The 70,676-nt window shown below is 32.6% G+C and overlaps 8 protein-coding genes and 2 long non-coding RNA genes across 16 annotated transcripts in view; 6 read left to right on the top strand and 4 right to left on the bottom strand.

Moving 5' to 3' along the window:
• Positions 1-3,893: 3,893 nt before the first annotated feature.
• On the bottom strand, positions 3,894-4,851 carry LOC133687916 (dynein light chain 1, cytoplasmic-like). The gene is made up of 2 exons (XM_062107261.1): positions 4,486-4,851; positions 3,894-4,268 (listed from the first exon to the last, which is right to left on the bottom strand). The coding sequence occupies exons 1-2, from the start codon at positions 4,795-4,797 to the stop codon at positions 4,089-4,091; spliced, it is 492 nt and encodes a 163-aa protein (XP_061963245.1). The 5' UTR covers positions 4,798-4,851; the 3' UTR covers positions 3,894-4,088.
• A 5,796-nt stretch (positions 4,852-10,647) lies between these two features.
• Positions 10,648-11,630, top strand: LOC133691144 (uncharacterized). The gene is made up of 2 exons (XM_062111502.1): positions 10,648-11,017; positions 11,216-11,630. Exons 1-2 carry the CDS (start codon positions 10,759-10,761, stop codon positions 11,527-11,529), a joined length of 573 nt encoding a protein of 190 aa, XP_061967486.1. The 5' UTR covers positions 10,648-10,758; the 3' UTR covers positions 11,530-11,630.
• Positions 11,631-15,948: 4,318 nt separating this feature from the next.
• On the top strand, positions 15,949-18,470 carry LOC133694540 (E3 ubiquitin-protein ligase RMA3-like). The gene is made up of 2 exons (XM_062116086.1): positions 15,949-16,135; positions 17,442-18,470. Exon 2 carries the CDS (start codon positions 17,444-17,446, stop codon positions 18,215-18,217), a length of 774 nt encoding a protein of 257 aa, XP_061972070.1. The 5' UTR covers positions 15,949-16,135; positions 17,442-17,443; the 3' UTR covers positions 18,218-18,470.
• A 7,897-nt stretch (positions 18,471-26,367) lies between these two features.
• LOC133680809 (expansin-A12) lies at positions 26,368-27,918 on the top strand. Its single transcript, XM_062103806.1, has 3 exons — positions 26,368-26,548; positions 26,932-27,241; positions 27,340-27,918. The coding sequence occupies exons 1-3, from the start codon at positions 26,407-26,409 to the stop codon at positions 27,650-27,652; spliced, it is 765 nt and encodes a 254-aa protein (XP_061959790.1). The 5' UTR covers positions 26,368-26,406; the 3' UTR covers positions 27,653-27,918.
• A 2,746-nt stretch (positions 27,919-30,664) lies between these two features.
• On the top strand, positions 30,665-31,598 carry LOC133685476 (uncharacterized). The gene is made up of 2 exons (XR_009838931.1): positions 30,665-30,916; positions 31,243-31,598. It is a non-coding gene; the product is annotated as an uncharacterized LOC133685476 (long non-coding RNA).
• Positions 31,599-35,855: 4,257 nt separating this feature from the next.
• On the bottom strand, positions 35,856-37,500 carry LOC133704617 (uncharacterized). The gene is made up of 3 exons (XR_009844097.1): positions 37,395-37,500; positions 36,618-36,674; positions 35,856-35,967 (listed from the first exon to the last, which is right to left on the bottom strand). It is a non-coding gene; the product is annotated as an uncharacterized LOC133704617 (long non-coding RNA).
• A 4,097-nt stretch (positions 37,501-41,597) lies between these two features.
• On the top strand, positions 41,598-43,448 carry LOC133696239 (uncharacterized). Of its 4 annotated transcripts, XM_062118383.1 has the most exons (4): positions 41,600-41,755; positions 42,024-42,100; positions 42,867-42,948; positions 43,097-43,448. In XM_062118383.1, exons 3-4 carry the CDS (start codon positions 42,873-42,875, stop codon positions 43,201-43,203), a joined length of 183 nt encoding a protein of 60 aa, XP_061974367.1. In that variant the 5' UTR covers positions 41,600-41,755; positions 42,024-42,100; positions 42,867-42,872; the 3' UTR covers positions 43,204-43,448. The 4 variants fall into 4 exon arrangements, with proteins under 4 accessions (XP_061974348.1, XP_061974375.1, XP_061974367.1 ...); XM_062118364.1 differs by lacking the exon at positions 42,024-42,100 and having other exon boundaries at positions 41,598-41,755; XM_062118391.1 differs by lacking the exon at positions 42,024-42,100 and having other exon boundaries at positions 41,598-41,755; positions 42,846-42,948.
• Positions 43,449-45,983: 2,535 nt separating this feature from the next.
• On the top strand, positions 45,984-46,841 carry LOC133701199 (glycine-rich cell wall structural protein 2-like). The gene has a single exon (XM_062125068.1). It carries the CDS (start codon positions 45,984-45,986, stop codon positions 46,839-46,841), a length of 858 nt encoding a protein of 285 aa, XP_061981052.1.
• Positions 46,842-51,510: 4,669 nt separating this feature from the next.
• On the bottom strand, positions 51,511-59,697 carry LOC133669386 (MLO-like protein 11). 3 transcript variants are annotated; one of them, XM_062089504.1, is made up of 16 exons: positions 59,472-59,697; positions 58,984-59,393; positions 58,243-58,300; positions 57,869-58,104; positions 57,539-57,655; positions 56,558-56,618; positions 55,951-56,045; positions 55,281-55,355; positions 54,644-54,729; positions 54,484-54,533; positions 54,173-54,213; positions 53,790-53,960; positions 53,601-53,636; positions 53,221-53,288; positions 53,075-53,135; positions 51,511-52,237 (listed from the first exon to the last, which is right to left on the bottom strand). In XM_062089504.1, the coding sequence occupies exons 2-16, from the start codon at positions 59,107-59,109 to the stop codon at positions 51,854-51,856; spliced, it is 1,665 nt and encodes a 554-aa protein (XP_061945488.1). In that variant the 5' UTR covers positions 59,110-59,393; positions 59,472-59,697; the 3' UTR covers positions 51,511-51,853. The 3 variants fall into 3 exon arrangements, with proteins under 3 accessions (XP_061945488.1, XP_061945495.1, XP_061945479.1); XM_062089511.1 differs by having other exon boundaries at positions 59,534-59,695; XM_062089495.1 differs by having other exon boundaries at positions 58,984-59,697.
• Positions 59,698-68,356: 8,659 nt separating this feature from the next.
• The window catches only part of LOC133673780 (nuclear/nucleolar GTPase 2), a 5,616-nt gene continuing 3,296 nt past the window's right edge, over positions 68,357-70,676 (bottom strand). The window contains exons 9-12 of one of the 2 annotated variants that reach the window (XM_062094680.1): positions 70,374-70,474; positions 69,605-69,662; positions 68,610-69,004; positions 68,357-68,518 (exon numbers count right to left, since the gene is read on the bottom strand). In XM_062094680.1, coding sequence (XP_061950664.1) covers positions 68,639-69,004; positions 69,605-69,662; positions 70,374-70,474 — 525 coding nt within the window. In that variant the 3' untranslated portion in view covers positions 68,357-68,518; positions 68,610-68,638. Of the gene's footprint in view, positions 69,005-69,604; positions 69,663-70,373; positions 70,475-70,676 lie in introns of both variants that reach the window. The other variant, XM_062094672.1, reaches the window with a different exon arrangement.

Here is a 70,676-nt window from a genome sequence, read left to right as displayed (position 1 = left end):
AGTTGGATTTAGGGGTTTTTGAAGTACTGGACTATTGCAACAAAAATTTGTACCCTCTAAGCCTCCCAGTTAGCAAAGTAATTCATATACTAGACCTAGTAGAGTCTATGCTATTAGATTAACAAGGGTTATTTATGCTTCGTTTGTTTGTTTTTATGAAAAATAGGTTTTTGAAAATCACTTTTTAGATTTTTTATATTTATTTGTTATTAGAAAAGTTGATCAACTGAAAATAATTTACAGTCAAAAGAAAAATTTGATTTAGTTTTCAAAAAAGTATTTTCCTTTTATTTTAGATGGAAAACAGTTTTTAGAAGTTATAAAAAATTTAGAAATATCATGTTATTTGCTGATTATATTAAATTTGATCTTCAAACTTTTGATTGCTATATATTTTGTTTTGAATCTTTTTTTTCTTCAATTTGATCCTTTAGAATTTAATTTAATTTGATTTTTATATCAACATTGGTTTTTATTTTAATGATTATTATTTGCTTTTCTCTTATCAATTTTTAATTGAAATTTTTTATCTATCAGATTTTGTTTTCATTCTTTTGAATGTTATTTATTTTATTTGAAATAATTGATAAAATTGTAATTTTTTTTAAATTTCATCATTTTTTCAACTTTTTTATCTATTAGATTTGATCTCTATTATTTTGATTGTTTTATTTTATTTGAGATAATTTATTAAATTAGAATTTTTTTTCAATTTCATTATCATTTAACTTTTTATTTTGTAAGATTTGTTCCTTATTATTTTAATAAACTTGAAAAAAAATAAAATATTAATAAGTTATTTTCCAATTCATTTTACATGACATAGTCAAACATTGAAAAATATTTTCTAACTTATTTTTATGACACTACCTAATATTAAAAAATAATTCACTTTTCAGAAATTCACTTTTTAAAAAAATCATTTTCTAAAAAGAAATTACTTTCTAACAAACAAACAGAGACTTAGTTGACTAAAGGTTATTATTATTATTTTAAATTATATTGTTTTTATTTTAAAAAATTATTGATTTTGTAGCCGAGTTATATCATGTCAACTGGACTTTTTCAAGTTTAGCTAATTCAATATAAAAAAATAGCTCATAATAAAATCTTTAGTCAACTAAAATTTATTAATTATTTTTTTTTAAAATTATATTTGTTTTTTAAAAAAAACTATTGTTTTTGTATTCGAGTTCTATCATGTCAACCGAGTTATTATCTTTTTAAGTTTAGACAATTCAATATAAAAAATAGCTCAAAATAAAATATTGTCAAAGAGTCAAGTACCGGCCACAAGGTCATTTTTTTTTCTTCCAAACCGGGGTTTAAAAACTATTGAAAAAAAAACAGCATTTAACTAAATAAATAGGAGATTTTTTAAGACAATTTGAAAAAACCTTCACGCAAAAAAACGTCATTTTCATCCTTGACACAGTATCAATTCAGCATACAAGTAACTTGAAAAAAAAATCACGAACACAGCGAATGTTAGGAGCTCAGTTCACCTGCAAAACTAGAGTGCTACACGATCAATTAAAATGGAGACTTGATCGTGATAGCCATTTAAATTTGTATCAGTCATGTAGGGACAAGAGCTTCACTGCATATCCTCCATTGCCCACATAGTCACATTGTCAGCTTTGAAGAGAAATTAACAAAATGGAAAAAAGAAAAATAACAGTAGTAGTAGAAGAATATGTATGGATGGTGGTGAATGATCAGACAAAAGATAAGAAGAAGAAGAAGACGAAGAAAGGCTAAAACCTGCTCTATGAAACTCACCTGCCCCACATTGAAGATATCAACAAATCAAGATCTGGAAGAACATATAGGACAGGTCTGAAATGCTACCCAATAGACAAAAATCATCTGTGTTCATCAATGCCATGATGTCCATATATGTTTACGTGTCTTCATGGATGGAACAAATAAGAAGTGGCTGCCAAGGAAAACTTGTTCGGTGAGGCTTTTCAATGGATTCCCAGCATAATTTTTTTATTATTAATATGAATATCCAGGTTAATTTATGTCCATCTTATTTATTCCACAAATCCTGAAATTAATAATTATATAAGTCTCTAGTGGTTTTAAAAAAATTCAAATTCATAACTATTAAAAATAAACTCAAAACCTAACTAATATTTCCACGTAATCTTATATCTATGCAAGGTGTTCATATTATTTTGATCCGTTTCTGCAAGACAAAATCATCAATGATTGGATCAGAATGTCGGTAAATCACAAGTTAATTGTGGTTATTGAGAGTGTTCTTGACATTTTCTTTTCCTCTCTCTTTTTGTTCGTGTTTCCATTTCAGAATTTAACCAGGGTGTCCTTCTTAGATCAGGATTCAAGTAATCATGACAAGATCACCCGGAAGTAAAAAAATAAAAATAATCACGAACATGATTTAAATATTGCCTTTTATCAGCTTAATGCTAACATAACAAAATGCAAGAGAAAAAATAATTTTTTGTTTTTAATAATGAATATTCTTATATCAATTTTTATATATTAAGGTCAAAACAATTCTCTTTCCGTATCAAAATTATATATTTGTAAGGATCTTTTTCAGCTCTTTAATTTTCTTAGATTCAAACTATTTTACCAGCTACTAACGGGATTGGATAAAAAAAATTGAACATGATTAAAAATATTTAGATTGTAGAAAATTATTTAGCTTTGTTATTAAACTCGGTTTAAAATGTTAACCTTAGAGTGTGATTGTCTACACAGCAGGGGTTGCGTTTTGAAGAAACCATACAAAATTGTGTTTGGTTAAAGTGTTAATCAGCGTTTTTAAAACATGATACCCACCAAAAAAAATAAAGTAGAAACGCAATTTCAGGAGAAGCATTTTGCACCAGCTTTGCTGATACTATTCACTTCATCAAAGTGAATAGTGTGCAGGGTGAATTAACACGTAAACAATACAGTGAATTTATTCACTTGGACTGTTCATGTAAACAGTAAAAAATATTCAATTTTTTAAAAAATTATGTTTTATTCGAAAAATTAGTGTTTAACATTATTCAATGACACTACATAAATTAGAGGGAAATCGCATGATAGTGTAGCATTTGCAGAATTTGATCGTAATATCAATTTTGTTCCTAATGATATTTTACCTGATTTTGTTGTACACTAAAAATTTTATTTTTAAAACCTTATGATTTGACTCTTTACCTAGCCCATGTTTAAAATTAAATTGCGTGGAAGTTGTTCTGACATAACTTAGATGACTTGGCCAGCTAAAAAAAAACCCAATTGACTTGGAAAAAATTCTAAGGATAAAGTTGATAAAAAAAAAACCACTCAACCCAACTTCTTGTTTAGCTCGGTTTTAAATAAAATTATGTGAAAGTTTTTCGAATGTGATCTAGTTAACTTGATTGGTCCAAAGGCAATCCACGTGACCAATTAAAAAAATATTGAGGAAAAAATTGAGGAAAAAAATAATAAAATTGACAGAAAATACTTATCAACTTAACTCATTATCTAGCCTGGATTTAAAATTAATACAAGTAAAAGTTATCTCGATGTGATCTAATCGACTTGACATGTCCAAAAACAACTTAATAATAATATTTATTATTTTATTATTTAATATACATATACATATTTTAAATATATATTAACTATTTTTTTATTGATTAATAAATAATAGAAATAGTGGATACAATTTTATATCCAAAACTGTGAGATAGTTTATATATATCTAAATTTTTTATTTGTAAAATAATAGATAAAGTATGAATATCAAGAAATACAACTCGTGAATACATAGTATCATTTCTAATTAAAATATCTAGTAATGCCATTTTGTGTGTTTTCTTACGTCTCTCACTTTTAAGTGGGGGTCTAACTTAATCAAGAGGATTAATAGCATCGAATTGTATTAAAGAATCCATTTTTTCCATTGAAAAGAAGAGGGAAAACACACAAGAAAAGAAAATTGTGTTCTTGTTTCTTTCTTAATTAGGTGGAAAAAACAAACAAAAATTCAAGACAGGTATCGTTTCTCAAGAGATGGCCTGTGGCAGTCAAAGTCAGCAACTACACAGCATTTTCGAAACCTTCAAATCGAGTCAGCTGATCTGGGAAGAAGGTTCCAATTCCGTGACCATCTTCACCTCTGTTTTGAAGAGAACAATAAACAGCGAGTCGATAGAGAAGTACATGAATCCACCTGGTGAGTGAGTCACAAACGACCCAAAACTCTTCCCCGCCACACAGTGCCAGGCCACCCCATATACCGAGTCAAATTCCTGTCCAAATTAACCCTCTCAGTTCTTGAGACTCAAAACACATTGGCTAAAACCAGTTTGTAAATAAATACAACTCCTGCTATCAGTACTTATTAGCGATTAGCAATTGATAATCTAATTAATCACTAATTAATCTTCTGATGCTGTAAGAGTATCAAAGAGCTGCTGAACTAAACATATATACGTGTTATTAGGAGATGGAGAGGATGAGATACACCTTTTTGAGGGCTCGAGCAAGGAGGGTAGGATTGGGGCGGTGTTTGGGAGCTGATGATATTGATGGGTCGTCGAGAAATGATCTTGCATAGCGAAGGGCACGTTCTTGCATGTCGACTGGCATGTCGGAAGATCTTAGCCTTACATTTAAGCTTAGTGCAATGGCAGCTAGCTTCATGACTTCCTCTGTCGGAGACCTATCTTGGGCCATTATTAATGTCGCTTCTTCTTGTCTGTTTTGGGCAGTGAAAAAATGTTGTTTCAAGCCAGCAGCTTGCTCCTCTTTCTGTCTTCGGGATTTAATGATATCCATGAATAATAAACAAAGACAATATATGTTAAGACAAAGAATGGAGCTCTGCGGAGAGAATAAGCTGTGCTAGCTTGCTTGCAGTGCTGGTTAAGGAGATTTATTGTGTTTTAAAGTTTTTTTTTTATTTAAAAATATATTAAAATAATACAAAAATACTAAAAATATTATAATTTAAAATATGAAAATTAAAATTTAATAAAAACTCAGATCCAGACATATTTTGATTTGTTGTGTGTGTCATGAGCAGAGTTTAGTTAAGCATTGGCCAATAGTTGGTGTACAAGTGTTGAAGTTTAGGTAAGTTTGAGTTGTGTGATTGGACAGTTCTTTCATGTGAGTCACAGGGCGTGGGGTTAGTCAAGGTCACTGTACCAGTCTGGGTATGCATGCCGACACGGGGAAAGCATGGAAAGGGTACGGTGACCTTTGTTGACCACCGTTGAACAAAATCAATCATATTAATCACGAATCTTTCTATGCTGATGTATTTGCCTGTAGAAATCGATGGGAAAGTTGCCTTAGAAATTCTGTAAAAATTAGGTTTGAAACAATTTTGAAGAAAGGATGAGAGTAATTTTCAATTGGCATCTGATTGTAAATTTATTTCAAGCTATTAATTAAGAGTTTCATCAAATTGGACTTGTATCAAATTAAATTAACTATGATCTATAAGATAAATATTAATGATTTTGTAATTGGTGTGTTATAATGTAAGAAAATATCCTTAAAAGTTTTAATATTTGGCTATGTCATGAAAAATAAATTATATGATTTTGTTTTGATTTTGTTTTTTTATATGATTCTTGTCCTCATTCTTTCAATTATATTTTTCATTCTTTTTTTAATTTTTTTCAATTTAGCCTCTAATTATTTTCTTTCATTTTGTTTTTATACCATATTGTTTGAGTTTTAAATTGTTTTACGGTTGTAAATTTTACTTTGTTATTTTTTTATAATTTCCTTTTTATGGGGTAATCCCTCTCTCATGACCCGAACTCGATTAAGTTCGGCTTTTTTTTGGGGTTTTTTTTTTTAAAAAAAATTATCATTTGACATTTGGTTATTAGACCCTTGACTTCATTGTTTGTTCTACTTTCTTTTGTTAAGTTATCTTGATCTCAATCTTTTATCTTTGTTTTGTCGCTTTAATATGACATTTCGTTATTTTCTCAATTGCTTTTTTTATTTTTTCATCTTTTAAAGTTTTTATTTTTTAATTTCATCATTCTATGTTATATTTTTCAACATTTTCATTTCAAAAATTTCTTTCATTCTGTATTTCCTAGTGTGTTTATAGTTTTGGACACCGTTTCATTATTTATCGAACATCAATTGTGCAAAATTAAAGTATAATTATTGTAAAAATAGCAATTAAAAGAATGAGAACCAAAGTTTATGTTTCAAAAAATGAAAAGTCTCCTTTGAAATTTTAATAGATCAAGAATCGAAACCAAGACAGAGAAAGAGAAGAAAATGGTTGTTGAAGCTACTCCTTTCACCACACGCCGCTGTGAATGAAAGACCTTGCTAAGACAATTCCTATAGCACTAAAGATGGCCCCATTAGAGCTTAGAGTAAGCTTCACGTGCCACCACAATGTGCGGCCTTCCTCATATGTTGGAGGATGTGTTGCACACGCTAAATAATTTTTCTCTTTTCATTCAACTAAGTCCCTGATTTTCTAATATCTCTTCAATCTAGATCTTGATTATTTAATATCTTTTTTCCTTCTGGTTCAATTTTGTCCATGATTCTTTAGTAACTCTTCAATTTAATCCCAAATTTTAGCTCAATAAAGGCCTGATTATGATATGAGAAAAGAAAGAAATAAAATGGCCTAACTGGCCTCAAATGCAGCTCGACCAAACACAACAGGATAGGGAAAAAATATTCACACTTCGAAAAAACATTGTCATACTCTTGTTTTAACTATTCAATTTATACATCTCAAAATACTATAATCTATCATTAATTGTAGAGAGAGAAAAAGGTATTCAGACACTTTAAAACCTAGGTTAAACAAGGAGTTTGTCAAAAAGTTTCAAATTTAACCTACTTAGGTGGTGTTTGATATTATGGTAGTGATTGCTTTTCAAAATACTTTTATCTTAGAAGTACATTAAAATAATGTTTTTTTAAAATTCATTTTTGACATTAATATATCAAAATGATCCAATAACAACAAAAAACTTATATTATAAAAAATTGAAAAGCTTGGTCACACCACAATAACAAACAAGCTTTAATCAAGTTTATTAATAATATTAAGAGTTCCCTACAACTTTAACTTTGTTTTTTGTTTTTGCTAAAAAAATTTTTTTATGTGATTCACGATAAAGCACATGAAATAACCTCGTTAAGAAATACTCTAAAAGACAGGGGAAAAATATTGTTCCTCATGGCAATGTTTACCAATGAACAAATCATTATGGATTGCCACAATGATTTGTCCTTTTTAGTCCTCCTTCTCTGTGTTTTTATTACATCCTTATAGGCCTAAATTAATGGTCATTTAAGGCACATTTATTAAGAAAAGCCAAAATCTAAAATGAAAAAAGCAGGAAAAAAAATATGGTTTTTCTAAACTTGAGGCTAAATGTACATTTTTGTCCTCCAACTTCTCAAATTATAAACTTTCAGTACCTAACAATTTATGAAAGTCAATTTTGGTGCCAAACTTTATTTTTCTTATTTTTTGTTTTTAGTTTGAGAGATGAGAGAGAAAGTGGCTCGATTCTTATCGTAAAAAGAGAAAGTCTCGGTTGAAACCGTTTATTGCCATGAAAACGGGCGGTTTGGTGTCAATGGGTTCCGTCTAATGAGAAATATTTACACAATGTGGTTTTTTCTTTGAACTTGTCTGAAATGGTAGATTTGAACTCGAAAAGTTTTTTTTGTTTCGAGTTGATTGTGAGTTTTAGAGCCAATTTCTAGTTTGTTAAAGGATATGAATATGTTTTAGAAGGTGTTTAGGGTATTTATTTTTTGTTAGTTTTTTCAGGTTAAAACATGGTTGAAATTAGGCTTTTCTGGGTTTGAAATAGACCAACCCTATTTATACGATCGGAGGTTATTGGAATCTGGGCAATGCAAGTTATGCGGTGCTTGATATTTTTTTCCAAAGCATTAAAGGACAAATGACCTATCATCCACCACTGAAGAAGATTGAAAAAAATAAGGCCCAAACCTCTGGACTTTTTTCTGAAGGCCTAGGAACTCTAGGCCTTTTTATCCCAAGAGACTGAGTTTTTTTTTGTTTTTTATTTTTATTTTTATCCATTATAGTTGCATTTTTTTTCTTGCTTTTTGTTTTCAATTTCATCACTCAATATTTGGTTGGTTATTAATTAAGCAATATAATTTATTTTAACTTGATTTTCTTTTCCAATCACTTTGATATTTTGTTGGTTATTGATTTTATAGTTGTTTATTTTAGATAAAAAATTATATATAAAAAAATTATTGAATCCTATTGAATCTATAACCCGAGTTATAACTTTGACTAATTAAGTTTGACTAGGTAGGGATCAGGTTTAATAATTTTTTTTGTTTCATGAAATAATTCTCGAGTTAAAGTTTTTGAATTTCATTTATAATTTTTTTTATATATATAAAAACATGAGTGTTGATGAAATGGCTAGTTAAAAAAAAAATACTAAAAGGGCTTAACCTTTTCCTGTACCATGTGAGGAGAATCATTGTGGATTTAAGCAGTGTAATGACTATTTTGCCTTCATTGCTAATAATTGCCTTGACATTAAAGGTAAAACCATCTTTTCAAAGGGATTCAAATGTCACTTGTGGATTGATCTAGAACAATTTTGTCATTCAACTTTGAAAATGCACAGTTAAAATAATTTTTTACCTTTGAAATCTGAAAAAAAAGGTCTTTCATTAAGGGTTTGTTTTGTCCTTTTCTTTTTATTTGCATAGTAAAATTACGTTTATATCCTTAGTTGCTCAGAAAAATGACCTTGCAGAGAGGGGTTTATTTGTCTTTGCATTCTTCTTGTACAATAAAATTACATAGTTAACTTTTGACTTTTCAGATTTAAAGAATGACTTCGGAGGGCATTTTTGTCTTTGCGCCATGGTTGTTTTTGTAATAATAGTATGCCCTTGGGTTTTTTTTGTAATTTATCTTATTAAAATATTAATAAATCAATAAAATATGCTGACATGTGCCACACATGCGTCAAAATCCTCGGCGCTATTCCGGAGGCGCGTGAGGACAATTTCGGTGGCAAAAAAAAACTCGATCATCGTCTCATCTGATGCACAAGGATTTGGCACAGCTGTTGGAGTTGCATGTTTGCCAAAACGGGCAGCGATTCTGCTACGATGAGTTTTTTTCTCCTGCCCTTCATTTCTCTCTTATGGGCCTTGGTATTTATGTCAGACCTTTAAAAATTTAGTTGTGTCCTCCATTTTGTATTTGTTTTGGGTTTGATCCTCTACTTTTTTAAATTTTTATTTGCTTTGATCTTAATGCTTCTTGAACTTTATTTTTTTCAATTTCATCCCTCTCCACATTTAATTTAATTTATTTTTTGTATCCAATATGGTCTTTATTCTTTTTATTGCTATTTTTTTTTATCCTTTGCATTTTTTTTGTCTTTTAGAATTTTAATTCATTTTTTTTTCAAATTTTGGTCCTCATTTTTTTCATTACTCTTTTTCTATCCTTTTCTTCATTTATTTTGTTTTCAATTTAATCCCTGATTAGTTTCTTTCAATAATTTTTGGTGCAAGATTTAGCTCTCATTATTTATTTTTGTTATTTTTAATTTTTTATAATTGAGAATTTTACTTTGTAATTATTTTTGTTTTTTACAGAGTTGTTTCATTCTCATGATTTACCTGGTTTGAGTTTGGAATTTGTTTTTAAATTTTTTTTTTATTTTTTTTTATTTGACATTGATTTATTAAGTTATAAGCTTTGTGATTTGTTCAGTTTTTTTTGTGAGGTTATCCCTAGTTTATATTTTGGATCACAAATTAGTCAAGTTAACATGTGTTGACATGATTTTTTTTAAAATTGATTTTTATTCAATTTTATTCTTTGTAATTAAATTATTAACCTTTAAACTTTGTTATTTTTTTCACCTGTTTTTTTTACATGGGTTATTCCAAATATAAGATGGTCAAACATCTCAATATTATCTCCTCTGTGAATAAGTGACCCGTCTAGTTTGATAGTGACTGAAGTGGTGCGTGTAGCCTTTTTATTTTCCCCCCCTCTTCTACTTGTAGTATATATAACAAGAACTCCGCAGTCCAAAAAAATCTTATAGAGATGAGTGCAGTATATTTGACCCTAGAAAAGAAAAAGACTCCAGAAATAAATGAAAGGAAACAAATGAGATGCAATTTTTTTCACCATGAAGCGGTTTTTGCAAAGTTTTTAAACTCAGTCCGGTCCAAGGCTCGGGTTTTGATCGGGTTATCAGGTTTGATCGGGTCGGACGGGTCAATTTTTATTTTAAAAAATTTAAAATGACGTCGTTTTAGTAACAAAAAATATAAAAATTAACAGGTTGCAACCAGGTTTTTGACTGGATTTTACCGGATCAACCTGTCAAATCAGCCGGATCATAGTTCATTCTATTTTTTCATCAACCCAATCTGATTTTAGTTTCAAATCAGTCGGGTTTTAAATCGACATGTCGGGACAGGTTTCAAAACTATTGGTTTTTGGCATGTACGCACTACGCAGTGAACTTTTCTGCAGCACAAGTGCTTGTCTAGACAAGTGAGCTGGTAGTGAGCCCACTCGTTAATTCCCAAATCTAGTTACGGAAATGAACAGTCCTTCCTTCCTGACATGTCCTGTCCTGGTTAAAAACAAATATTAAAGAAAAGCGTCATTTCCACTTCTCAGGTAAACTCCAAATATCATCAATTCCCCATCTCTCTCTGTCTCCGCAAACCCAATCCAGAGCCAATAATCCGATTCTCCTCATGGCTGCTCTTCTTGAATCCCTCACCGTTCCTCCTCCCACCTTCCCTAAACCTAAACCTACTACTACCACACCTCTCTCCGCTTTTGCTTCACCTATTCACCGGAGATCCCTTCGTTTACCACACGTCAAAGGCCTCAAGCTCTCCTTTAATTCGTCGACTATAAACCGCTCTACTGGATCGTTCGTGACTCTCACCAGTTCCAGACTCTCTCGTGGTGGACGGATTGTTTGTGAGGCGCAGGAGACTGCTGTCGAAGGTCATCTGGATCGTAGATTTTTTTTTTCGAATATGTTTTGGGCTTATTTTGTTAAAACCTAAGCTGGGAAAAGAAAAGGAATTGTCATTTAAAAAAAATGTTTTCTTTTGGATAAATAAAATTGTAGATATAGAAATTGAAAAAGTCATAATTCAAGGGTTTGTTACTGAAATAATTGAATTGAAAATGGAACTGCAGTGGCTTCTGTAACGGATGCAACATGGAAGTCAGTGGTGCTCGAATCGGAATCCCCTGTGCTGGTTGAATTCTGGGCCCCATGGTGTGGTCCGTGCCGGATGATTCACCCTATAATCGATGAACTGGCCACGCAATATACTGGTAAGCTCAAATGTTACAAAGTTAACACTGATGATTGCCCTTCCATTGCAACCCAATATGGGATTCGAAGCATTCCCACTGTTATCATCTTTAAAAATGGTGAGAAGAAAGAGGCGATTATCGGTGCTGTTCCCAAAACTACCTTAACCACCACCATTGAGAAATTCTTGTAAGTGAAACAAGCACTTGCTGCCAATAAACTATTTAGCTGCCACTGCTCCATCTCCAGACGCTGCTGTATTTTTATGTTACCTTCAGAAAATATTAGTAACTATATGTGTCTTATCTTACGTAGCTGAATGCATGTTTGGTAGCTTGTTCTTGCTTAGTGTAGATTAATATGAGAAGTATTGGCTTATCCTTCTTTACATCCCTCGTGAAGTTTGGTTGTTATGTGCGAAATGCATTGGGAACTGAAAACTGACGATGCATTTGGGTTCATGTGGTTCGATTATTTGACCACTTCAGTTAATTTTAAAATTTTTAAAATTTCAGTTTTGATTTGGTTTGATTTTCTTAAGCTAAGGAAATCAAGATGACCAAATTGATTTTTTTTTTTAATTATTTCACATGATTCACGTACAGAAAAATATATGGTATGAGATTTGTGTGAGTCCTTGTGCCTTCTACTGTCAAGGAAACTGAAAATTTCAAAACTAACCTATGATACTATATACTGAATATAAAAATGAAATGCTTGCCGAAAGATCTTGGTGAGCTGGTGGTGGTGTGGCCAATCGGTCTATAGTTTTATATAATGCTAATATTGATTGGTGGAAATCTTTGGTCTTGGATGCTTTGAAGAAAATATATGAGAAATTAAGCAGAGTTTCTCAGTTGGCCTTGTGATATGGAACATCAATTATCTCATCCTATTCCCTAGGTCTCTGCTTGTTGGCTCAAGTTGATCTGTGCGTGCATCAAGTTTAGAACAAGTGTGTTTCAATTTAACACACTGTTCATGAAATATCAGATGCGTCCAATTGTTTGTATTAAAAAGCATGTGTTAATGCTACACTAGGCAACTGGTAATCCATGATGAGGATCATAAAGCAGGTGTGATTACATGTAAATTACATGCTTGTGTCATATGATAAGCCATTGATATCTCTGTTCTTTAATTTATTAGAAGGGGTGACTGATTGTCAGTCTAATGTTCTGTGTTTTGGTAATAAAGTGGGGCGTGGGGCTTAGATTGTTTAGAATGTGTCCTGGTAGCTGCACTCTTACCCAGTTGCTCCCACTTGTTGGCTTTGTTTGGAGGCTTTAGTTCTGTATCTTTCTCAAAGATGGATAATGTGCATCCTGGGAGTAGCTTTGAGTACCTTCTTTCTGAGGAAGCAAGCTAGAACATGTCTCTTTAAGTCAACCACTCAAGACCATCAGTTCATTGGATTCTAAGTTGCAATTTTTAAGTATAACCACGCCACAACTTCAAGTTTTAGTATCTGAAATTGATCCTGGTCTGTGAATTATCACTTGTGTCATTATAATTTGTTTAACTCATAGCTTAGACTCGGATGGCTTTCATTAGCTTTTGGATTAAGACCTTGTTCCTTTTATACAGTTCCTGGATGGTTAGTACTGAAGTGTTGGTTCATTTAGAAGCCATTTTTTTTTCCATTTGTTGTTCATCTGGAATGAAATGAATGAAACTTTTGAGGAATTCTGGTTACTGCACGCACAAGTGGCTTATAGCAGAATCATGTCTCCAAGGTGCTCTATCTTCAGATTTCCTTGGGTATTTCTTTACGAGCACCATGTGAAATTGTTTTAAGCTGTGCTGTAGTGATGTGAATGAGAATGAAGGGACAATTTGTTTTTCACATGATTTGGATTGTGTATCACTGTAGCTACTCTTCTGGAAGTGTTGTCATACCCTCTTGGGCATGAAAATGTAGCCACCTGACATGTGCTAACATGGATTCATATATAAACTCTGCCAGGACAATACTAGACCTTTTTTGCTCCTTTGTCTAGAAATTTGGTCATATAAATGAGGTTCTGATAGGACTAAGAGTACACATTTAAGAAGGTTATAGTTTCTGCTTTTCAATGTTCTGGGTGGATAGTTTTTTTGGTCACCCACCTGGGATAGGACCAATATTTTCTGGACAGAAGCTCTTAGTAGAGACAACAACGTATGGGTATCCAATAGCCTCTTGCTGGATTGTCAAGGGGAGTTTATGCTCAAGATTGAGGCATCCCTGCGTTAGGTGCTTATATTTGAATTCAGGAATATACTGGTCATTTTAGTGTAGGCGCTGGAGGGGTAAATCATGAGTAAGCATTACTGGGAATTTCTGGAGCATATCCAATCCTAGAAAAGACAAACGTTTTTCAGGTTGTGGTTGGAGAGAACGAAGGATTGGAAATGCTTGTTGGCGGTTACCTGAAGCATGGATGTTGGCCTCGAACTTCAGAATTATCTTTTTTCTTGAGGCCACATCTTGAATTTGGTGTTTTTCCTAGCGCATTTGTTGGTTTCCTGTGAGACCTAAAGGCCACACGTTAGAATCTGATATTTGTTTTTGTCCTAGAGCATTTGTTGGTTTCCTGTGAGACCATGCCAGGAGCTTATTTATTGGTTTCATGCAAGACCGTGGCATGGGCAAATCTTTTTCATCTTGAAGCCTTGTTCATCAATAATCAGGTAGAAGCTCATGGTTGTTCAAGAACAAGAACGTTTTCTTTTCTACCAAATATATTTTTATTTTTATTTTTATTTTTATTTTTATTTTGTGACATTAACCTAACCAAACACACACGATTGTATTTTTTTTTTACATGTAAAAATTCATCACATAATAGTTTGTTTCAGCCAATCATATTTTTTAAAACATGTGTTTTTAAAACCACACTACATTTTTAAGCCGCAACAGTGAAAATTAAGAAAAAACAAAACACATACAAAATGAGACTGGATAGAGAGAGACAATATGGGAAACATACCATACTGAAATAAATCTTGGTTCCATGAATGATTTCTGTAGAAAACGTTACAGCTCGTTCATGTTTTGGGCCATCATTGGATTAATTATTATTATTATTATTATTATTGAGGATAAGATTTTCTCTCTTCTAGATGGCAACACATTACATAATTTATTAATCTAGTGCATTTGACCTTAATTATAGGGCACCAAAGATCATTTACCTTATTATTATTTTTTTATGGAAGTGTCAAACATGTAGACATGCATTCGAGGAGGTTTTATATATAATAATAATAATAATAAATAAATAAATAAACCTTTCTATTGATTCAAAGAACGATAATTCTAAATCAAGAGTGTGATTTTATGGAAGTGTCAAACATGTAGACATGCATGTGAGGAGGTTTTATATAATAATAATAATAATAATAATAATTAAAAAATTAAAAAAAAAACAAACAAAGAAATAAATAAATAAATAAACCTTTCTATTGATTCAAAGAAGGATAATTAAAATGTTATTATTTTCTGCGCTTTCCCTCGAGCTAGAAATCCAGTGGGCGGTCGCCTGCATTCTGGTGTCTCCAGGTAGGTGGGTGCATCGCATGCCGAGATGGAAGAAGAGGTCAAATCCAATTCGACCATGAATATAGTCAGCTTATCTAGATGAACTTATGTGACAGAATAATCTAGATGGTCATTAAACTTATCTTTAATTCTGCTGATTTTTTTAATCCAAGTTAAGACTTGTTAACAACTTTTCCCTCAAGATATCTCTTTTTTATTTTTTTTTAAAAAAGGTTCCTTAATGCTATATCTTTCGCATCTAATTATACTATACATTAAAAACACATATGGGTGGAAAAAATGTTCATCTAAATGGTAAACCATCTCAAGGTTTTTTTTTTTAATTTACATCTTTTCATTCACTGGGTCCTTCAATTTTTCTCATTATTTTTTTTTTAATCGGGATATTTGCTTCTCATTAACGGTTAAACGTTGTTTGGAATTATATATATATCATTTCAATTCAATAGCTTAAACTGTTAGGTAAGGTTTCAGGATATGATATATATTATTTTCTAACATATCCTCTCAAGTAAAAATTCTTTAAGTTTAAAACTTATATAGATCCACATTACTTTGTACTTAATTTTTATCAAATAAATAGTGACGGAGATTTGAATTCATGACTGTTTAATCATCAAAGCTATGATATTATATCAAAGAACTATTTTCATTCAATAACTTAAGCTGTAATATGATATCTTAATATATAATTTATATTATTTTCTAATATATAATCATCCGGCAGCATATTGCACGGAATCAAACTAGGAAAAGAGTTTATGTTAATACTGTAATCTTAGTAAAATCGCTTCCAATTAACTTTTTATGAATAAAAAAATCAATTCAATCATACTCTCTGTCTCACACTTGCTTGGTCTTTCGTTTGGAAAACAAACCCTAGTCATCATCGACTACTTTCTCACTGACAATGTATAGTGCTTTCATCATATTTTCATGCAATGAGATGATAAATAAGGCACGCACACGTGGTGAAATGCAAGCGGTCTAAAAAAGTACGGGTCTACGTAGCAAATCTATGTACTACCAACCCACAGATAGACGGTCCTGTCAAAACGAAAGGCACACTGTATTTTTTAACCCCTTTCTTTTTAAATAATTATATTTATCCTGAAGATCCTTCATCAAATTTCTCCCTCCTCTCTCTCCACAATTTCACATCTCTCATCTCAAGAAAATAAAAAGATTTGGCCTTTCTGCGTTAAAGTTTTTAAGCCTATTTTCTGTTTCTTCTGATCCAGCCTCTTCGTAAGAGGTATCATCTCCTTCTCTCTGTCCTCTTCGTGGGTTTTGTTTTCTTGTTTCGAGTTCTTATACAACAAACATTGCGGGGTTGTTTCTTTTCTTCTATTTAGATCTTGATTGGATTCTGAGTATATTTTAATGTAGGGGTTCTGATTTTATTTTGTTTTCAATCGTGATTGAATTGTAGGCTGTTTCTTTTTCATGGGATGGTGAGAGATGTTTTCAATTTATCGGGTTTGATATTGTCTTTCTTTAATAATGCCATGCTTTAATAATAATAATAAAAAAAAAACAATGGGAAAGGTGGATATGTGTTGCTATTTGTATTCAATTTGTCAAGCCGTTGATGTTTAATTGTTTTTGTCTTGGAATTACTTGTATGTTTCCTTCAAAGTTTTGTTTGATTTCTCAAAGTCATTAAAGCATTTTGCTTTCTTCTGATAAAGAAGGTTAATGAATTTCTATGCTTTTCTTAATCTCAAGTCTTAAAGGATGATGGGTTCTTTTGGGGTGTGAAAATCTGTGTTATTTTCTTGATTTTATATGTTAAGAGGGCGGAAAACTAGTTCTTTGAAACCAATTTAGGTAGTGCCCTTTTGGCACTTCTCAATGTGAAAGAATCTCAATTCTTTAGAAATCAGTTTGTTGTAAAAAAACCCAACAATTGTGTTTTTTTCTTTTCTTTTTTTCAGACTAGAAATTTGTAATTTGGGAGCACGTTAGGTTATGATAGCTCTAACTGGCCTACTAGTCTTAAGGTGCTAGATATGTAAGATTGGTGAACTCTAACATAAGTTATTCTGCAGCCGTTCTTGTCATCAACCTTTAGATCTCTTTATTTGTTTGGGAGACTGATAGTAGTAACCCATCGTTTTGTTCTTCTCATATATCGTTGATGGGTTGAGCAATCTTTGTACATGGCTCTTCATTTTACTAATTTCAAGCCAGTTCTTTGTCATTTTCTTGTAGTCAACCTCAAGATTTTAACCTTTTGCTGTTTAGAACTTCAGCACCTCCGGTGTTGTTTGTTTGTGCTTTCTTGGATGCATAACTTATCGTGTTTGAAACTTTAAATATCTGGTCTCTGGGAAGGAGATTTATTGGCAATTGAACTCTATTGCATATAGCAGCTTTTTTTGTCCCTGGAAAATTTCGTTTTTCTTTTGTTGTTGCCGATAGATGGTTTTTTCTGTATGTTTCTGTGTCTCTCGTGCATTGTCACACGCGCACGCACATAATTTATGCACACAATGGTTTCTCTTTGAATATTATCATTGATATGCCAAGAAACCTCGCTTTTAATGCGGAACTTGCAGATATGGAACAACACTTCTTTGATCATGAGGCACATTTTGAATCTGAGGAAGATGTTGGACTTAAGCAGAAACATAAATTGATTCCAGTCCCAACAGCAGTCTCAGACAATGACAGTGGCTATTTTGAATGCAACATATGCTTAGACTCTGCACATGACCCTGTTGTCACCCTATGTGGTCATCTATATTGCTGGCCATGCATTTACAAATGGCTCCATGTTAAAACTTCCTCCCCTGATGCTAGTCAGCAGCAGCCGAGCTGCCCTGTCTGCAAGGCTGACATTTCTCCAAATTCATTGGTCCCTCTATATGGCCGGGGCCCATCTACATCTGAATCAAAATCCAAGAAAGAGCCAGTGGATGCAGTCATACCTCGTAGGCCACTCCCTTCTGAGTTGAATACAGTGAATGCTAATACTTCGCCACAAAATCGGCAACTTCATTCAAATTTTTTCAATCCACAGCCTCAGTCATTTCAACACCAACAATACTTCCATGATCCTCATGGAGGTTATGCAGCCTTGACCTCTTCAAACCTTGGGGGTACAGTGATGACAGGTTTTTTAAATCCAATGCTGGGGATGTTCAATGAGATGGTGTTCACAAGGAATTTTGGGACGTCGATCACCAATATGTTTGCTCGCCCTTACACAAATCCTCTCATGGGAAGTAATAGTCCTAGGATGAGGAGGCAGGAAATGCAGCTTGACAAGTCTCTAAATAGAGTGTCCATCTTTTTTCTTTGCTGCATCATTTTGTGCCTCCTCTTATTTTGATTAGGTTATCTTTCAGCTTTTGTAAATAGGTGATGACATACACATTGCAGGGACAATCTGCTGTAATTTTTTTTTCTGGAAACTCTCTTTCAAGAGATTTTCCTCGACAGTTTTGCATTTTATCTGTCATTCTTTACTTGCATATGCTATTGTAACTGTTGGATTTCATGAGTTGTATTAGATTCTTGATTACAAAATGTATACGGGGCTCATTTTGTATTTTCTGTAAGGAAATTGCCATTTCTAGTTTGAATTTTGTAGTATTCATATAATGTTAGGGGCGAGTTTCTTTCTTTGTTTTTTTCCCCTTCTTTTTCTTGAAAATTTTCCCTCTGCAAGTTTATATTGGAGTCTTCATGTTGGAATGTCAAGAGCAAGATGCTCCAAGTCATCAAGTACGCACACGACCTTGAAGCACCCTGGTTCCATGTTAGCCCTTATTCTTTGCCTCCCTGTATTTTCGAAGCCATTCTTTTCCTTTTTCCTTTCTGTTTTTAGTGATTTTCGCTTTTAAATGATGTACATTCTCTCATCTTCCATAGATTTTGTAATTTTGAAGATCGGTTTCCATGTAGTAGATATTGAAATAGATTCAGCAGCATGCACAACACGACGGGAAGATGGGACAAATACAGTGTGCAGAGATGCATTTCTTGAATTTGAAAGTTCAAAGCGGAAAATAGACAAACTTCGAATGTCACCTAGCCAGGATCATATGCAAGATAAGAATGTCGCTGGGTCGTATTAGAATGTCACTGGGTTGTATTAGAATTTAAAATTATATTTTTTAGATTATATTTTTATTTTTAACGATAGCACATCATAATTATAAGAAAATATTGAAAAAAAATATTTATTTGATATTTATTTTTAGTCAAATATATTTTTAAAAAACACTTTCAAACATATTTCTAAATCGTATTTAATCATTAAAGGTTATTAATTAAAAAAAAACACTAAAATAACCAAATTTATAACCCATAAATTCCATTTTTTTTTTTTTGCAATTAAACATAACGTTAACCAATCAATAAACTAAGCAAATAATTATAATAAATCAACCTCAAGATTTAAGTGAAAAATTCTGATATGTGAAAAAACTACACGATCATAGCTCACCTATAAATTCCCATTATCAATGCTAATAATGAGTACGGAAGTGTTCTTTCCTAATTAAAACTAAAAATTATAACTTAAATTATCAAGAATAATATATTCTTAAAATATGTTAATAGTAACAAAAAAAAATCTAGAAAAATCTCAGAAAACTGATACCGCGCTTATGTGAACGATAAATCATCTTAGAAACTCAATGTCAAGAATTCAGCAAGATCAAATTGTGAATTGGTTACATATCAAAGTTTGAACAAAGACGTTCAAGCTATCCTCTCCTCTCTCTTTTTTTCTTTTCTTTTCGCACATGTCGGTCTCTAACTTCAAAATAAACTAAAATTGACATTTTATACCTAACAAGCTCCAAGAGGGTTTAATTTATATGAGTTATGGCTAAAAAAAAGGGGGAGAAACCAAGTCCAAAAAAAGAGTGTAGGGTGGATTCATCTTTCACGTATTACCTTTCAAGTTTACTTCCAAATGGGTTAACGATAAAGCCATGTCAAAATTATAATATTTGTATAAATTTATTTCTTATACCATAATTTAAAATTTAAATTCTCATAACACCGTATATTTTAGATTAATCAGAACTGGAACCAGATTTTCCTAAAGTTTTGAAAATTCTCAATTTTACCATTGGATATATTAGTTTTTCATAATAGTTAAGTAATTAGATTATTGTGTGTGCTATGTTGTGGATTAGATTAAATTATAAGAGGATTGATCTAATATAACTTGATTAACTTGATAGATTAAAAAACAACTCGAACGACCAATACAAATATAGTTTGATTTTAAAAAACAACTAGGACAACATCTTTTTTAAATATTAAAATAACAACATATTGTATTGACTCATATCAACTCAGGTTAATCTGATAAATCCACTAACTAGGTCATGAGGGTCATGAGACCCTGATAACCCTATATAAAATTTTTTTATCAAACTCAATTCTCAATCAACCTAATGTTGAATGATGAAATTGCAAACAAAATTAAACTAAAGAAATAAGTCGAATCAACTTGAGTTAACCTATTAAACATGAATCATAAGACCGAGATAACCTCATAGAAAGAAAATCAAAATAAATTATGAAACTCAATTCCCAATCAACGTAATATTGAATGGTGAAATTAAAATAAAATCAATTAAAAAAGAACACAAAAAACCACCCGAGTCAACCGACCAAACTTGTGATCCGGGTCATGAGACATTGATAACCTCATAGAATGCAAACCGAAATAAATTATGAAGCCTAATCCCAATCAACCTATTATTAAGGGATGGAATAAAAAAAATCAAATAAAAAAAAGAAAAAATAATTGAGTCAACCACCACCATCACCATCAATCACAATTATATAAAAGAATTTTAAAAAATAGTAATTCAAAGAATGATGATCAAAATTACTACTAGAACCACCACTTCCACCACCACCACTACTACCAAGATTGTCAAAAATATATTTTTGACACGACACGGGAAATGTAATATAAACTCGGATCGTAAACTTATAAAATTACAAGTTAATCAATTACATTATATTGAGAACATGCTTGATAAGTTTAAGCATCTCAATATGAAGGAGGCAAATACCCCATTTAACTCTAGCATGAAGTTAAATGATAACTGTGATAAAACAATAACATAGCTAGAATATATTAGTGTCATTGAAAGTCTTATGTATGATATGCATTGTACAAGACCAAATATGACTTATGATACATGTAAGTTATCAAGATATACAAGCAAGCTGAATATGAATAATTGAAAGGCTATTATAAGAGTCTTTGGTTATCTAAAAAGAATGATCGATTTGGGCTTGTTTTATTATTACTTTCCTACTATATTGGAAGGATTTTGTGATGCAAGTTGAATAATTAGTTCAAGTGATAATAAGTCCACACCATGATGGATTTTTTTCACTTTAAGGAGGTGTAATATCTTAGAAATCTAAGAAAAGAACATGAATCTCTCATTCTGCCGTGAAATCAAAATTTATTACTATGGTCGTCGCAGGTAAAGAAGCAGAATGACTAAGAAATCTGTTGTTAGATATTAAGTTGTGATCATAATCTATGTTAGCTATTTCTTTATACTGCAATAGTGAAACAATAATGTCTCGAGCTTACAGTAATATTTACAATGATAAATCAAGACATATAAGTATTTGACATGAGTATATTCAAGAGTTGATTACAAATGGGGTAATCATCATTGTCAATATGAAATCTATGAATAACTTAGCGAATCTACTCATAAAAGGACTATTTAGAGACATGGTAAGAAAAGAAACTAGTAGAATAAGGTTGAAACCTGTTATTAAAGATATCGATAATAAGAACCCAACTTTGAATTAACAAGTTTACCTCTAAGTTTAATGGGTAATGATAAGTAACTGTTTAGTATCTATTAGATATTGATAATTAATTTTGGACCATATTATTATAGTATTAAATGTGTTCTATTACATAAAGAAGGATAAACATAGGCTCTTAAAAGGAATTTAAAGTTTAAATTTAATGTAATAGAGACATGTATAATTTCACCTATATGAATATAGAAGCGGTGTCGTTTTTTTTAATATAAGAGCTAGAGTTTTCTCTTATAGATATTCATGAAAACGAGATTTAAACACATGACCATAATAAGTGCTAAACAATTGTAAACTCTTTAAAAGTTTTGATAGTATTGTGTGTGTAATATCTTTGATTTTACAACAAAAGTTTTGATTTAATCTAGGAACACCAATAACTTTAGTAGGATTCAAGTTCTAACACTAATTGAAGGTTTAAATTGCAACATACATTCTTGCTAGTGTAATTCTATCAAGTAAAAAGACATTAATTACAAACCAGTGGGGGATTATTGGTGTAGTTTGTAAGTGAATAAAAAAGGAAAAGATTTATATCTCATATTTGAAAGAAACACTCACTCCTAAATATTTATAAGTATGAGTTTTTATTGTGTAATAAATTAAGTGAAAGCAACGATGGATGAGTTCTTCTAGTTGGCTTTCTAATGCTATTACATAGATATTTATAAGCACTTAGCGCTTCAGCACTCGAAACTTAATTTGTTAGTGAAATTAATTCTTTACTGAGCTAATTTCTTTTAATTTTCATAATTAATTTTAACATTTGTGATTGTTGTGATAAAACTGAATAACAATTATTCAGTTTAATTCAAAATATAAATGTATTATTAACAATCATTTAGTTTCATTAACACATTTCAAGTCTATATAAACATGTTATTACACAAAGAGAAATATATACAAAAACAACGTATTTTCTTTCCTTTGTCTTGTCTTCTTATTCTTTTAGAAGTTTAGTGAGTTTAGTTGTATTCTAAAAGTGTCGTCTCTGTATGAAATAAATAAACAACTTAAAGACAATGTTTTCATCCCTCTAAATCAATTGATTTTACTGTTTATTTATTTCCATACCCAAACAATTTACTAACAAAATATATATGCATTTCAACTGTTGGATCCCAAATATGATGGAGATCTCTCCATATATATTTATCTATAATCTAAAGCGTGTTGCTCTTTTACTGTGGACGCTGAGACATTTTCACTATGGATTATTACAGTGTGATGTTGGTTTTGCCCTTGGTGAATTCATGGCTAGGTGTTGCTGGGCAGGGGCTATCTTGGTTTTTGGTTGCTTTCTTTGTTAGGGGCAGGGTGAGGCAGGGGGAGTCAACCACTTTTTCCTACTATGGGCTAGGGCTTCCTGTGGGCATGCAGGCTTGGTGTTCGAGCCTTTTTGAGGGTTCCAAAAAGCTGTTGGTTTTCATATGGCTTTGTTGGGTTGTTGAGTGGTGTTAAGGTTGTCTTGCAGGGGATAGTGTGCAGTCATTATCGTGCATTAAATGCAAGGTGCGATTGTCTTCGTCCTTTTTCTTTTTAAGATCTCGGGGGCCTGGTTATTGCTCTGGTGGATTGGATGTTGATTTAGGTATGGAGGTTTGGTTTCTGGATTTTTAGTTTCTTTGCCTCTGTTTTCTCTGCGTTTGGTTTGTGGATTTTTTTTATTTCTTGACCTCTGTTTTTTCTTCTAATATTTTGGTTTGGCTCATTTTTAAAAATTATAGTCGGTTTTATTTGCGTTATGTCACTTCATGTCCTATTTCTTTGTGTCTTTGAGGGAGTGATGTGCTATTGTTTTAATGTCTATTCTTCTGCTGGAGAGTAAGTGTAATGGTTTGGATTTGGTGTCCTTCATCAATTGCATTTTTTTAAGGTCTTTCCTCTCTCTTTTTTTTAGTTTGTTGGGACCTGTGGCATTCTTTTGCCTTCTTATTGGTTCTCTCAACCTTTTATTCCTTTTTTTTCCTAGTTTGCTTGGTTTCAATTTTAGTCTTTTTTATTGTCATTTTAAATGCTTTGTTTTTTTTCCTTTTCCTCTTGATGGCTTATGAGGTTTGGCTTCCCTATTAGTAGAAGCATTCTCATGTGGTTTTCTCATCTTTTTAGCTCTTTGTTTTCCTATTGTTGTTTTCTAGGTTTATTTCTTACCTGTATTTTCAGTTTTTCCTCATTGTTTTATCTTTTCATATTTTGCTATGTTTTTTTTTATGATTTCAAACTAAATGCTTGACCTGTACTTTCACGATAATTTTTTTAAAATCTTTAAGTTCCAACTACGTTATATTCAAAAAACAAGAGGCATGTGTTGATGTCTCACAAGCCAAAATATTTACTCGGATATCTTTGCTATATTGAATTGGACAATTATTGACATACAATAATTGTATAATTTGTGTTTATTTAAAAGTTGGAGGATCATAGTGTAACATTTCCTAAATTTCTAACACGTCCCAAGTGCCATGGGTCTGGCAATCACATCAGACCCAGACGTCATGGGCCTAGCAACCACATCAGACCCAAATCGTGCCAGCCCCAAGGCACTTGAGTCTGGCGATTTGCATTTATTTAAAAGTTGGAGGGCTATATTGTAACTTTCCCTAAATGTTTAACACATCATCCATGTTTGGGATCCTTTTCTTTATGGTACCTATTCTTTTGAATTCACTCTTGATAGAGAAATCAAAATCAAAAGGCCTTTAATTAGGATTAGATCACTCATGATAAAACTTCAACAACCAAAATGAATCATTAGAAATTGCATAGTATATCCATAATATTTTTTTTGTGTAGGTATTGTTGATCAAGGGAAAAAAAGCCAGCGCCTTTTAGACTTTTGCTTGATTTTTATAATTTTGATATTTTGCCTCTATTTGATGTTTTAGTTTGATCTTCACACAATCTTCAACCACGCCATGCATAAGCGACTTGGGTCTAGCAACCGTGTCAGGCCCCAACGAGTTGGGTCGGCAGGGTTGCCAGGCCCAAGAACTGGTGGGTGAGAGGAAAGAGAGAGGATGGCTGGAATCTGGCCAAGAAAGAGAAAAATATCATTTCTTCTATTTCGGCCATCAAAACATTAGATTTTTGTTCCAAATGATTTCATATGATGAGAGAAGTTTTATTTAGGTGTTTTTTTTATAATCTTGAAAGTGCCTTAAAATATCAGATATAAAATTGAGAAGAAATTGGTTTTCAAGTTGATTTTTGGTTTTTGATCGGTTTTTTGCGCTTTTGAAGGTTAAAGATTGGCTTAAAAGGTTACTAAGTGATTTTCTATGTGTCTTGGGTTAAAAATGGTTTGAAAATGGGTTTCTAGAAGAAAAAAACCAACTACCCTGATTTTCCAGCAACTATGGTAGCCGAAATCTAGATATGATGAGCGACGCACCTTTTTTTTAATTCAGCTGGGACGAATGACATATTGTTCGCACCATTATCAAACAAAAAATAATAAAGGCCTAAGATACTTGGGTCTGGAAATCATGCCTAATCCAAGTGATTTGGATCTGAAAACTGTGTAAGATCCAAGTCGTTTGGGTTTGGTTTGGTTGCCAAACCCAGACGACATGAGTCTGAAACCAAGCTAGACCCAAACGATTTAGGTCTGGAAACCGGTGCAATAATAGAAAAAAATGCTACAACGAAGTGCGGACATGTATTATATATATAATTTGATTAGGAAACTTCAAGCCAAGCCAATAAATGCATGTCTAACTCAAACTCATTAAAAATAAGCAAGAGTACTTACTAACTTGTAGCATCTAACACATTTTAATTTATTACTGCTTCCTCCAAGAGAAACTGAAAGACAAAGAAAAAAACTGCGTATGTTTTCGGCTTTACATATTATTTTTGATATCATGTGCATGGAAATACTTAATATATTTATAGGTTGGAAGTGAAGCTTTTTCTTCCTTTCTCTCTTTCTAAATAAGACTAAAAACCGCGTCTATAGAAACATTAGATAACGTCAATGGTCAGCACCCTTTTAATTTTTAGAGCGAAGTTAGGCTGTCATCTTTCAATTGTAAAACAAATTAAAACATCTCATTGGCTATGTATTCCTCAATTTTCTTAAGATAATAATAATAATAATAATAATAATCTCACTTTGATGCAAAAGTTATTAATTAGTATTCAACCAATATTTGTTTCCCGACCAACAGTAGAAGTACACAAGGATACTCATAAAGTGTTCACAATTAATTAATTCTACAAAAGTATAGTCATTGAACTCATTCATTCATCTGAAAGGAAAAAGAATCCCAAGAAATTATTTTTTTAAAAAAAGTTGTTTATGATAAGCCTTATAGTACATGGATAGCATATCATTATGATAAAATATTTAGCTGGAGATAGAAAACACCGACAGGTGACTTCCAAGAAGATCATGGCACACTAAGCATCACATGCATTTGCTTGCTTGCTTGCTTTCTTCATCTTGTACATCTATGCCGTACTTTAAAGGACGTGAAAAAACGCGTTTTCATTAATTTCCATCGTTAATTATCTGTTAATAATATCCTCAATCAAAAATAATATCGACATATTCCCAGAAAGAAATTAATGCATCGATTCAGATTCTAAAATAAACACCGACAACCGCGTATATGGGCATGTGTTTGCCTATAAAATGGAGACACTTTCCTCGAGGATTTTGTGTACTGAGTTTTTTGAGATTATTTACAAAGGAAAATGGGACCTTTTGTCACTCCTTCTGTTTTGGTTTGCCAATTTCTTTTCTTCGTTTGTTTGCTTGGTTTGAAGGGGATTAATGGTGGTTGGCTCAATGCTCATGCGACTTTCTATGGCGCCAATCAGAGCCCCGCCACTCTTGGTAAGTCTTAGTTTCTTAGAAAACAAAGAACCCAAGAATATTATTGTAATGTGAGATATAGAATATATGCATAAAAATGTATTATTTTTAATAATGAATACGCGTAAATTACAATAAAAAATTGTAATTTTAGTTTGCTTATCTCTCTCTCTCTCTCTTTTTTCAATCTCTTCCTTCAATGTTTTTCCGGCAAAATTTCATATATTTAATGTAATCATCAATAAAATTTGATCATCATAAAACAAATCAATCAAAATTTCCAACGATTCATAATTTTTTTCTCTTATAAAAGTTCCATGTAAATTAAGTAAACTACTTTATGTACAGAGAATTTAAATGCATAGTAATTAATTACTTTGGTGTGCATGTATTCTATACGTCAGGAGGAGCTTGTGGATATGACAACACCTTCCATGCCGGATTTGGAGTGAACACGGCGGCCGTGAGTGGTGCACTGTTTAGAGGTGGAGAGGCATGTGGTGCTTGCTACCAATTAATGTGCAACTATAGGGCAGATCCCAAGTGGTGCCTCCGACGTGCGGTTATTACGGTAACTGCCACCAATTTCTGCCCTCCAAATGATAATGGAGGGTGGTGCGATCCTCCTCGCCAGCATTTTGACATGTCCATGCCTGCTTTCTTTCGCATTGCACGACAAGGCAATGAAGGCATAGTTCCTGTGCTCTATAGGAGGTAATAAAATCATATAACACGCACACAAATTCCCATATAAATTTATATTTTCTTTATAGTATGTTTAAAATATGATTTTGAAAATGCATGAATTGAAGGGTATCGTGCACAAGAAGAGGAGGAGTTCGTTTCACTCTGAGGGGACAATCAAACTTCAACCTGGTCATGATCTCTAACGTTGGTGGTAGTGGTGATATCAAGGCTGCATGGGTTAGAGGCTCAAGGGCAAGATCATGGGTGCCATTGCACAGGAATTGGGGTGCAAATTGGCAAAGCAGTTTCGATCTTCGAAACCAAAAACTGTCTTTTAAGCTCACTTTAGTTGATGGAAAAACACTGGAATTTTTTAATGTTGTTCCTTCAACTTGGATGTTTGGACAGACATTTTCTTCTCGAAGTCAGTTCTCTTAAAACTAAGGAGATTTTTTCCTCTTTTTACATGTCTTGAACTGGCATTTTTCGATGGTTCAAGAACATGAAGATGCAATTTTTTCTTTTTCAAGTAAAACATCTTTTGGAGGAACGACATATTATATTTCGTGGATTAAGATTTATGTTTAACAAGTTTTTGCTACATGGTGATTTACTTTTGCAAAGCTCAATAATCAAGAGCAATCCTATTTTGTAACCTGGATTGAAGACTATTGATATAGCAATAAAAGGAAAATTACAATAAATCTATATATATATATATATATATATATATATATATATATATATATATATATATAGCATGACTGATACCGAATTTTTGCATCCTTCAAGCCTATGCGATTCACATTTTTCATCAAGGATTTGTTCCACTCATGTCAAATAACCAGGTGTGTGCTTCTCAAATTCAATTCCTAACAGTCACTTCCAAACAATTAATTCCACGTTTAGCCCATAAATCGTGCTTCCTTCGTTGATTTTTTTTAATAAAAAAAAATAAAGAGACTTTTTCATTGTATTTTGAATATAAAAATAATACTCAATCATAAATTAAAATGCTTATACATACTGCACATAATTAAGTAAATCAATAATTGATAAAAAGCTAGCTAAGATTAAAACACTTGAGTCAAAGGATGAAATGTAAAGGAAAACGGAAAAAGAAGCTTGAAAAATCAATTTTCAAAAAACAATAAATGTCTAATGATGAAATTAAAAAAAATATATTTTAAAAAAATTCATAAAAAAATAAAGTTAACCTGAGTAAACTATTGAAACTCATGATCGTGGTCAAAAGGCCTGAACCGACCGTATAGAAGGTAAACCTAAAAAAAAAATGAAGCAAAATTATTAATAAAAAAATATTGAGTGATGAAAATGAAAAGAAAAATAAAATAAAATAAAAAGATCCTAACTAACCTAGGCTAACCCCCTAACTACACAAAAGGAAACCTTACAAAAATGAGGATTGAGATAACCTAACAGAAAGAAAAGTGAAAAAATAAAGAACAAAAACTAATTAAAAAATTCAAATGTTTAATGATGAAATTAAAAATAAATCAATTCTATAGAAAAACCTAGAGAAAAAAAATCAAAATCAAATCATGTCAACCTTCGAAACTCGTGACTTGGCCATGAGGCCGGAACTAACTCCATAAAAAGCCATTAAAAAAAAAGCTAATGTTAAAGGATAAAATTAAAAAAAATAAGAAAAAAATATATCGACTTGCGCTAACTCTCCAAACCCGTGACTTAACAAAAATAGCAAAGTCCAATCTCTAACAAATTAAACGCTGAAGGATAAAATTTAAAAAAAAAATCAATAAGACAAAATGATATAAAATAAAAAAAATTGTAATTAAATGAATGAGTGTGATTATCAAAATAAAAATTAAATCAAAGGGCAATAAAAAATTTAGATCAAAGGGCTAAATTGAAAAAAACTTTAATAGAAAGAAAAAAATCAAAAAAAATAAGGCAAAAAACACCAAAAACTATTAGAAGGAGGTGTCGTCCAATCAAAAGAATAAGGAAAAAAACACCATAAATACTAGGAGGTGCCACCCACGTGGCTCAAGGACACAACACACTAGCTTTTTCAAATAAAAAATTAATTACTAAAGAAAGAAAGACCAAACTACTCTTAATGGCAATGAAATTAACAAAAAAATCATATTGAAAAGATCAAAGTGCCCCTAGACCTATGTTTTAATTACATGGGGTCAAGGGGCAAATATATCTTTTCAATATATTTAAAAAACTTAAAAGATCTAATTCCTCTCATCAAATAGTTAAAAAATATATATAATCCATGGAGCAAAGAGATTATTTTATTGTTCCAACAAACTTGAAAAGTTACATAATCACCCTCACAAATCATTAATTATGAATGGGATAAATGAAAAGATTAGAATACCCTCAAACTATATTCATCTCACCAATGAATATTTAAAACAAAGTATGTCCAAGTGTTTTCCATAATGTTTTTGCTTCATGTTTTACATCCTGTTTATTTACGTGGTCACACCATGTTTTTTATAAATTGATTTTTATTTTGTTTTATTTTTTTTTGAATCGTTTTGATGTAATATATATATATATATATATATATATTTTCAAATTTTTTTTTTTAAAATAATCACCACAACTTTTTATAATAGGTTGTTTATGCTCCAACAATGACTTTTTTTATTTGTAATTAGGTAGGCTCGAGTGGGATTTTGTTCAACTTGGGTAAAGTTACTCATCTAATTTCCTTGGACTGATAAGGAAAAAGTGGCCCTCTATGCATAGAGGAACTAGCCTTAGGTTAGCCATGTTGTGTGTCCAGCCCAACTTCCACTCAGGCTTGACCCCCTCCTTTTGATATAATTCCCAAAATAAATAAACGCTTGCTCCTTTCTTTTCTGCCCCTTCACTCTCTTTTTTTAACACCATATTTTGTTTTTCTTTTTTTCAATATTGTTTGATTGGTAGAATTTCTTTTGAAATAAAGAAGAAATATCGTTCTAAAAGCATTGCGTGGTATTTCGTCCATTGATATTATTATACAACTTCGCATACTATTGCAAAACGCGGCTGAGAGGGTAGGTCTTGCAGCTCCATTGCCCTTTGTCAACTTAAAAAAAATTACTTGTCTAGTCAAGACAAACAACTTGTGAGTTCGTGTCGATGTTTCTCTTAATCATTAAGTCACTATTAAGTGCTTAATTAGTTAATTGGCATTTAGTATCACGACAAGTGGCATATTAAAAAGCTTCATCTCTTAATTACAAGATTCAGGCTTAATCACTCTCGAGTGCTGGATGGAGTGCAGCCGTATATAGTGGGACTTCAACTAATTTAGGCTCGACTTTACATCTTGTGCATGCTCCCACTAAAACATCTTTTTATGCTTTAACAAATTCAAGTTGCTATATTTGATTCTATGGGCTTTAAGCGTTCATAAAACCATGCGCACCTGTTCCCAGTCTGGCAAGGAAGAGACGTACGGTGGACACAAATTAACCCAGATAATTAATTACTTTTCTTTATTTAGAAGATCATGTGACTACAAAATCCCACTTGCTATTTGCACCATGGGGCAATTGGGTGTTCGTCTTTCTCACTTTCTCAACGCATATATAATGTGAGCTACTAGTAAGTTGTGAGCTGTGGTGCTGATAATAAGCTCTGAGGACTGAGCCATGAAGCCTTTCTACTTGAGTTGCTTTATCTTAGCTTTGCTTCTCTTGACCTCCTCGGGTACGTATTAATAATTCTCTCTTGTTAATTTAAAGCTTCCCATACAACTCCTTGTGCGTTTTCCAAAGTATTTAAAGATATCTAGAGGTGCCTTTTGATCGTCTTCAAAGATATTGGAAAAAGCACATGACATTCTTTGATAGTTTTATATCTTTATCTTGTTTCTCTCCCATGGTGTGTGTATATATTAGAATAATGTGTTTTACCAATTGACTTAGCAACCATGCACGCAATAGAATAATAGTTTGTTTGCATGAAATACCAGTTTCTATGGCTTACATGGATATTATAAAGTTCCTGCTTCTTGATTTTCTTGGTAATAACAGCGGAGATGATGGAAGTGATGAGAGATAACAATGGAAGGTGTGCCGCAGTATTGGACCCTGACGGATGCAATCTTTCATCTTGCAGGCAACGCTGTCTTCAGCAGAAGAATGGGAATGGTGTTTGTCTGGCCAATTTGAAGGGGGGGAGTTACCAATGTGTTTGTTATGTAAATTGTTAATGAAGCTGCTTCCTGTTGGGATTGGAACGAAGCTCCTAAAGTTAATTAGCACGGATTAACGTTTGCAAAAGAAGCATTTTCATTACAAGCTAGTGTTGCACGAATGTTTTGTTGTCTTTCAATGTCTTCGACAATTGTATTCTTGCAAAGTAAGGGAAGCGAGGTCTTTGAGTTCAAGTCTTCCAGCACAGTTTTACTGCAAATCAGCCTAACGATATATATATCAGAAACTGAAATATCATTATATCGACGACCACCATCAACCACGGTGCCTATTAGTGTAATAATGTCTAATAATGTTTTACAAGAAACCAATTAGAAGAAGGGCGTTGCCTCGAGAATTACACTAATCAATCTCAATAAAGAATAGATCGTTCAGGAAAAAGACTTTAGACAGATAGTTGCAGCTTCTTTACAGGCCTTGTGGTGAAGGCTGAAGAATGCAATCTGCATTGTAAACAACCAGAGCAGGTATAATGCCATGCCAACTTCTGTTTACAAGGATGCCATGCCAACTTCTGTTTACAAGGACTATAAATTATTCTGTATGCTCAGCAAATTGCTCTTCCTTCTCCCCGTCATGCGGGGTGCAATAGAAATGATCACACGTTGATTCAATCACGGGGAGGAATATGTACAGTTTATATTGAATAATGTTCAGCATCCAGACATTCTTAAAAAAAAAAAAAAAAACAAAACAAAAGGGAAAGAATACGGAAAGAATCTCACTATATTTAGGCACAGTTTTGAATTTTTATTTTTTTAAATTGTTTTTAATATGTTGATTTCATAAATAAATTTAAAAAAATAAAAAAATATATTAATTTGATATATTTTCATAAAAAAAATTAATAAGTAATTATAACTATAATATTAAATGGACTCTTAATAATTACGTGGCTAATTTGGAGTGTATTTTTGTCAAAATTTAAATTTTTTTATTTTAAATTAATTATTTTATATTTATGAATTGTTTTAATATGTTAATATTAAAAATAAATTTAAAAAAAAACCAAAAAAAATACTTTAATTAACTTCTAAACAAAAAAAAAATTCAAAAAACAAATCTATCAAAGCACCCATCATTACAGCTCCACCGCCAGGTCCTCTAGTGCTGTTGTGTGATAATAAAACAATTAGTTCTCGTAAGATAGCACCAAGCTACCAACCTCAGCAGCTCAGCCCCATTTCCTTAACAAGAATAGAAGAGGAAGAAAGACTCCTCATTGCCAATGTGAAAGCAAAATCTTATAAACATCAATCAGAAAGAAATAGGTGAGTTGTTTCACTATTTTCTTTTGAAAAATAAAATCACCACATTTTTTTTTTAAAATAGAAAAGTATTTTCTTCATATAAAAAAGAAAAGTATTTTCTTCTGAAAAAAATTTATTCTAGTATTTATAGAATTAATTTTTGTTAGTTTTGATTCCAAAAAAAGGTTGTAGAAAGAGCTGTATGCACATTTTTTTCATAATTTGCAGACACTTCCTCGCCTAATTTTTTCTTTTGGTTTCATTTATTTTTTTAATTGATTTTTTTTAAGATTCATATCATTATTTGATTTTAATGTCAAATTTGATTCTTATTTTTTCAATCTTGGTTTTTAAACCCGACTCAAGGATCAATCCAGGACAAATTCTAGGTTACAAATCGAGTGGGTTGGTCAAGGTTACCCATATCAACTTAGCCTAAAACAATATTCAACGAGTTTTAAAAAAAAATACAAGGAAGTTGCATCCATATTTTTTTAATTATGGTTTTTAAACCCAGTCTGGAGGTCGACCTCGAACAAGTCCCGAGTCACAGGTCGTGTGGGTTGGCCAGGGTTACCCAGGCAATGAATTTTTTTATTTTACAAATATGTAAAATGACATTATTTTGGTCAAAATTTTACAAAAAAATAAATCAATGGGTTTTAAGACGGGTTTAAAAAAATAAAAAGAATTTAGTGAAGAATTTGGATACTTATTCTTTTGATCATGGTTTTTAGACCTACCTTGAGGGTTGACCCCAAGCAGTTCCAGGTTCATAGGTCGAGTAAGTTGACTAGGGTTACAACAGATCGATTGATTTTTTTATTCTCCAGGAAAGTCAAATTATTTTTTTATATAAAGATTTAGCAAATAAAATCAAGGAGTTTTGAAAAAAATTAACAAAAAAATTTAGTATTCATTATCGTAGTTTTTAATTAATTGTTTTTTTAGTTTCATCTCTTAGCATTTAGTTTATTGAGGATTTTGCTTTGTAACTTTTTCAGATTTACCTTATGTAATGTGGTGTCGACCTCATAACAGGGATTACAAGTTTAAAAGGTTAGTTGTAGTTACGTTTAATTTTTTAGTGTATTTTTTTTAAATCATGTTTTTCGATATTTGATCGGTTACGAATTAACTTTTGTTATTATTTTTACTTCTTTTTTTTCGGGGTTATCCTGATCTTATATCCCAAGTCACAAGTTTTATATGTTGACTCGGGTTTTTTTTTTTGTTATTTTTTCATTCTATATCAATTTTTTATTAATTTGATTTATTTGTTGTCATTATCTTTTTTTTAAGTATTAATAAATTAGATGAGATTCATTAACCTATAGATTCAGTGATCCAATTCTCTAATTTTTTTAAAATTTTAAAGTTTACAAGAAATCTTTTTTATATTAAAAAAATAATCTAACCTACAACATATCTATCCACTGATCATCTAAATTTTAATTGTTTATTTGTTAACAGTTACAAACAAGCATTCCAGGGGAGAAGAGTGGTTCTCCACACCACGGGACATAAAGTACAAGAATTATCCATTAACAAAGAAAATTAGAAATTGTTTGGAAATATGGCGATACTGTATTTTTAAAAAATTTAATATAATTTATATATTTTAAATTGTTTTGATGTATTGATATTAAAAAATAATTTTTAAAAAATAAAAAAAATATTATTAATATATATTTTAATATAAAAAATTATTTAAAAAATAATTATTACCATTCAATCAAAATAATATATGGCAAAAATCATTGTTAATCCACACTCAATCGTATCGGGGGTACCGTACCAATAGTAACCTGCTGTAGAATTGAAGATCTTCTTCTTTAATTTTAGCCGTGCAAGAAGCAATATGTGACAGGTTGCTGGGCAATAAATGCACTGGCAGGCATTTAATGCTCTGACAAGCAAGTAATCTTGTCATGGCAGGCAATAAATCTCAAGTATAGAAAGCAAATGGTTGGCCTTTGCTAAATGAAATTCTGAGAGAAAGGAAAAGTCATGGCGAGAATTAAAGCATGCTATCGGGGAAGAGACGGAAAATTTAGAACCAAGTCAATAAACTTGCATGTGAAATTACATGTGAGCTGTTTAATGTAACTTCTTTTGTGTGCCTGTCTTCGTTAAGAGACTTTTCAACTAATTAAACTCTGAATTTAACTAAATGCATGCCCGCATTCTGTCGAGACATTTTTTTTCCTCTTATTATGTTGAACTTGTTCTTGTTTATGCTAAATATATAAGATAATATAAACTTTATCAATTAATAATATAAAAAGAAATTAACACAAACCATTAGTAGTAACATAAATAGAAATGTTTTAAAATATAAAGGAGTTAATACACAACCAAGACAACGAGAATGAAATTCAAATAAAAATCAAAGCTTATCCATTTTAATTTTTACCAAGTCCACGTAACATGTGTCTAGCATTCTTGTCAGATTAAAAATGCTACACTCAAGCAACTTGGATCTTGCGTGGTTGCCAAACTCAAGCTACTTGGGTTTGACGTAGTTGTCAGACCTAAGTCGTTTGGGTCTAGCGTGGTTCTAGACTCGTGACGCTAGTTTCCAGACCTAAGGCGCTTGAGTCTGGTGTGGTTGCCAGACCCAAGTAGCTTGGATCCGACGCTTGGGATTTGCATAATTCTTGTGAGCCAGGCAAAGGTAATGGTTTTGTTAAGGATCAAAATACTCATGCAAATGTGTTGAATGGTCTCAGGACATCTAAATAATAATTCCTTGTGTAACAGTCTCAAATTATAAACTCAAAATATATGATATATATTCGTAGCTACAAATTTATATATATATATATATATATATATATATATATATATATATATACAATTTTCCTGAAATTTCGGCAGAGTTTTCTTTGTATTTTTTAGATACCAAGTTATCGACTCAATCATTTCTCAACCTGTAACATCAATCACAATATTCGTCCTATTATTTGGACTTCAAAAAACTCAAGCATATTTCAATATCTCAATTCTATTTTCTATTGAACACTATAATAAAACTAATAAATTCTTAACATGCATCATCTCTCTTTTTTTTTTAGTATTTGTGCTCAAATATATACACAACCAACCATAATTCAACTTAATAATAATAATAACATTCTAAATTACATCATACCTAAGATAATAAGTTAAACATTACATTTTTAGATAAGAAAGTATATTACAATAAAATATTAGTTCTTCCAATTACATTAATCACATAACAAAATTATTTATCCAAGCATCTACTTTCCAGATCGAGGGTGCGATGTACCTAAAAACATTATCGCATAAAACATGATTAAAAAAATTACACATTTCAATAAGTAATTGATTAAAGACTAATTATTCATATACATTAAAGTGACTTTCATATCATAAAATAAATTGTCTTATTTTCTTTTGAAGTTTCTAATTTCAATAATTCTCTTCTAGACATAGGGATACAACTACTAAAATAAAAATATCAAGACTGTCTCCCACAAACCAGCATATTTAACTTCAAAGTTTTACAATTAATCTATTTTATATCAAGTGACTATCCCATTAATTTGTAAATTAATTTTCTTAACATGGTCATCCAATCAGGCATAAATTTCAGTAATCAGGAAATGATTTTCAAGGCTTATCCATTCAACATAATATTATTTTCAGTAATTGCCCATTCACCAAGGCATTATTTCAAGTAACCAGGAAATAATTTTTCAAGACTTGCCCATTCACCAGGACATTATTTCCAGTAACTGCCCATTCACCAAGGCATTATTTCCAGTAACCAGGAAATAATTTTTCAAGGCTTGCCCATTCACCAGGGCATTATTTCCAGTAACCAGCACTAGAACTTACAATCTAAAAAAAATTCATTCTACAATAAAAATAAAAAAATTTAAACTAATTAATTACTCCAAGGTGTCAAACACCTACCTGGTGTCTGTGCGCGTGAAGATGTCCCTTGTTGCTGATTAGGTCCTGCGGCCTCCTCTGTACCAACAAAAATCACTTTGTCATTATTCATTCATTCGAACCGATAAAAATTCTAATACCCATTGCATATTCTTTGATTAAATCCAACACCCTTAATTAAGTTTAATTGACTTTTAATTCAAGGAGGACAAAACCCTCCTTTATGAAACATTTACTCTTCTTTTTTTTTCACAAAAGTCCCCATATAATTTAATCTATCAACATCAATTGTCTTCAATTTGGTAAGATTCCTCAATAATATTATTTAAACTCCATTCTCTAATTTTTCTTCTTCTTTTAGCCAAACACTCCACAATAATATCATTTAAACTTCATTCTCTAATTTTTCTTCTCTATTTAGCCAAAAACAACCTAGGGAAGGAAGTGAAGATTTTTCTTTTCTCTTTGAAAAATTCTTACTTCATTCATATAACAACACTTATAAACCTTCATCTTCCCATATTTTCCAAACAATTGTATTTAACCTCAATTCCCTCAAATTATTCCTCTTTTGGCCAAATATTCAATTAAAATGAGGAAAAATAATTTTTGTTTCTTTTACTTAAAATTAAACACTTACCCAATCATAATTCATGCTTTCTAACATGGTTTAAACATAATTTGCATCATTCTTATAAATTATAACATAAATCCACAATTTCACATAATTATAATTTTGCATAATCCTTCATTAAACATAAAATTAAAGGAATTAATCATTTGGAGCATGTTATTTACCTCACTTTGATAAGGATTTAAGGAAAGAATGCAAGAAAAATCAAGTTTTCTTCTTCTCCCTCTTCAAACCCTATCTTGAAATCCTTCCTTCAATGCATTCACCACCTTAAATCAACCCCCTCTTTATGTTCAATTAAGTTACTCACTCTAATTACTCATTAAACATAAAATTAAAGGAATTAATCATTTGGAGCATGTTATTTACCTCACTTTGATAAGGATTTAAGGAAAGAATGCAAGAAAAATCAAGTTTTCTTCTTCTCCCTCTTCAAACCCTAGCTTGAAATCCTTCCTTCAATGCATTCACCACCTTAAATCAACCCCCTCTTTATGTTCAATTAAGTTACTCACTCTAATTACTCACTTTAATTAGTGAAATCAATGAGCATTTAAGTAGAAAAATCACACAATTCTTTCCCCTCTCTTTCTTTGAAGCTCATGGCTAAAAGAGAAAAGAATGGAGCATTTATAGTCTAACTTTTACTTATTTACACATTGGCCCTCATTTCTTCTCATTTCTATTTTTTCCACTCAACTCTTCTTTTTACTTAATTCTCACCTTAACATCTTATATTTTATTCTATTGTATCCAATTACAATACTTGGAATCCTTTTATTTAATCTATTCAGTACTTTATTTATTTTACTCAGATTATAATTTAGCGGGTTTTCACACCTTGTGAACTTTTGATGTATTGTTAAGAAAAAAAAAACAATAAACATCTCTGTCAAACACTAATGAATTTCAATAAATACATGCAGAATTTAAGCTAAACTTTGTTATGTTGATTCCAATTGTTCTTTGCAAATTCAACATTAGTCTTGCAAAATATCACAAAAGTATGGTAATGATTTATACATAATGAGTTAATGAACGCTAGCAAAAGAGTTTCTAGATCATGGTAAAAACAAAGCAGTGTTGAGGCAAATAACGAAATAAAAATTCCTTTTCAAAAGTGAGGGTCAATCCATTTCAAGCTAGTTGCCCTGTGTTAATCGAGTAAGCTAGGCTAGTACGTCGAACCTGTGAACTGGGTTATGGACTCCACTGGGATTATGATTTTTTTTTTGTAATTTTTTTTCTTTAACTACATGATAACAAAAATAGATGATTGCAAAATCAAACACTAACTCAATACTGAGATTTTTTTTAGATCATGATAACCTCATAAAAGACGAAATAAAACCAATTATAAAACTGAAATCTCAATTAATCCAATATCTAAGGATTAACATAACATCGAATGATGAATTATCGACATTATTATTATAACAATTATTATTCTTATCGTTATTATTATCATTACTAATATTGTTACTATTATTACAACTATCACCATTACTATTATCATCAATAAGTAATATCATAATTGAAATTAGTATTATTATCTTGATCACTATCATTATCATTATTATTATTGTTATTATCATTGCTATTATTATTATTGTTTATATTGTTGTTATAATTATTTTCACCGCCACCATAACTAATAATATCATTGTTTTTATTCTTATTATTATCATTATCATTATTATTACTGGTATAACCACAATTGTTGTTGTTGTTGTTGTTGTTGTTGTTAGTACTACTACTACTATTGCCCGCGCTCCGCCACAACATTTTTTTTTCTATCATTGCTCTAAACTTGGTTCATGTTTGTGCTAAATATGTAAGATAACATAAACTTAACTACTAATAATGTAAAGAGAAATTAAGACAAACCATAAACAGTAACATAGATGTAAAGGTTTTAAGATGTAGAGGAGTTAATACACAACTAAGACAACAAGAGTGGAATCCAAATAAAAATAAAAGCTTGTCCATTGTAATTTTTGCCAAGTCCACATAACATGGGTTTAGCATGCTTGTCAAACCTTAGATGTTGGACCCATGTTGCTTGGACCTAGCGTGGTTGTTGGACCCAATATGCTTGAGCCTGACATGGCTGTCAGACTCAAGTAGCTTGTTTGTTGAGGACCAAAATACTCATGCAAATGTGTTGAATGGTCTCATGATATCTAATTAATAATTCCTTGTGAACTTTTGATGTATTGTTAACAAAAAAAAAAAGCAATAAATACCTCTACCAAACACTGCTGAATTTCAATAAATAGATGCAAAATTTAAGCTAAATTCTGTTATGTTGATACCAATTGTTAGATACATGTCTGTGCTCTTGCAACTTTAAAAAACTCTGATCAAACGCATGGATATACTTATTATCCTCCAATAAAATGTTGATTCAACATACTCAAAGTTCTCTTGTTCTACCCATTAATTTGTTGTCCAAACTTTCTGTTACTCATTTCTAATCCTCCTAATATTATTGAAAAAAACAACAAAAACATGTTAGATCTTTGAAAAAGATCCCACCTTTGATGTTAGAACCTATAAAGTCCAATACTTTTCCTTAAAAATTTATGGGTTTGATAGTGAGATCAAGAATGTTCTCATTAGATATATCCATTTTGTTAATGAAAGAATAATTAATCACATCAAACTCTTAAGAACAGACAAAAGCAAACCACATAATTTTCTCCTATTAATAATACCATAAAATTCCACACTCTCTTTGTTATCCTTTTCTCTCTGTCACGACTTTGTCCTCTTCTCTGTCAATTTGGTGCCCTCTTTTCTTTCATTTCTTCTGCCGATTTGGTTGAGAATAAGGAGAAGGACTAAACACAGGAAACACCATCTTCATACTCTCTCTGCAGTTTCCTCTCATCTAATTCACTTTCATTCTCTTCGTGATCTGAGTTGTAAAAAATTAAAAGAAAAGGAGAGAGAAGAAGCAATGAATGAGAAGAAAGGGAAAGTCAAAGAAACATTTTTTGGCTTGCAAAAAGATGAGAAATTGAAAGTAAAATTACTATTACAATCCACAATAAAAGATCTCTTGATTCATAATGATTTTTTCAACCATTTAGCTTTTGTTATAATTTTAGATTTATTCATGTAATTTTAAATTTGTATTAAAGAGTTACATGAATATCAATATAATTAAATTTATTTTATACAAATAGTAGTTTAATTGAAAAAGTAACCAAGTAATTAAAATAACTTGAACATAAAGTAAACTCAATAACTTATAAAAAGAATAATTACTTTCATAGAGTGATTCATACTTTGATTATATCCACGAATTGAAACTCCTTGATAATAAAATATTTTTTTGGTATTTTTGATTTATAAAATTAAATTGCAAGCCTTCTTATTATAAAGAAAATTACAAGTCTATTTAATTATCGCTTATTATTCTATCGTCTATAATTTTCAAGTTTGAAAGGTTCTGAAAACTTGATAAAACTACAATGTAATTATTTGAGTTTTTGTTGTGTTGTTGCTGCCTTTTATCATATATATATATATATATATATATATATATATATATATATATACATACATACACATACCCCTTAGTTGCCAGTGGTGGATTACTAGAAGGCCACCGGAGCTGATAAGAATTATTGCTGCCATTCTCGGGTCAGAAATTATCGAGATGACATGAGGTTCTCTCTGGGATATGAATTAAAGGGACACTAACAATTGTTCTTTCCTCGGTTTTGGATTTAATATTATATGCACACAATGTTTGATAAAATTTCAATTATGAAAGTTTTTTTTTAATTATAACAAAGTAGACAAAATTATAATATTTAATATGATTCCCTAAACAATTTGATTTTTTTTATTGATTTTTCTTAGGCCAGATGTAAAATATAAATTATAATTTTCAAGGCAAATTAAAAAAAACAACCTAATTATATAATGGTCAGGGTGATTTTTTTTTTATTTTTTTATTATATTTTCAAGGGATAGGCCTGAGCTGTATAAAAAACAACCGGGTCTGACCTAGACTCGGCCCGGACCACGAACAGGTCTCCACGCTTAACGAAACGTGGAGACCTTGCTGGAAAGAGCTATTCGCACACCGCGATGTCTATTCGCACACCGCGATGTCTATTCGCACAGCTATTATATACTGATGGACAAATTTGTCCCTTTAACTCTAGATTAACTTCCAGTCTGTGCTTTGGTGGAGCACAAATTAACATTTTTCAATTTAATTAATTATTTACAGTCTCTCTTCAACACTACGATAGTGGCACTGCCAGTAGTTCCTTTGGCTTTCCCTATCCTACAAAAAGTCTCAATTGTTGTGGGGTTGTAATTGTTAGATTGCCATAAGGACAGATAAGTCCATTAACTCGAAACTGGTGTGCGGATAGATAATGAAGCTCTGCGAATACCAATCCCCGACCTCACGATAAAAATTAAAATCCCTGGATCTAGCTGAAACCACACTCCCGTTAACAGTCTTCTTCTTTGAAGAATCTGCTTCAACTCACAAACCAAGGTACTGTACTCTCTATACTCCATGTTATTCTTAATTCTAAATCAAGAAATGGTAAAATATCCAGATGGGTCTTTTACAATTTGCTTGTGTTTTGATCGCATCTTCTCTTAATCCTTTCCTTTTGGGTGTGTATCATAATGATATCTATTTGTTGTTGAGCCCGAGTTGTAGTTACTTAATTCTTGATCAGTTCTATTTCAATTCCTTAAATTTACTTTAGGAATCTGGATCAAAGAAAATCTAGCCGAGATGCTATTTTTTTTTTCAGGAGCTATACGGGTTTGGAATGATTAATTAGTGTGTTTATCTCATCGTGGTGTATTCTTCCATTTAGATAAAGAAATTGTATGATTCTAAACCCTTTAACTGTAGATTAGAAAGTGTTGGCTTGCATGCCCCAAGTATCATATAGGCTTCTTGTTCTTAACTGTAAATTTATTTATTTATTTTTGTCAAGGGAAAGTGTAGTGTAGGTAAATGACTAAGGACTAGCAACATTCATTTGCTTTGCTGAATATAATCCACCGGTTGTATCATGAGCAAATGGGAATTTCGAGCTCGTTTACACCTTCAATGTTAAAATGGCCACACATTTCTCCAGAATCATGCTTCTTTTGTTATAGGAGGTTGAATTTGGGAAGTTAGGGAAAACGGGATTTTTGTTTTAGTTGATTAATTCTTTGATCCTTTTAGGGTGCTATATGTTGATCATGGTAATGTTAGCAAAATGCTTCAAGGTGTAAGTACATTTTTTTCTGGAAATATTTTTTCTTATGAATATTAGATAACCACTTCGGGATTTCTTTCTGCGAGCAAATGGTTTTCTTTCGTTAGCCATTGTAAAACTCTCTTGCACTCCCCTTTTTCCTGTTAGTCCATAATTTCCCCTCAACTGTTAGTTGATTAGCTGCTCATAGTTTTCTCTGCTCATAATTTTCTTCTGTTACTTTTCTTACGAGATCTTCCTTCTCAGTTCCCCATTACTGCATTTATTATGGTGCTTATGAGAGAAATAATGAAAAGAAAAGTAGCCATCCAAGAAATCAACTTTGGCATTAATTTGTAGTGTATAATGGTATGTACTCAGCAGTACTTTAGTGGCTTTTCGCAGCGGAAGATGGGAGGCCGAGGAGTTATTGGTGATAAATGGTCCTCGAGGGTTCTTTGGGCCTGTGCTATTGGAAGTGTAGTCAGTATGTTTTCTTTACTCAACTCCTGATTTATTGCTAAAAATATTGTAAGACTGACAACCATTTGTTTTATTGGAATTGTTGCATCACGAGCTTTGTTTTTCCTCTAGGTTACCCTCCTTCTGATAGTTTCTGGTTATCTCTTATCTAGGCCTGTATATGGTTGTTGTTGAAAGACAATTACAAAACAGGGAACGAATGATGGCTGAAGGTTTAAAGAACATTGATGCGGAATCAGGCGCTGGTGACAATGTTTAAACATGTGACTAAATGCCAATAAACTCTGCTGTATTTTCTTTTGAAGAGCTTTCTCACTGTGCTAAGTTGAGCCCCCTGTTAATGTAGAAGGTTGAAGTTTTCCTCTTGTTTTGTTTTGCATTTGGAGCTTGAGGGTTCGTCTCTGGTAATAATTCATTTACTTCAGATGGATGTTAGTGTTTCATAGATCGGGATTTAACAGTTCACACCAAGAAATATAAAGGAGCAGCCTTTTAATTTTGCTATGCTCTGGTTAAAATCTTTTGGTTGTGTCATCAATATGGAAATGCTATGCCGTTGATGGATGACCCATTTTAGGCGATATGTTTTCTGTTTTGCTTATACAGCCAAAGAGTCGAATATTGTCCCGGCAGTCTTGCTTGAGGCATCTTACTAGATCTTCCGGGAAAAGGTTTCAGCTCAAGAAAATGATTGCCACCACCCTTTCTGACGTTTTGGTAAGGAAAGGGTTCTTTTCTGAATGACGAAGACTTGATGTTTGATGTCTAATCAAAATGCTGACCGGAGGATGGAAAAGACCAAATCAGGGGGATATGCATTTGAAATGAATGCCCCAGTTATTATATATATCATGAGCGATACGGAAATGGAGCGAGTAATCTCTCCCTTTATCCAAGAGAGGGTCTTTCTAGCAAGGCTGTGGGCTGATTTAATTTTATATTTTTTTTTAAATCAAGCGGTAAAAAAAACACTAAAACTTGGATTATTGAATTGATTAGAATTTAATAAGTTTGGTTTATTTAAATAATATAAATAAAAAATACAATAAAAATAAATAAATAAAAATACTATTAATGCAAAATAGATAAAAAAAAATAACCAAGTTTATCCTGATTAGCTTATCAAATATATGACTTTATCGAGTTACAGGTGTTGATGCTTTAGAAAAAGTAGTTGCAAGGGATGTAAAATTGAAAGTAAATTAAATAAAATTATGAAGTTTAATTATAAAATAATATAATGTACACGGGCAAAACTAGAAAAAAAATTAATTAAAAAAAAAATTTGTGTCATCTTGGGTTTACCTGCTAACTCCATGGCCAAGGACACATAATTAGAATAACCTCATAGAAAAGAAAGCAAAAACAATATCAATTCTTAATAAATTAAATGTTGAAAAAAAATAAAAAAAATTAATTTTATAAAAGGACTTTTTTAAAAAAAAACAAAGTCAACCTGTATTAACTTTCAAAACCTGTGACCTGAGACTAACCTCATAAAAGACAAACCCTAAAAAAACAAAGTAAAATTATAAATCAATAAAAAACTAGGAGATAAAATTAAAAAAAAATACAATAAAAAAGTCTCCAAAGCAAAAGAAATGACAATTAAAAGAATGATAAATAAATTTAATACAAAAATAATTTAAAATTAAATGTTGAGGAGTGAAATAAAAAAAAAATCAAATAGATTAGGGACAACAAGAAACAACAATCAAAAGAATAAAGATGAAATTTAATATAAAAATTAAATCAGACCAAATGATGAGGGATGGAATTAAAAAAAATTAATAAAAATAAAACAAATAACAACTAAAAGAATAACTAAATTGGATAAAAAAAATAAATAAATGAAATGATATATTTACTCTTTGACAAAAAAAAATAAAAATAAAAAGAAAGGAGAAGAAAAAATTCATTAAGCCCAACCACTGCTATGATGGCAACACGCTCCACATCGTTAGAAAAACATAGTGAATTGCTTTCAACACCACCCTGAAAAGTAGTGTTTGGAAAGAGAAAGACACCACATACGTCATCTAAAAAATGCTGATATCACCGACTTGCTAGCCCATACTAAAAAAACCAATTCGCTCCCAATGCATATTAATTACAAAAAAACCAGCTTGAAAATATGCAAATACCCCTAGTTCTAAGGTTTATTTGTTTTTACTTTTAAAGAAATGAATGTCTTTCCACTCTTCTTCATAAATATTATAAGCTTAAATTCATCCCGAGCAACTTGTTAATTAAAAATAAAAATCAACTTCATTACAAAAAATAATCCTGCCTGAAAGTCTTTACAGTGTTTTTTAAAAAATATAAAAAAAATTAATTATCCTTAGACAAATTTAACAGGTAATAATATATAATGCTATTGAAAGGTCAAAAGACAATTGTCCCTAAATAATTGGATAATAACCAACGACTCCTCTAGATTTTGTTGTCTCTTTCAATTTTTTTTTATTAAATTTCAATTTTACTTATGCATGAGTAAAACTTACAGTTTTTTAATATATGATCAGTGGTTCTTTACAACTGATAAATTGGTGGGCACATGAATCCGAGTTGTTGTTTATGTCCCCATTTGTTTCATCATTCTAGTTCATAATAACAACTGGACTGTTGCTGTAAGATGGTTTTTTTTATGATAATTATAAATATCTCGATTAATTTTTGAGATTTTAAAATTAATGACGATTTAAACTTTTAATTACCCTAAAATATATGATACTCGAATTAATAATTAAAAAATAAACCCAAACCTTACCGATTAAACTACATTCCATTCGATGACATTGAATTCAAAATTTAGCCGTAATCTCCAGTTATGCCTGTTGGGTTATGGGTTTGGTGTTACAGCTACAACACGTAAATTCTCACACAAGCATCGTGGCTGCGGGTTGCAAGAACAAACCAATGCAGACATTTTGCGCTTTTATTATTACACCATAAATACCAATTTAATTTTCCTCTTAAGCTTTCAGTATATAAAGCCATGTCTTGATTTGCTGTCTTGCAGATCGATACAAAACAAAAATGGCAGCACTAAAATGTGCCTACGTGGGCCTCTTGGTCTTGCTATGCTCAAGCTTCAGTTTCGCTCACAGATTCTTTTTGGACACTGATGACCAAATGCATGAAGGCGAACGCCATGGTAGTACTGATGATCCTGGGACCGGGACTGGGATTGGAAAAGATTTTGGGTTTGGCAGTGGTGGCGGATCAAGTGGAGTAGGTGTTGGGTTTGGGTCAGGTTCTAGTGGAGATGGCAATGGACTCGGGTCAGGATCTGGTGGTTATTGGTTAGGGTATGGAGTCGGGTATGGATCTGGTCGGAATGGATATGAAGACCCCGGGACTGGCGGATCCGGCTGGGGTATTGGAGTAGGTTCAGATGGGTCTGTGTCTGGAACTGGCGGAGTAGGCTTCATCCCAGGATTGCCTGGTTTTGGTCTTGGGGGTAGCATAAGATGGCCTGGTTTTGACTTTGGGGGTAGCATAGGATTGCCTGGTGTTAACATAGGTGGAGGGATTGGAACAGGACAAGGCAGCGGTGGAGCTGCGGATAATCGATCTCCTAGTTATGGGATTGGAATAGGGCAAGGTGGCAGCAGTGGTGGCACGATAGCAGGAATTGGTATCCCTCCACCGCATTTCATTCCGGGGTATGGTCAAATAGGCAATGGACGTACCTGCAGCCCAGAATGTTATAATCAAATTTCGACGATGAAGGGAGGATCAGCATCAAAGGAAAATGATGGGCACAACAGTGGAGCTCAGAATGAGGTTTCTAGAGACGAGACTCATGAGTCCATCGATGTGGCCATGGAGCCGTGGAGTCCAAATGAGACTCTTGAATCCAACGTTGCAACCACGGAGCCATACAGTCCATGAGCAAGGCGCTATACTAAAAATATGATCAAACAAAGCGCAGAACCAATAAGTGAGGAAAACAGTCTGTGCTTTCCCCCGAATAAGTAGCTGAATGTTTCGAATAATTCCATCTCAAATTTCATTCAAGGATGGTTTAAAAACGAATTAAAAAAAAACCCTAATTCTGTATTATTTGAGACAAGAAACAAGGAAATTGTGAAGGTAGAAATGTAGAAAACATAAAAAGTAAATTGCCAAAATAAATAAATAAAACTTAAGGGAAAAACGGAGAAGACAGATGATCATCAAATCAATCCTACTGGGTTAAAAAATCTGTCTCTAAAAGAAGATCTTGTGCGTTAATCATTGCATTACTTTAGTAGTCAATGTTTATCCATGGTAGAGTGATCGTATCATACGCACGTGAAAATTCCGTGCCTTCTCTTCCTCCTAGCTATGTCTTCCCTAGCCATGCATGGAGTATACATTGTCTCCCATAATTATTCTCTTGAAATGGAGACGCTGCACTGTAGTTTATGACTTTGTTCCCATCTGAAAAGGGGAGAAAGCCTTGGATGAGGATGATGGTAATCAGGCTACGATGTTAGAAATACTCCTCCCTTGATGCATGTATTGTTGTAAAAAACTAAAATATAAAGAACAAACTAATGTTTATTAACTGAGAAAAAGAATAAAAAACAAATAACAAAGTCTTTACAGTTGAAAGAATAAGGAGCAGAAAATATCTCAGTTGGTTACTGTCATCCCCAGTGTTTTATTTATAGAAGGAAACAAACATTACAGAAAAATGAAACACTAAAGAAACGTACCAGTTATGTTCTCTTTTATCAAAGGAGTTGTATAACAAGCTAGTCTAATCCTAGATAAGCTTAAACAAATGAATTGAAAGAAACATTCTAATCTAGATAATGCTATCAACTAACAGATAGATAACTATCAGCTAACAGATAGATAGCAATGCAGTAAATTACTACAAAGTAATCCTGTTCCAGCTTTGATACCAAACTTCAACACTCCTCCTTGGTTCCAAAGCTACACATTCCAATTCTTCCTCTCAGATCTTCAAACATGTTTCCTGTTTCTAGTTCAACTGCTGCTTTGAATTTAACAAACTCAGCAAACACATAAGATTTTGATTTCAAAAAGTAAATCCAACAGAATTTACTATAATCATCAACAAATAGAAGAAAATACTTTGAACCATTTAATGATTCATTATGCATCGGCCCACACAGATCTGTGTGTACAAGCTGGAGTTTTGACAGTGCTTTGAATGCATTGTCAGGAAAAACAACTCTAGTTTGTTTTCCTAACTGATAGGCTTCACAAATACTCTTTTATTCCTGTATATCTGGTAAACCGTGAGTCATCTGCAGGTCAGCTATTCTCTTTAAAGTTGCATAATTGAAGTGCCCCAACCGTTTGTGCCAAAGAACAGATTCATTGTTCTCACAAGTGTTAGCATTCAAACATACTTCTCTTCAATCAACATTAAAACTTTTGTTCATCATTTTTGCAGAAAGCAGTAGCACTCCATTTTTATCTTTAATATCACATGCTTCGTCATTAAAGAATATTGAGTAACCAGATTCAATTAATTGTCCCACACTAACTAGATTCTAATTGATCTTAGGCACATCAAGAACATTTTTAAGAGTTTTTGTACCTGACAAAGTTTCTACTTCAATTGCTCCTTTTCCTTCAACCTTCACATAGTCTCCATTCCCAATTCTAACTCTAGATAGATAGCTTTTATCCAAATCTTTGAATAAGCTCAGATCTGCAGTCATGTGATTAGTGCAGCCACTATCAATAAGCCATGATGAGTCATTTGCGTTGGCTGTGTTACACATTTCATGTATTGTAGCCATGAATAAAAAATCTTCCTCCACTTCTGAACTCTCGGCTACTTGAGCTTGTTTTTCTGGTTCTGCTTTATTTTTGCAGAATCTTTGAATGTGACCAAATTGCTTGCAGTTTCGGCATTGTGCATTCTTGAGCCAACACCAGGCTTCAAGATGATTTGTTTTCTGACAGAATTTGCAAGCAGGAAAATGTTCTTTCTTCTCTTTCCCTTCAGTGAAGATGTTGTTGCTGTTATGTTGCCAGTTATTAGATTACCAACCTCTCCCTTTTTCTCTTTTTTCTTCTTGATTGTTTCTGTAAAAATTCTTAGCCCGACTCTTCTCCTTGTAAACTGCAACAAGAGCTCCTTCACTTGTTCCTTCTTGTCTATAAGCTTGTCTTTGCTCCACAACTTGCAATGCATTTACTAGTTCTTGCAGACTCATTTCTGAAAAATCTTTAAAATCTTCTAAAGAGCAAATTTTATGTTCAAATTTCTCTGGTAGACTTACCAGAACTTTCTCTACTATTCTTGAATCTGGAAAATCTTCTCCCAAAAGTCTCACTTGATTCACAAGTTTTGAAATTTGAGAAGAGAAGTCTTTGATGGTATCGGTTTCTCTTATCTTCAGACCTTCAAATTGTCTTCTAAGATTTAAAACCTGCATCTTCCTTGACTTCTCATCACCATGAAACTCTGCTTTTAATTTATCCCATGTTTCTTTGGTAGATTTACAAGCCATAATCCTTGTGAAGATTTCTTCACTCACAGCATTATGAAGACAGGTAAGAGCTTTGAATCGCTTTGCCTTTTCTTCATTGAAAAATTTCATCTGTGCAATCGTAGGATTGTTTTCTAGTGGAGTAGGTTGCCTATCACTCTCCATTATCTCCCACAAGTCAAAAGCTTTGAGATATGTTTCCATTTTTACAGCCCACACACCATAATTCTACCCTATGAACACTGGTGTTTTTGCTGGAAAATTTGCAGAATCCATTTCTTAAAAAAAACTCACTTAATCTCTCGTGTTTCACTCACAAACCCTTCAAAGCAGAAAGCTTTGATTTAACCTTACTATTCTCTCGTGTTTTCACTCCCAAACCCTTCAAAGATCAGAGGTGCTCTGATACCAATTGTTGTAAAAAACTAAAATATAAAGAACAGACTAATGTTTATGAACTGAGAAAAAGAACAAAGAACAAAGAACAAAGTCTTTACAGTTGAAAGAACAAGGAGTAGAAAATATCTCAGTTGGTTACTGCCATCCCCAGTGTTTTATTTATAGAAGGAAACAAACATTACAGAAAAATAAAACACTAAAAAAACATACCAGCTATGTTCTCCTTTATCAAAGGAGTTGTATAACAAGCTAGTCTAATCCTAGATAAACTTAAACAAATGAATTGAAAGAAACATCCTAATCTAGATAATGCTATCGGCTAACAGATAGATAGCAATGCAGTAGATTATTACAAAGTAATCATGTTCCAGCTTTGATACCAAACTTCAACATGCATTGCGTCAACAACAGCTTAAGGATGGTTGCAGTCGAATAGGAGAGCTATATATATTTGCACTACCAAAGAATTGGCTAGCGGATTGCATTCTGCCTCTGGCTTAAAGGTTGGGGATCTTCCTATCATGGCTCCGGATTACCCCCTACCCATTTAGTCTCTCCCTAATTATGCTTTCTCACTATATATCCAAGACTTGATTTGCTGCCATGCATAACAAATCAAATCAAAACAAAAATAAGATGACTGCACTAAAGTGTGCCTGCGTGAGTTTCTTGGTCTTGCTATGCTTTAGCTTCAGCATTGCTCACAAGTTCCTTTTCGACACTATTGACCAAAAACTCGGAGACTTTCGCCATGATAGTTCTCACGTTAGTGGGGCTGGAAAATGTATGGGGTTTGGTAGAGGATCGAATGGAGATTGGTACTTCACGGGGATCTCTTGCTTATGGCTATGGGATTGGAATAGGTAATGGGGGTAGCGGCCTCAGCGCCGTACCAGGAATCGGTAGAGGTTCTGGTCAATTAAGCATCGGTTACACAAGCAGTTCCGAACGTCATCCGAGAGTGAGATCAAGATCAAAAGCAAATGGTGAGCCTGACAGTGAAACCCAAAACGAGGTCAACAAAGATGAGTCTCATGAGTCCATCATTGCAGCCAAGGAGCCATGGAGACCACATGGCTCTTACGAGTCCATCATTTCCGCCCCGGAACCATGGAGTCCACACAAGGCTCACGAGGCTGTCGTAGCCTCAGAGCCATGGAGTCCATTCGTGACTCACGGGTCCAAGTCATGGATTCCTTATGAAGCTTACGAGTCTATCATTGTGCCATGGAGTCCACCTAAGGCTCACGAACACTTCGTTGCAGCTACAAAGCCATGGAGTCCACGTGAGGCTCATGAGTCTACTGCATGCATGGAGCCACGGAGTCCATGAGCATGGTGCTACGAAACGGTTGCGAGGCCACTCACAGTGCAGAGACCAGTAATTGAGCAAAACAGGCTGCATTCCCCAAGCAAAGGGGACATGGTGTTCTAGTGAGCTGTTATTTTTATGTTTCAACAATCAGGCACCAAGCATTTGAGTTGACACATTGCATGCTATCAATTGAAAAAAAGAATCAGCCTGATACAAACACATCAATTACCGAAAAAGGAAAAAAAAATCATAAAACAATGGGGGAAAGAAATATACACTCATCAAATCTTGTTGCCTTGAAAAAAACAACTTTCTCGTAGGTCCATCATTACTTCAAGCAAGAAGTTGGTTTGGTTCCATAGGAAACATAAAACATACAGAGGATCAATTCATAATAACTTGCATCATTTCTATTACCTGTAAGTTAATATTACAAAGAGCAAGATTCTATTACAGTAAACTAATGTATTGATTTCCTTCTTCTATGTACTCATGCTACGACTCAAATCCTAAGAGTATAGTATGAACCTTGATTCGATATTGGCAAATACCACATATGATCAAGAAAAGAGTACCTACTTTAGCTGGATCCTGAAAAGAACGAGGGAAAAGGGAACTCCTCAAAATACTAGGTTAGCTTATTCGTGCACTTTCTACTTTCTATTTCATTCCCTTGTACTTTACAGGATCCCTGCAAAGCCTAAATTTGACGACAGAATACCTCCAATTTATTACCTTCTAACTGGCATAGAAGATGACCTCAGAATACCTTCCACGTTAAGATTTGGTGTTTCTGATGATGAAACAGAAGCTGAGGGACGAAGAAGAGGAGTGCCAACCCTACTTGAAGTTTCGTTGGCAACTGGGCCAGGACTAACTGAAATAAAAGCAGACTGCAACTCAATTTGAGTGACTGGACCATCACCAATCTCAGGAATATCAAGCAACTGATGATCATCTTCCTCAAGTGACATTACTGTGCTTGTGTCTGTGTGTATGGTAGAATCATCTGTGAAATTTCCATGCCTTCTCTTCCTCCTAGCCGCCTTCCCCCACCCATGGATTGTCTCCCTTATTCTTTGCGGAATTAATGCTGCCTTGTAGTTTGTTCCCATCTGAAAAAACAGAGGGAGCATTACATGATGCCAATAATAACAGGAAATGATTGAACCTAAAAATATGAAACAATCCTAACCACCTTAACACAATGAAAACCTGCTCAAACATGATTCAAGTTACTAGTTCTGAGGAGGGGGGAGGGGGGCATGTCCTACTCACAAGAGGATAAAGATGATTTAATGCCATAAAAAAATCAGGGCAATCTAGAGGACTCAACTTCATGACTTGTTCTCATGTCTAATAAAATATGAGGTTTGCTCCACAACCCATGCTTGGTGATGGATTGTGATACAAAACCACAGCATTGCTCCCAGAAAAGAAAGAGCAGAGGAGATTTTACTTGGTAGCTGACAAATCAGTCTGTGAAGGTACACCCATAAACTGGGTGCTTGCGCAATACTGCATAAACATATAGTCACGAGGAACTTCACTCATCCTACTTGGACATATCAATGCATCTGATTGCCATTCAATAGTTATGTAACTCCGGCATTAGTTATACACTGCATAGATAACTATATATAGATGAAGTGCCTTTTCTCTTTCTTTGAGATACTGTGGTTGGATTCAACAATAGGCCCAGGAATGGAGATATATGCAGCTGGCATATGCTGTTAGGCTATATTGGCAGTCAAGAGTCTTTATCCCAGGAAGTTCCTGTACATCTGTACTGGATACAGGTTAAAACTAGCTTACAGTAGATTATGCATTTCTAATTTATTGCTCATGATATTTGTATACTAGTAGATTATGCATTGGTATCTTGTTGCCTATAAATAAAAATTAACCAGTAATTTTCCTTGGGGAAAAGCACTTCCCAATGAATATGATACCTGAGTAACTAGTGCATATAGTGGCAAGGTGCTGTAGCTACAGAGGAACTGCCCAGCAAACCTACAAGATAATACAATGATGCAGTGGCTGTAAAAAAACTGTTAAATCCTCAAGAAAGTCTCAACTATCTCAGATGTATGCATACCCCAAAACAAGTCGTGTGTACACCAGCCAATGGTTCCTAATAAAGCAGGATTTGTACCCAAATTGCCACTGTAAATCAATCAACAAAAGACATTAGTTCAATGTACAGATTCAAAATCTCATTAAGCAAGGAAAAGAAGATTTTTGTATTTCCTCATTAGTGATTCCTCTGGTCCACGATATCATTCTTTAAGCAATTTCCAAATGTTTCTCAAATGAATTTAGTAAACATTGAGGCGACAAAACCGAGGAAAAAGTGAGATTTTTGTTCAACCAAATCACAGAAATTATAATAAATTTGAGCTTGGTAGATGTCAAGAAGGACAAAAGTGAACTATCACAGTCCAGTGAATACCAATCAAGTAAGGGAAGAGGAGTTACCCAAAACCAAAAGAACGAAGCCAATTCAAATGCATTCTGCAATGAAATTTCAAAGGAAAAAAAATGTGATGTCAGTTCTACTACTTGGGCACACCACCATAAAACCATTTTCTAGGAAAGAATGAAATGAAAGGATGGTATGTGTTCCCATTTTAATTTGAGCAATTGATCACGGTGAGAATTGCTTACCTGGAACAGAACAAAATGAATCAATGACAACATTAATTCTGGCTTCTTGAACCAGAAAAGATCATCTCGAGGCTTCAGTTTTGCTCCCACAGAATGTCCAGTTAGACCAGCAGTCTCCAAAGCCAAGGTTGCAATTACATGCTGTAGCTTTGCACCCACAAGAAGAACAAGCTGCCCATGATGTGAAACATTAGAGAAACCCAATAAAATTTGCAAGGGTACATAAAGCTTTATTCACTCTAGATACAAAATTTGTTAAGTGCGATCAGTTGCCTGTTCAAGTGTCTGTTTCTCACAGCAAACTTGTGCTACTACCTAAGAAAATGCCTTTTGCAGCATCCAAGTGATTGATAAAACCAAAACTCAAAAGAACCAGTACTCACAGTGATTGGAATGATTGCTATCCAGAAATAGAGATTAGATCCTGTAGAAGGTTCCAAATCAAACAAACCATAATTTAGAAGTTTAAGACCTAGGATAACCCTATCATACACTACACAACATATGACGTAGATCACATGATGTATAGTCCAATGTATGAAAACTGAGGCTGGTAATTGTCATGGTAAATTGAAAAGAGTCACAAATAATTCAAAAGAAAATGCACAAATCATCAAAACTTGTATATTGTTATCCAAAAGCAAGTGCAAAACAAAAGAATTTATACCATCATTTTTCACCTACATAACTGTACCTTTTACATTAAAAAGCATGAATGCAACAACAAATCCCCACAATGGACCACTGCAAGGAATTGAACAAGCAGGCATTTAGCAGGTCCATTTTCTCCTAGCTCAATCATACAAATGAATGACCTAAAAATACAACAAACATCCAAAGTACATAGATGTTACCTCACACCAACAATTCTTTGGAATTCTTCTTCCATAGAGCGAATCATGTAGCTGTGAAAATCATATTTCAATGAGAGGTTGTGATTCTGCCATGAATAAGAAAATAAAAGGGATGGATGTTAATAAAGCAATCACTAATAGTACCACCAGTCTATCAGCAAAGACGTTCCAATTGCCAGATGCCTCAAACATGGATTTGGTTCTGACTCCGATTCAACATCTCATTTTAAATATCAAAAGAAGTAATATGGTGTCAAAATATTTTCCATCTACCATAATTTGAGGTTGGTTTCAAAATATTCCATCACAATATAATGCCCATCTGTTATGGTCTATCTTATATTATGTTTTTTACTGCATGAGTTTATCTATGTATATACTCCGATATCTTCTTTTTTTATAAACCCTAGTACAAGCCCCTGCCTTCCTTCCATACCATTGAATTCCTCACCTGATTCTGGGATCATAATTCTCCTACTTCCCTATTTCTTCAGGAGGAGAGTGCCATCTTACATTTGTAGTACATCCTAAATGCTAGTAAATTAAACTTTCCTTTATGCACCTTCAATGTTGTAAATGCTATTTGAAAATTAAACTTCACTTAAAGTATGGGCTAACAAATAACAACAAAGTATACCATGATGAAGCCCTTACGAAGAGTAAGGTAGTCTGTGCGAACCACTGAACACCCAAATTGCCGGAAGAAACATGTCTGCATGTTGATAAAACAGGCAACTTCAGCAGAAATTATCATCCGGACCCAAAAAAAAAAGTGGCAAGCAAATATAAACAGATGCTCTTTCAAACAATAGAAGTAAAATGACAACAAAATGAAGAAAGAAAGGAGGAAACTAACAAGGTTAAAATGTACATTATCAACAAACATGAAAAGGAGGAAATTGCCTAATGCCCCTTCCTAAACCTTCATGAAAGAAGAAACACTAGCATCTCAAAAACCCATAACAAAGAAGCTCCAGATGTAAATTCCAATGCTTCAATTTCAGTTATCCATATTTATTTATCTTTTTGGTGAGTTATGAGATTGTTTACAAAGTGGAGCATGTAGGATAGACACAAATATTGTTTTGGATCAGGTGTGTGACATGAAGATCATATTGTGAATGTTGTCAATGTAAAATTGCAATATTGTCTCTCTGGTATTGAAATACATCAAACGAAGATCAACACAAAACAAGGCCTGGTAGCACAGCTCCAATTTTATCACAGAATTAGCATGAATAACAAGCAAGCATGGACTACCAGCATAGAGAGCATTAAAAGAGCAAGAAAAGGAGTTTTGTACCTACCACCCAAATAAGAAAACTATTCTTTACCAAAGGACCTGATGTATGATGTCTTACAAAGGTTGTTTGCCTTCGGAATGTCTTCTCTCTATTGATTTCTGTTACAGAATAAATTGCTAAAGTCATTATTTCGGTAATAAAAATATTTCTTAAATACGTATTTGCAATTGAAATGATTGGAATGTGAAGGTATCCCTTGCAAAACAGTGCTTTTTGATCACACTAATTATGGAAAGCATATCATAAATATGCTGAACTGCATCAGATGTAACGATAAGCCCAGGCAAATAAACCCTTTCTCTTGTCCAACTCAAAAAAAAAAAAAACACTATTGCAAGTTCCTGTTCTTTCCTAAATATTTCAATTCCACCTTTGACCATCAAGATACATAAGATCAAGTCTCAATCTCCTTAAAGGTCTAGCATCTAGACATATATATGTATATAAGAACAAGCTAAATACTGTATATTGAAGAGAGTGAGAGATTGGGCATGTATATTCTAGATCAGCCATCTTCTATAAAGCTGAAATAGGCAAAAAGAATTAGGCAACACGACTACTGTTTAAAATTTTAAATCTATCCAAAACCACTTTCCTGCTTAAAGCTTACCTGTTAATACATCATGTCGGTCCATATGAGCCACATCCTCCCATATCCTCCAGCTGTGAATCTGGTGAACCAATTACAAAGTTAGACAGATGGCCACAGTGATAACAACATTATGGTTCTCTAGTTTCACAATTCAAATAATGTCTTGTCTTTAATGCAACTACAGTTCAGGGAATAACTTGGTTTATATGGTCAACATGGTTTCCTCTCCTTGAGTCATCTTGACATAAGATATCACAAGTATGACTTGCAAATACTGGATGGGTCAGCACATATATTCTTATCACAGAACAAACAGAACCATATTTTAGATACAAAGGACCAAAGGTTGAAACAACAGATGCTGATTGTAAGGCAAGCATGTTGCTTCTGAGAATGCTGTTAAAGCTTCCAACCAAAAAGCTAATGCTTGTAGGAGGAGAGACACATATCACGAATTATATAAGGCAACTAAACAAGATCAAACTGTATACTCTTTTCATAGTCATGCCAAACTTTATACTTATCCAGTAAAACATTACTCAACAACCCTCTGATGTCCAAGCTTAACAGAGAGCACTCGGCATACTTGATAGCAGCAACCATGGGCCCAGCACGAGGGGCAACAGCAACAACAGAAAACAAAATGGACTCAAAATAACTTGAAGTTTAACACCAAAGAGTTAAACCTATAGGAGGAGAGGCCCGTATAAAACATGAGAACAAGTCATATTTAAACCAAATTGAAATCATTCAACCAACGGGGAATGCATACCTGGACCAAAATTTACAAACTCCTTTCCATCTAACAATAAACCAGAACATTTTATTTCTTCAAACACGAGAATAAATTGAATAGTGGATCTTGTTCTATACATAATTTATCCTTTTTCCTTTCATTATGTTGTGTAATTTATTTATTATGTGAACTTAATCATTCCTAAAATCACTCCACCATTAAGAAAAGCAACAACTATAATGGAATACAAAAAAGTGCTTAACCTTCACAATCGCCAGCAACATTGTTAAACAACTGTAAGATATATGTGTGATTGCCATGACAAAAATAAAGCGATGCAACTGCTCAAGACCTTGATATGACACAAACGGCTCATGTCCCTGCACATCAAACAGTTTTTAGAATACTAATTTGCCTCCTAAAAGTGACCCAAAAAGAAAATCTCTTTTCTACATATTTTATCATTGAGAAGACAAAACCCATAATAAATCAATGTTATCAATACACTGTGTTGAAAATTCAAATATTTCAGACACCATAGATAAATCTCTAGCAAGATCATCAGCAATGTTTATATAAGATAAATGACATACCTCTTTGCAGGTATTCCGATCCAAGCCATTCAATATTCTTCGAAGTGGATGAGGAAGAACGGGAAGCATCAGCAGTTTACGTCCCTGGGAAGAATTATCTTCAACTTCCTCATCAATCTCAGACCTAGTGCAAGGAGCAAAATTACCATCATAGAACTTTGATGGAATGCAAATATTGGCAATGGTGCTTGAGGTAGCTGTTAGTAGAAGTGATATGAATCCGAGCAGCATCAACTCTGAAGACAAGTACAAAACAATACTTGTGAATGAAAATTGCAAAAATATATGAAGGGGAACTAAGAATCACTTGTAACCAAAAGAACAAAAAGAACTTTCTGCAGCATCAAATGTTGCATTTAGAACTTGGAAAATACCTTCTTTCATTTTCTCCACGGCTGCAAGCAAAGGTTTCCTATTGGTTTTTCGCAACCACTGAAATACAAACATATAAAGCATCAAGTTTCAGAGCAGCCACCAAAGCTCTAGAAACTAACACAGTATTGACATTCCAGAAAGGAAAATAGACAAAATATGAGCTAAAATTACAAAAATGATCTGACAGATTCTGTTTCAATTCATCTGTCAATATACAGTTCTCCTAAAGCAAACAGATTAAATTTATCATAAAGCTGTTGAAACAATGTTTTACAAAGCTAGTGCTTCCATAACAGTCATCCAAAACGTAATTTTCAAATCTAAAGCATTTGATGCAATTGAAACAATCAATGAGATCTCAGCCTACAGCCATGACTATGACACAAACAGAAAACTAGAAGTGTCAGCTAAAAGCCCTCAAAAAAGAAATAAAAGCTATTTCGCAACTCAAAGTCATCAAAACATGAGAAAAGAAGTAGTGACAGAAATCAATTACCAAGTAAAGTGCCTTGAAATTTCAAAGGGCTCCAATATATAAATAAAATTTTAAGAGAATTCATTCTAGACCTTGAACTTTAAATAGAATGAAAGAAAAGAACAACAATCAAATTCTGTATAAACACAGACATCGCATGTCAAAGTGAGTCTGCTAAATCATAACAATGAGAAAATACAACCTCTGGAACAACAGATGAGAAAATAAGAAAATTACTATACATTGGGTAGACGATGCCACTTACATTACTTAGTCTGTGGATTGAGCGCTCCACAATCAAAGAAACAACTACAAAGATTGTCAGCACAGTTGCTACTGACCATGTTGGAGTTAAGGCCAAGGATCTCATTTCTTTGGTATCTCCTTCCATTCTAAGCAATCCTACTCAGAGACACACGACCCTTTGTTTTAAATCTTTAAGCCCCCAAAGTCTCTCTCTCTGTTAATTTTAAACCAACAACAGCAAGCAACCAAATTTTTTGCCTAGAAAGCAAAACCTTTCTTCAAAACCACAAAAAAACACAACTTCAACTCCAGATTCCTCCTATAATGAATTGATCATACGAATACGAACATCAAAATCCTAAATTTTGATCCCCTTAGTTTTCCAACTCCAGAAGCATTCATGTACCAGGGCCGAGTTCACATCTTTAGCTGTATAAAGAAACACACCAATAAAAATATTGTAAATGCAGAAATGGGATATGTCCCAAAACCTGAAATCTCTCTTACAATTGACTCCAAACTTTGAATTCTCTACAGAATCATGAAAAAATCAAAGTTCCTTCCTTTACCAATTTGCCTAGAGAAAACGCCAAAACTCCACCATTGGTGAGTGACGTTTTCTCACTTGCATATCACAGTTGATTCAGGTACCAGAACCTCTCTCTCTAGAAAGTTTGTATTTTTCTCTCTCAAAAAAAATAATTCCTCATGGAAAAGCTCACATCTTTATGTGGTACGTGTAAAAGGGGCTGGTTACTTTATTGATTGGGTTACTACATTTTGACCAGACTGGAAAAAAAATAAAAATAAAATAAAAAATAAAATCCAGCTCAGAGACAACTGTAGAAGGTTTAAGTTGGTTTTTCCATACTATAGTCCCTGAAATTATAAAGGAGGATTTTCGGTAAAGTGGTAAATATTATTTTTTAAAATATATTTTATTTAAAAAATATATTGAAATAATATTTTTTTATTTTTTAAAATTTATTTTTGAAATTAAAACATAAAAATATTTCAAAAAAATATTAAAACAAAAAAAATCAAGATTTTTCAAAAATAAAATTTAACTGCAATCTCAACACTATTTTAATTTCGGTATAAGATGATAAACAGAAATAAAAGTATTTGTTTTTGTAATAATACCATGCTTTTAAAAAATTTAAAGTTTTTTATTTTAAATTATTTTTTTATTTTTTATTATTTTAGCACGTCAATGTTAAAAATAAATTTGAAAAAGTAAAAAATATATTTTAAAAAATAATTATTATACCAATCACAATCACTACCTAAATAATTACACCTTCCATCAGCTGTTTAGATATCTGTCTTGCCTACCTTGTCCCATCTGGCTGTGATCATATTAACAAAATGACAGCTCAAATTTTATTTGAATTTATTGGCAGCCCATTTAATGCCAAGTCCAGAAGGTCGCTGTATTAATGGTCGGGTTTTAGTATTAAAAAAAAAAAAAAAAGAGAGATGGAGAAAACATTGTTTACTTGGACATTTCACTATAGATGGAGCAGTATTTTCTTCTTTTTTTTTACCTTAAAAAAATATATCTTTCCCATCTATTTAAGGGTAAAATAGTCTTTATCTTAAGATAGTCTTGGTGTTCTAAAATTGATTGGATGAAGGGTGATTATTTTGTGTGTTTGAATGTACTGTAAATTTACAACACTACTTTTAAAAGGAATAAATTTTTTAACTTCTACTTAAGATTAGTTTTGTATTTTCATTTAAAAATACACAGTAATAAAAAAAAACTAATGAGAAAATGACAAATGAAGGGTCTTTTGTTAATTTGAATATTGTTGTACAGTAAAAAGATTTTGGTGTCCTTGTCAAATAATTTAAGTCTTAAGTTAAAGGATATTTATGTCATTTGTTACTAGTTTTTTTAATTAATTGGTTGAGTGAGGTTATTTAAGTATTTTAATAATTAAAAAAAAAAAGCTAACAGTTGCAACTTATTCCACACAGCCAAAAAGGTTATTCTATAGTGCTTTTAGTTTCATCTTAGCATCTTTTCTTTGGATATATGGTGCATGCATTGATAAGAGATTCGGTTTGTCATTGGTAATTTTTTTTTTTTTATCCTCTCTCTTCCTTGATGTTTGTGTTTTACCACTCTATTTGTCAAGTCAGCCCTTAAACTTCTTCTTTTTATTTGATCTCTTTTTTTTTGTTATTATTTTTTCTAAAATAATTTAGTGAATAAAATTTTTCTTTCGATTTCATCCTCGTTCAACCTTTTGCTTTGTCAAATTTGATTATTATTTTTTTAATTGCTATTTTTTATGGTCTATGATAATTTTTAGTTTTGTTTTTTTTTTCAATTCCACCCTCCATAAAAAATTTTCATAATAGATTTTATTCTAATTCTTTTGATTCTTTTGTTTTTTTTCTTTGCAAAATTTTCCAAAGAAGTAATTTTTTTTTACTCGATTTAATTCTTCAACATTTAATTTATTTGAATTTGAGCTTGGGCCTTCGTCTAAAATTTCACGAATTGTTAATCTTGAAAACTAACCTAGCTTCATAAGGCATGCCTAGAATTACTTTAGTTTTTTTATCATTTTTTTAAGCTAATAATTTTTTGATTTCATTTTTTAAAATTTATTTAATTGGAGATTGAGCTTTGTTTTGTTTTTTTTTCATGCTTTCACCTTGATTTTATCATTTTTTGTTCATTCTATATTTGAATTTAAAATTATTATTTAAAATCTTGAATGAAAGTTTTTCAAGGTGGTAGCTTTTGCATGTACATATTTTGAATATTTGAACTCAGTCCAAACAGCTGAGAACCACCACCTTTTACTAGATTGGTGATTGCACCATGTCAGGCTGGACAAAAAAATTCTTTACATGTAAACAAAATGTTTAGACGACAATAATGTTTTTAAGTAAGAGAAACTCGAAATTTAGGTTAAATTTTAATTAATTTGATAATATAATTAAAAAAGCAACAATAAAAAAATAAAAAAAAAATATTAAGCCATGTCAAGTTGGGTTCACATACAAAATAGGTGACCTACCATATAAGATAGGTATAATTCCATAGAATGATAGAATTAGAAAAAATTAATTGTAAAAAATGACTTGTGACTTAAAAGGTCAATAAAATTTCAATAATAAAATATCGAGGGACCAAGTCAAAAAATAAAGTTTTAATAAAAAAAATTAAAAATAAAATAAATAACAATTAAAAAAATAAATAATAAACCTGACATAAAATAAAAGGAGTAAAGATATTGAGGGATAAAATTGAAAAAAAAACCGATTAAAAGAATGATATAAAACATTGAGGGATGTAATTGAAAAGATAATTTAATTAATAGAATAATTTTAAAAAATAACTTAACAATCAAAAGAACGAGAACTGGATCTAAAAGGTAAAAAAAAATCAAATGATAGTTAAATTAAAAGAAAATTCCAATTCTATTGATTATTTAAAATAAAATAAATATCAATAAAATGAATAAGGATCAAATTTAAAAGAAAGAGAATCAAATGGCTGCTTTGAAAATATACAAGGAAAGGCTTTGAAACCGAGAAAGAGAGAGGAGAAAAGGAAGGAAAAAAAACGGTTATTGGCACTAAACCATATGTTTTTTCGCCACACGCACCACCCAAGAATGGAGGTGATATCGTGAGGATTAAAATATTGTCGTGGAAGCCAAAGCTTGCCATACGAACAATGTGAAAGCACCAATGCGTGTTTGCGTGAATTTCACCCACAATTAACTTTTAAAAATATATTAATCTTATATATATGCCTAAATACTATAAAGGTAACCGAATTATATCGAGTTAACTTTCGTATGGTTTAAATTTTTTCTAGAAAACATGATATTAACACTCGAATATTTTTTATGTTAAAAAAATTGATATGACGCTCATCATAGTACTAACAATAATCTAGTTAATACTAAACATGAGGGGTAGTTTAATTAGTCAGACATTGAGTTTGCTCTACAATGGTCAGTTCGAGTCCTTTCAGGGCCACTAAAGACTTACATGGTCGTTAATTTCAGGGCTCGTGGGATTAGTCGAGGTGCGCGCAAGCTGACCCAAACACCCACATTAATCTAAATAATAATAATAATAATCTAGTTAATACTCCTATACCTTGTAATTAAAATTTATCAAGAGATGTTGATTACTGAAATAACCAATGGGTAATTTTTCTTTCTTTGTTTGTTTCTTCTTCTTTTAGGGCGGGGGTGGTTAAACAACACTATTAGGATCTTGGAACTCGAATGACGTATTGTATTTTTCTTATATTTTTTATGCTACCCGATTTCAACCTTCTTTTTTTTTTAATTTTTTTTTAATTTTAAAGCCCCCGCTAATCTTGGATACTAAGAAGAAGACAACAGCACATGCTTTGGTTTTCTTTCTTTGATTAGTGGATGCCACATGATTTGCTTCAAATTAAATAATCCCACTGCACTCGACTTCTGGTCCCCCTTTTCTTGCCCAATAGTTGACTTATACAGTACTGATCAGATTCCCTTTTGTTTCCCAGGTGATATTCCTTCTCTACTCTAAACAACCATTTTCCGAAAAATGTTTGAATCCATGTAGCTGCCCAATCAATTTGTGTCTCTAGCTGATGAAGTCGGAAAAGAATTTTCACTTAAAAATCAAGTTTTTTTTTTTTGCTGTCTAAATTATTTATAGATCTCGATTATATTGGTTTATCTTAAATATGAAAAGAGATGTTATAATTGATTAATATAAATTGATGTTTATTATTGTCAGAGAACCATCTCAACCAAAATGTTTAAACTGTTAGGTGAGGTTTCAATATATGATTTATATTATTCTCTAATACATTCCATCAAGTGAAAGTCCTTTGGAATTGAAACTTGCATAGATTCACATTACCTTGTGCTTAATTTTTATTAAATAAATTGGGATAGTGAGATTCGAACTCGTGACCGTTTGGTCATCAAGGTTCTGATGCCATGTCAGAGAACCATCTCAACCCAAAAGCTTCAGCTGTTAAGTGAGATTTCAAGATATGATTTATATTATTCTCCAACAATCATCAGATGCTATCCACCACTATTATTGATTGTATAGTTTTAAAACCCGGCTTGGTGGGTCAACCCGGAACCCGACTGACCCGTTGCTGGAACCGGGCTGGGTTGAAGAAAAAACAGGAGAAGAAAAAAACCTGATTGCAACCCGTTGACTTTTGTTTTTTTATACTAAAACGACATCGTTTTGATTTAAAAAAATAACCCGAGCAACCTAGTGACCCGGTTAAAACCTGGAACCCGAGTCTTAGACTGGGCCGGGTCTAAAACTATGATTGATTGAGAGATTTGGTAAATTTCAATTCAAGAAACAATCCCTATTTAAGAAAGTGGTACTTGAGTTGTGTAGAAAACAGTTTGTATTTATACTGTTAATCATTGGATAAAAAATATGGTGGATGCTTATAAATTTATGTTTGAAAAGAATCCATCAGAAAATTAAGAAAATATATCAATTCATTATATATATAAAAAAATATTGTATGTATGAAATATGAATGATTCACGACGCCGCATTTTGATTAATCAAAACTCAAAAAAATACGTTGAAACTTATTGAAAAATAAAAAGGTGGGGTGGTGTCCGTTAGGCCATAACTCAAATAGCTGCGATCTTAGATTGTTGATGTCTGGGTCACATGGTCCAAACGGACGGGGACAAAAACAAAAGATTATTGTTGCTGGGGCAACAAATTAGTAATCAAGCTAGAATCTTTATAAAATCATGCTATATCATTATATCCTTGAAATTCTTATAATTCCATGGGTGGCTTGAATCTTACTAATTAGTTGCCCTTTGAAATGATGTGAAGATTAATCTCGCGGTTTCTAAAGTTAATGATTATATAAATTTTTAGTAGTTCTGAAATTTATAAGAATTAAACTGATAATCTCTAAGACTATTCCATTTATATAACTATTTTTTTTATTAATGTAGGTGTCCGGATCAATTTATGCGTACTTTGACTAATCTCACGGGCCCTGAAATTAACGATCATGTAAATCTCAGTCGCCCTGAAATTTGTGAGACTCAAACTGATGATCAACTAATATTTAGAAAGCAAACTTAAAATTTAATCAATTAAATTACAACCATCCTAAATTTTATACATTTATTTTATTTTATACATGCGTGTGTGTGTCAAAATGCTCAAAATTACAGTCAAAGTTTTTTTCAATCCTATACAATGATCAGGGCGTGGGTCACGGGTCGCATTGATCTGGTGTCTTCTAACCACCGCATCCTATCACGGAGTATGGCATCTAGCCACCATCCAAGTGAATCGACGGTGATGTCCAATTGCATCATCATGATTCATGAGCCATGCCCCTTGCACACTCTCTCCATATCCCTATTGGAATTTTGACTGTTCTAGCTTTGCTATTCAATTGATTCCACATAAATTGAGTGGTCTGGTTAAGATGTTCTGACTTGAGAACAATTTTTTAGTTTTGACTTTGGAATGAATCATTCTATTAGAAAATGTTTGTAAACACGATTGAAATCTTAATTCTTAAAAGTTTGAATTTTTTTTGTTTAAAATTATTATTTTTTATATATTTTTAAATCGTTTTAATATGGTAATGTCGAAATTAACTTTTAAAAAATAAAAAATATTATTTTGATGCATTTCCAAACAAAAAACACTTTGAATTACAACCGCTACCACATTTCTAAACATCCTTTTAACTACATTGAAGTTTAGGTTTCGTTCGAGGTGATCCTCATAGGTTTGCATGCTCTAATGCTAAAGTAGTTTTTTTTTTCTTTGAATGCTTGCATTTTAGACCAACTCTTATGATCTTGATTTTATAGTCTTAGAAACAGCTCAATCAAATATGTTTGTCAGAGTTAATATATGGAGTTAATTTTAGGGTCAACTAGCATAACTTGTAAGTCGTAAGATTTAAGATCTAATTTAAACATAGAAAATGGATTCCATAGATGAGAGGAAGAGCAGTGATGATGCAAGCCACGGACCAGCTTGGTCTTGGTCATGGGTTGCATAGGTAGAGCTTTGTCCTGTGACAAAATCAAAGTGAAAATGACAAGCTTAGACCTTGCACGTCTTCTATTCGCCCGTCAAGGAGGGATTGCCGGATGGGCGCTCATGTCCTTCTCAAACATACCTATGCCTTTATACATATTTATAGGTATACAAGGCACTTTTTCAAAGAGCACTCATTGTTTGGTTATTTGGGGGCTGTTGAATTATTCATAGTTGTTTTTAAAATAATTTTTATTTAAAAATATATTTTTTTATTTTAAAAAATTATTTTTATATCTATACATCAAAATATTTAAAAACATACAAAAAATATTAATTTGAAAAAGAATTAAAAAATATTTAAATATTTTTAAAACATGAAAACAAAACAGTCTATTATACCCACCACCGTCGTCATGTGTTAGATTTTCGATCGCTTTCTAATCTCGACCACTACACATGCCATGCAAAAACATGACGAAACCGACCATTCCTATCGCAGCATGACATAAGTTTGCCCCATCCATAAAAACCAAGGCCATGATGATTTGGACCTCTGGCTCACAAGCAAGGTCATGACGATGCCAAATGTTGTTTTCTTGCAATCTTGCTGCCATGTTTAGAGAGCCAAAACGACAAAGGAATGATCCAGTGTTTTGGATGTCTCGCCGTGTTTGTGAGAAAAAAAAAACACAAGAGGAGTGGAAACTGGACCAGAAGAGCTGATGGTTCTCCTTTACGTGTCTGAAAGTGCTAAAACTGAAGTAAGAAATTACGCCGCTAGAATTACATTTCTGCCCACTGTTCGACCTTCCTAGCAACAAGGACTGATCCCTCTAGCTCTGAACAAAGTCACATGACATGTTGGCTCTGAAATTTTATCTGCTGCTCTATTAATGCAAGTAGATGCGCATTCAATTATAGGGTTTTCTCCTCTAATTAAAGATATAATAAAAGAGATTCGTGGTTTATCATGCTGCTATTATTCATCCTTTCTCATCTCATTATTCATAGCACTGCTTATATGGCAAATTCCCTTTTTAAATCCCCCAAATCTTAGATGTGTTTTAGTTTGTTCATCAAACTTTATTTTCATTCAATTTAGTCCTCAAAAGCTCTGCTTTCATTGTCATCATGTTTTTTATACTATTCAGATTGCATGTTATCGCGTGTCCAAGATACCAAATATCATTTTGAAGCTCAGCGGCAGGTGGATTTTGCATAATTCACCTTGGTGATCATTTCGGAGTTCAATAGTAAGTTGATTTGTATACTTTAATCTCTAATTATTGTAAGAAAAAATAATAATTAAAAGAACAAATAACAAAATTGACTTTGATAAAATCGAAAGCCTTTCCTCATTATATTGCTCAATAGGCGTGTTTAATAGGCGTGTAAAACTACATGTTAGCCCCTGTGTTTTTACTTTTTTATATCATGTCGCTTCTATTTCTGGATTCTTCATTTTGATATCAAAGTTTTTTATTTTAACTTTTCAACCCGTAGATCTTGAGAGAGTAGAGAGAAAAACACCCAAAAAAAAATTAGGAGAGGGAAAGCTCTTGGATGATAGGAATTTAGAGGGTGTTTGGGAGTGAGATTGTAATTGTTTTTCAAAATGCTTTTCACTCAGAAAAGTGTGTCAATAGTATTTTTTTTAATTTTTTAAAAATTATTTTTAAGATCAGCACATCAAAATAATTTAAAAACATAGAAAACATATCACTTCCAAGTAAAAAAAATATTCAAATTTTTTTTAAAATATTTTTTAAAAGTACTTCCAAACGCTTTTTATAATAACTAATAATTTTGATTTTGACTTCACGGATTTGTCTTAAAGAGAAGGATTCAATGGACTGAAATAAAATTCTCAAGCCCGTCACCCTATGCTCTGATGAGACAATCGCAACCCATTACAGGCAGGCCACACCTCTGCCATCTAAAGGAAAACATGGTCCCCAGTCCTTGAAAGAGAATATTTTAGTTAGATCCTCATCACGGACCACCTCTTTTCTCTCTTGGAGCTTTTTTCCCTGTGGATGTAATGGCTACAGCCTACAAAAATCCTTGCTTTTGCCTGCTAACCATCAAGAACTACGAAATTTGTCCACTAATGGGTATCATTTGGCTGCCATTCCTCTGTAACTTTCTGTCACCATTGTTCCTATTTCGTATCCCTTTGTTGTCTCACTAATGGGTTGCTTCTACATTTTAATATCACCATTCCTCTGTAACTTTCTATCACCATTGTTTTTGCATTTTAAAAAAAATTAAAACATTTCGAAATTTTTTGTATTTTTAAATTCAAATTAATATTTTTTTTTATATTTTCATATCATTTTATATGTTAAAAATAATTTTTTAAAAATAAAAAATATTATTTTAATATATTTTCAAAAAAGTAACACTTTCAAGAAATAAATGGTAACATACTGCCCGGAGTTTTTGACCGCGACTCCTCTGCCTTGCAGAACAGGTGTCCTAGAAGTGAAACTCAGGCTCAAACCAGCCCTCCTTACCTAACGGGAAAGGAGAAAAGGGGAGACGGTGCTAAGCCTTTATCACACAGTAGGGGGCTGAAAACAACAAAATTAATATCACAATAAAAACCTCTGATTCAGATATGGGAACTTAGTCGTCTATTCTGTGGTTGGAAGCTCGTCAGCCATATCACCTTCTGTCCCCGAAGGCTCCTCAGGGATCTCATCCTCAGTTGCTACAGCCTGTTCATCATCATTGCCCTTTAACTCATTCTCACTAAAAAGATCCCTTTGAACAGGGACAGTTTTTTGTTGCTGGGATGACATAACATTTGCAATAGCTTTCAAAGCTGCAGATGCCTGATTACTATCCCCTGCATCCTCCGTGTCAATACCATTGACAGCATTAGGCTCCTCCTTGGACTCGTCTTCTAGGCGCGGTGGGGGAACAAAGAAAGGTATCTTACCCCTCTGCCAGTCATGAAGAACCATCTTTGCTGCAGTCATTTGGTCAGGTTCACCACCCTGAACACAAGTTGTTCAACATATAGAGTTATAAGCATAATCCACGCAAAACATTGGATGAAACTTGATATTTATGTGTTTGAGAAGTGCATTTAAATGGTATAAGCAAAGCAAAGTGTTTGCAGTCGATACATCAAACATGCTGTTATCCAAATCTAACCCAGTATATCCCAAGTCACAAACGCCATTAGCTCCATCTAGAGAAATTTTCCACTACATCATGCAATGCCAAATTATTTATCACTGTGTAAAATTGATGCTCTCGTTTTGGTTTGCTTCTTGTGCATTCATTTTCTCTACATGTTAGGATTAATCAGGAGTGAGAAGCATTCTTCTCCTATGCACTTGGACAGACATTCAGCATTTTAAAGAGCTTGATGAGCCTACTGGCAGTCCCCCACTATTTCAATAGCACCAGGATAAACATGCAATCATGACAAGCATTTAACTGATTCCTTTTCTTTTCCTTTTTATTCCTCTCTTCTGATATTTAGGGTTTGGAAATTGGAAGCTTAGCACTCCAAAAGCCTATCAATATTTGATATCCAGCACTTACAGGTTAAAACACATGTTCTGCTCTCACCAATAAACAAAACATACCTTCAAAAGTTTGCCCGTTGATTTGCAGAGCTGAAGCAGAAAGTCATTCTCATCATCCCTGACAACAATGAGGTATAGTTAATTGTAGCTCTTGCATGTTTTATATCAAATAAAGACTTTGGCGATAAGAAATGCATGTTTGGGAATCTCAAAACTCCATTTAAGGTCCATTGGTGCATCACATAGAAGTTAAGGTATACTTCTCAAATGACCAAATCCAATGAAGCAAAGTGATAAATACAAATCAGTTTTGGCACATATTGATAAGTCGCAGTTTATAAACCCTCCAGTCCTCATAAGTCCCGAGAATCAGATGAACAGCAGAACAAAACATGGTGCATTTGTCAAAAATAAAATGCATTTCAAATTTATGACAGTCAGAATAACTAGGCACAGGCCCATGCTTCAGATCTAATGAGGATTCAGGGCAGGGGAAGAGCACTTGTAAGTAGCAATATGGTAGGGACATGGGCATAAAACCTCTGACGCCCATCTGGAGCAGGAAGGCTTATAACTTAAATAGGAGAAATTATGGTAGGAGCCAGGCTCATCGTTAGGCATTAGCCCACAGTCATACTGGTGGATTATGCATAAAGTGCATGGGAAAGTGATGAGCCAAGATCACAAAATAATTTTTCTTTCACTAGGTGCTCCTTCCAATATTCTAGTTACAAATGCTCATTCCAGGTGCTCCTTCCAATATTCTAGTTACAAACGCTCATTCCAGGTGCTCCTTGAAAAGAAAATCATAGACAATTAAGTAGCTCACCACTCTTTGATCTTATATGCTCTTCGTAGGTGCTCCTTCTTAACACGTTTCAGAACCTCTCCTATGTGTTCAGTAGCATCATGCAAGTTTGTGACACGTACCTGGAAAGGGCCCATTCATAAACAAATAAAAGGTAAATTAGAGTTACAGACTCGAGAGCAGAGACATTCACTAGAATATGCATGACTAACATATCTTTACCAAAATAAGCAATCATGGAACAGAAAACCCATGACCATGCATGGCTTACTTTGCAGTTACCGCGCATAGCATGTTCCAAAAAATGAGAGGAAAACAAGCAGC

This window comes from Populus nigra, chromosome 1, assembly GCF_951802175.1.
Source record: "Populus nigra chromosome 1, ddPopNigr1.1, whole genome shotgun sequence".
NCBI lineage: Eukaryota > Viridiplantae > Streptophyta > Magnoliopsida > Malpighiales > Salicaceae > Populus > Populus nigra.
This window is presented reverse-complemented; position numbering and strand designations above follow the sequence as displayed.

Bases quoted from the DNA above. Each gene is read 5' to 3' on its own strand.
- LOC133687916 (XM_062107261.1), bottom strand. From the start codon at position 4,797: ATGGATATCATTAAATCCCGAAGACAGAAAGAGGAGCAAGCTGCTGGC. The intron at 4,269-4,485 runs GTGTATCTCATC...TAATTTGGACAG, and splicing joins TTGCTCGAGCCCTCAAAAAG to GAATTTGACTCGGTATATGG.
- LOC133691144 (XM_062111502.1), top strand. From the start codon at position 10,759: ATGGCTGCTCTTCTTGAATCCCTCACCGTTCCTCCTCCCACCTTCCCT. The intron at 11,018-11,215 runs GTCATCTGGATC...ATGGAACTGCAG, and splicing joins GCAGGAGACTGCTGTCGAAG to TGGCTTCTGTAACGGATGCA.
- LOC133694540 (XM_062116086.1), top strand. From the start codon at position 17,444: ATGGAACAACACTTCTTTGATCATGAGGCACATTTTGAATCTGAGGAA.
- LOC133680809 (XM_062103806.1), top strand. From the start codon at position 26,407: ATGGGACCTTTTGTCACTCCTTCTGTTTTGGTTTGCCAATTTCTTTTC. The intron at 26,549-26,931 runs GTAAGTCTTAGT...TCTATACGTCAG, and splicing joins TCAGAGCCCCGCCACTCTTG to GAGGAGCTTGTGGATATGAC. The intron at 27,242-27,339 runs GTAATAAAATCA...CATGAATTGAAG, and splicing joins GTTCCTGTGCTCTATAGGAG to GGTATCGTGCACAAGAAGAG.
- LOC133696239 (XM_062118364.1), top strand. From the start codon at position 42,873: ATGGGAGGCCGAGGAGTTATTGGTGATAAATGGTCCTCGAGGGTTCTT. The intron at 42,949-43,096 runs GTATGTTTTCTT...TCTCTTATCTAG, and splicing joins TGCTATTGGAAGTGTAGTCA to GCCTGTATATGGTTGTTGTT.
- LOC133701199 (XM_062125068.1), top strand. From the start codon at position 45,984: ATGGCAGCACTAAAATGTGCCTACGTGGGCCTCTTGGTCTTGCTATGC.
- LOC133669386 (XM_062089495.1), bottom strand. From the start codon at position 59,109: ATGGAAGGAGATACCAAAGAAATGAGATCCTTGGCCTTAACTCCAACA. The intron at 54,730-55,280 runs GTATACTTTGTT...TATTCATGGCAG, and splicing joins TTCGTAAGGGCTTCATCATG to AATCACAACCTCTCATTGAA. The intron at 53,961-54,172 runs GTGAGTACTGGT...CATCATGGGCAG, and splicing joins TAGCAATCATTCCAATCACT to CTTGTTCTTCTTGTGGGTGC.